This window comes from Pinus tabuliformis, chromosome 1_1 (assembly GCF_031772625.1).
Source record: "Pinus tabuliformis cultivar Carrire ecotype Pingquan chromosome 1_1, CPIR1, whole genome shotgun sequence".
Classification (NCBI taxonomy): Eukaryota; Viridiplantae; Streptophyta; class Pinopsida; order Pinales; family Pinaceae; genus Pinus; species Pinus tabuliformis.
The window spans coordinates 974,809,900-974,881,988 of NC_142297.1; the positions used below are offsets into that span (position 1 = coordinate 974,809,900).

Genomic DNA, 72,089 nt, shown 5'->3' on the forward strand with positions numbered 1-72,089 from the left:
ATGAAGTAATGCATCAATCCTAGGTCCTTCATCTTGAATTCGGAAGTAAAATCCCTCTTACGTTATAAATGAGAGGGTCTGCACCAGTCAAAAATAGATCATCGACATACAAGACCAGAATAAGTGGCATGCCTTTTTCAACCTTGAAGTATAAGTTTGGATCAACATAGCTCCTTGTAAATCCCAACTTCATAAGATAGCTATCAATCATTTCCTAGCAAGCCCTAGGGGCTTGCTTTAATCCATAGAGGGATTTCTTCAAACTGCATACATATGTTCTTCTATCTTGTACTTTGAACCCTTGAGGTTTTTCCAAGTAGACTTCCACCTTAAGTGAGCCGTGAAGGAAAGTAGTCTTGACGTCCATTTGATTAGGCTCCACCCTTGATTGGCAGCAAGAGCAATTATAAATCAGATATTGGTGTATCGAGCAACTGGTGCAAATATTTCGTCATAGTCAACTCCTTCGTTTTGAGAGAAACCATGACCCACGAATCTTGCCTTATATTTTTCAGCACTTCCATCAGCTCCATGTTTAATTTTGTAGATCCATTTTGAAGTCACCACAAACTTGTCCTTGGGTCTAGGCACCACTTTCCAAACACCATTCTTAATGATTGACTCATACTCCTCAACCATCACATCTTTCCATACCTAGTGCTTTATAACTTCTTCGAAAGTGCAAGGTTCGGTTTGAATGATAGTGCTCATGGCAGCCAAGTATCCTTGATATTTGTTAGGCTTCTTACTTTCTGGAAATGTTCCTCTAGGGTCATAATGTTTTTCTACATCTTGAAGAGTATCCCGAAGCCACAGTGGTCTTTTCTTTAAGGTAGATGGTTCACAAGGAGGTGGATCAAGAGGATCCATCGAGCCATCAACATCGGGCATAGGCTCATCCATTGTAGGTTCTTTATGTTTTTCAGCATCATCATCATCCTTTCTTGAGAGGGGGAGATCTCTGGCTTTCCGGAGGGCAGTGTCTTCATCAAAGGTAACATCTCTATTTTTACCTCTCTTTGACCAAGAACATAGTTTCTATATGCCTTTAATTTTTCACTATATCCAACGAATACACCTTTCTTCCCAGAAGTGTCTGACTTGTTCCTTTTCTCTTTAGGCACATGAAAATACACAAGACAACCAAAGATTCTAAATTGAGAAACGTCAAGCTTTTTACCAATGAAAACATCTTCGGGTGTCTTGAAATCCAAAACTTGATGAGGGCTTCTATTTTGAACATATACAACAGTGTTAGCAGCTTCTCTCTGTTATGAAACCAGCTCACAAAAAGATAGAAAAGATAGATCAACGCCTTAGAATTCAGCCTCTTCGAGGGGGCAACCTCCTTTACATTACACAAATGAATGATTCCTTGATGATTCAAATGACAAAACTTCCTTTCTATATATAGGAATCTAAGGAATCATAATATAACCCAGCCGACCTATCAATAATAATATAAAGCCACAAAAATAACAATAAAGGGATTCTATGGGGCACAATAATAACAATATGGGGGCAATAGGGCCACAACAATATTACTAAGGGATACAACTACAATAGTAATGGGGTAATCACTAGTATTATAGGGACTTAACATGCCCCTCTCCTTCAAAAAAGTGTTGTCCTCAACGCTTGAGTAGTTCTGGATGTTTCTGTATAAAATTCTCATCCTCCCATGTGGAATCTTCAGCTGATAAGTTCTTCCACTTGATGAGATACTCTGAAATTGATCGATTTCGTAGCTATCGAGTTCTTGTTTCTGTGACTGCTTCCGGTTCCAATATAATTTTTCCTTCCTCGTCAAGTTATGGCAATATTGTTTGAATTGGGAGCTTGTCGCCTATAACCTTCTTTAAACATGAAACATGGAAAACTAGGTGCACTCGAGAAGCTGCAGGAAGCTCCAATTTGTATGCTATCGTACCAATCTTTTGCAACACCTTGTACGGACCATAATACTTTGGTGATAATTTATTATCCTTCTTAGCTTGCTTGAGGGACATTTGTTTATATGGTTGTAGCTGTAGGAATACCCAATCACCTACATCAAAACTTCTTTCACTGCGATGTTGATCTGCCTGTTGTTTCATTCTATTCTACGCCAACACGAGGTTATCCTTTAAGAGTTGGAGGACTTGTTGTTGATGCTCGATGTGATTTTCCACTGCTTGAACCTTAGAATTTTCTCTTAAATATGATGTGATGGATGGTGGTTGATATCCATAAAGTGCCATAAATGGGGTCATTTTTGTTGTTGTATGGAAGGAAGTGTTATACCACCATTTAGCCAGAGTCAACCATTTGACCCATTGTGTCTGTTTATCAGATACAAAGCAACGAAGATATCCTTCCAAACATTTGTTTACTATCTCAGTTTGCCCATCAGATTGAGGATGATAAGATGAGCTATGAGCTAATTGAGTACCGAGATAAGAAAATAATTTTGTCCAAAAATTTCCAGTGAAAATGGGATCTCTGTCACTTACAATAATCTTTGGGTTTCCGTGTAGCTTTTGAATTGTTTCCATAAATGCAGTAGAAATTGTACTGGCTTTAAATGGATGTGATAATGCACAAAAGTGTGCATACTTGGTAAGTCTGTCAACTACCACTATGATGACACTCTTTCCCTCAGACTTGGGTAAACCTGTGATAAAATCCATCGAAATAGACCCGGGGTCTTAATTGTTTCAACTTTATTTTGTTGGCAAACCAAACATTCCGTCACAAACTTTTGAATATCTGATTTAAGGCCATCCCAAAAAAATTCCTTCTTAACCCTGTGGTAAGTTTTTAAAAATCCTGAGTGCCCTCCTAAGGGAGAAGTGTGCAATTCCATAAGAATATTTTGTTTGAGTTGGGAATTCTTACAGAGGTATAAGCGATCTTTGTACCATAACGAATCATTTTTCTAGCTAAATGTATCAAATGTACTGGAATCGTGTTGTAAATTTTGAATAAGTGCCCACACTTCTTCATCATTCTTCCATTCCTCCCTTGCTTTGTTTATCCAATCTGGTTGGATAATAGAAATGGCGCACAACAATGCTTCCACATCCTCGTCCTTTCTTGAGAGTGCATCTGCCACCACATTTTGCTTCCCTTTTTGTAGATGATTTCAAAGTCATAACCCAACATCTTTGTGACCCACTTTTGTTGCTCTTCAGATGATAATCTTTGTTCTAAAAAGTATTTAAGGCTATCATGATCCGTTTTTACCTTGAAGTGTCCTCCCATTAGGTAGGGTCGCCATTTCTTAAGTGCATGTAGTATTGCCAACATTTCTTTCTCATAAATATCTTTGTGTAAAAACTTTCCCTTGATTGGACAACTTTCAAAAGAAATGGGTCTTTCATCTTGCATTAAAACAACACCAATTCCATTTTCTGAAGCATCACATTCCACAATAAAGGTTTTTGTGAAGTCCGGTGTAGCTAAGACTGGTGCTTGACACATTGCCTCTTTAAGATGTTCGAAGGCCTTTGTTGCTTATGGAGTCCATGAAAATGCATCTTTCTTCAATAATGTTGTTAGAGGTGTTGCTATTCTCCCATAATTCTTAACAAACTTGCAATAATACCCTGTCAACCCGAGAAATCCTCGCAGATGCTTTATGGATGTGGGGATTTTCCATTCCTTAATGGCTTTAATTTTTCTAGGGTCTACCTTAACTCCTTCATGAGATACAATATGACCCAGATATTCCACCTCTTGTACTCCAAAGAAACATTTGGATCTTTTTGCATATAATTGTTTCTGTTGACACCTAATCCGAAACGAATGAGGTGAAGTTGGACAGTCATCTAGAAGATGAACTGATCCATTTTTGTATATGTATAAATAATAATAATCTAATGAATAAAATCACTCAGTTGTTTTGCGCTCATTAATTTCTGAGCTAACCTGGCCTGACATGGTATCAGAGAACAGGTCCCAAAAATAGCTCCTGCCTCTGCCAGGTTTCTACTGCCTCATGAAACCTACCTCTGTCCTGAGACTGCGTGCTTCTAGCGGTGATCTCAGCGCCTCTGGCATGACATGACTGTCCAGCTCTATGCGTTGATGCGTGGAATGCGCTGTTACCTATACGTTGATGCGTTTTTGTTGTTGGTAAAAACCTATCTCATTCCATTCAAACAAAATGGTATCGCTGGCGACTGCGTTTTTTATGACTGTGTTGTAATGTATTATTCTTTTGAAGTCTGCGCTGCGTTTTTTTAAAGAACTGTGGTATCGTTTTTTTAATGGTGTGGAGTCCTTCATCCGCTAAGAAAAAAACACTCAGAAATTTGTTGGTGAAACTGTGGTATCGTTTTTTAATGGTGCGGAATGTTGCATACAGTTCTGAATGGTGGTTATGCGTTGTATTAAAGTATTGAAGACTGAGACTGCGTTTTTTATAGACTGCATTGTATTATATGTGCATTTTAAATGCTGTGGACTGCGTTTTTTTTTTTGAAGACAAGACATCTCATGGTATATATATTTTAAATGCTGTGGACTACGTTTTTTGAAGACAAGACATCTCATCTCATGGTATTCGATACCTTTGTGGCTTCTGCACATCTGGAAAGCAAACGCAGCCGAGACTGTGGTGGTATACGTTGATGCGTTTCTGCTATTGCAAACGCAGCCGAGACTGTGGTGGTGTGATAAAGGCGATCTCTCGACCTGATGCGGTGATATGGTGAGTGACCGCGGTGTCTCCATGTTATTTGCGTGACTGTTGGTAACTGCGTTGAAGACATGGTAACCTGGTGCATTGAACCCCTGCGTTTTTTTTAAAAGACTGTTCTAATTGGTATCGCTGCGTTTTTTAAAGACTGTTCTCGGGACTGTTGGTTTATTTCATTCCAGCATATGTCAACGGGCAAAGACAAGGCCGAGTACTGGAGGAGCCATTTCAGATGGGGTATAGTATAGCTAACGAGAAATCGATATGTGTTCCACCTCTGGGCAGCGGCTACCATGGCGTGAAACCCCCAGGATACCACAGCGTTTTCATATGAGCGCCCTTTTTTGTTGAACAGTGATATACATTGATATATATGTGAGAAGTGATATGTATATGAGCGCCCTTTTTTAAACAGTGATATACATTGATATATATGTGAGAAGTGATATGTATATGAGCGCCCTTTTTTTAAACAGTGATATACATTGATATATATGTGAGAAGTGATATGTATATGAGCGCCCTTTTTTTTTAAACAGTGATATACATGATATATATGTGAGCAGTGATATATATATATATGCTGATGGAATGTTAGAAGAAAAATAAAATGCATAAGGCTATCATATAAGGATTTTTTTTTCTCTCTCAACAGAAGTGTTTTTGGCAGAGATATTTTTTTTTATAGAATGCATTCAATCATTTCAATGGTCGGAATAGTTCTCACTGGCAAGGAGAACTATTCTGAATGGTCTCGGATGGTAAAACACACCCTCATCTACAATGAGCTGTGGAAAGGTGTGTGTGTCGGAGAAGAAGACAGAGACCCTGTGCAGCTCACATCAGACAAAGAACTCGCCGTTTGGGAAAACAAGAACAGCAAAGCCTTTGCATTGATCGCAGCATCCGTAAGTGAGGAAGTAAGTCGTCATATTTCATCCTATTCCACTGCCTTTGAAGCTTTAAAAAAGCTAAAAGAACTCTATGATACACATTCTGCACTTGAAGTTGTTCAGCTCATGATTAAACTCTTCAGTCTTGAACTGAAAAATAATGATCCTCTTACTCTTGCATCTGAAATAAAGTCTTTAGTGCATGATATTAAATCCACTAAGGTTGAGCTGGATATCTCTCTTATTGCCTTTCTCAAAGCACTCTATCCTACCTACTCTAACTATCTTGAGTCTTTACAAGCAAATGGAAATCTTAAAGATATAACCTTTGACACTCTTGTGAAAAAGTTTGCTGAAAGAGAGAAAGCCTTTGGAAAGAAAACAGTCCCTGAATTTTTTGAAGAGACTGTTTGCCTTGCTCATAAAGAAAAGCAGCCTGCTCAAGATTCTACAAGAGGAAGAGGTGGACGAAGAGGAAGAGGAAGATACTTCAGAGGCAGGGGGGGCAGACATTCCCAAGCAGAAAAGGCAGATCTGCATTGCATTCGCTGCAAATGAAATGGATCACATGATGCTTCTACATGCAAGCTACCATGGGACAAGGTTGAGTAGAGAAGAAACCAGCAGAAAGGTAAAACTGATGACTCAGACAAAGGTAAAGCACCTGAATCCGCTCACTATATTGAGGCACAATGTAACATTGGAGTAAATGAAGATTTGTTTAATGCTTCACTTGCTTCTTCGAAAAATGACTGGTTGCTTGATTCAGGAGCAACCTGTCATATGACTTATAGGAGAGATTTCTTTGAAGATTTCACTGACAATGTTGATGGAGCAATATACTTTGCAGATCAGTCAAAAATCAAGCCATCAGGACTTGGCACAATCAGGCTTAAACTGCCTGGTCTTCCAGACTTTCTTCTGGATCATGTTCTATATCTCCCACAGCTGAAGAGAAACTTGTTGTCCCTGGTCCACATCCGCCAGCAAGGTCACTCCATTCACATGTTTGATGGCGAGCTTGAGGTAAGAAAGGCATCTGACCATTCACTTGTCATGAGAGGTATAGAAGAAGAAAGACTTCTTAAACTGCAAGGAACCTCTGCTCATGCACAACATTTCTCATATATTTCTCATCATGAAGAAGGTGCAATTTCATCAAGTTTATTATGGCATGCTAGATTTGGACATTTAAACTATGATAGTCTCCGCTTGTTGAAGAAAAATGGTGTTGCTGGTTTGCCTACAATTCCTAGAAAACATAAACAATGTGATGCTTGCATTCTAGGAAAGCACAACAAACAGTCTTTTCATGATTCACATTCAAGAGCACATAGGAAGCTTGAACTTATTCATTCAGATTTATGTGGTCCAATGCCTGTTTCTTCTGCAAATGGAAATAAATATATCATGACATTTATTGATGATTACACCAGAATGTGTTGGGTCTACTTATTGAAGAACAAATCTGATGCTTTTCAAACATTCAAGAATTTTCATAAGTGGATTGAAAATGATGCACAATCTCATATTGGGTCTATTCGCATTGATAATGGAAAAGAATATACATCAAATGAATTTGAACACTATCTTCGCCAACATGGGATTAAACATCAAACAACTGTGCCTTATAATCCTCAACAGAATGGTGTAGCTGAAAGAATGAACAGAACAATTTTGAATATGGTACGATCCATGCTTTTCTACAAAAATGTAAAGACAATGTTTTGGGCTGATGTTGTTCTATGTGTTGCATATATAAAGAATAGATGTCCATCTAGTGCTATAAGAAACAAGACTCCTTATGAATTGTGGTATGGACATGTTCCTTCGGTAAAACATCTCAGGATATTTGGTTCCACCTGTTATGCTTTAATACCAAAGGTACATAGAAACAAACTTGGTGCTAGAAGTCGTAAGTGTATCTTCCTGGGGTATTCAAACACATCTAAAGCATACCGCCTTTATGATGAAGTAAATAAAAAGTTTGTTTTATCTAGAGATGTCATTTTTCTTGAATCATCCAAATCAGACAGTGTTGTTGAGCGGCAACTTGATCGCTTGGATAGATTCACAAAACCGAAATCATTCCAAGAGTTTGATAATCAGATTCCACATCTTGAAGGGGGGATTCCTATACTAGATCAACATGTGGAATCTTCTTCTGAAGAACAATCTCCCCTGCATGACACTTCAACAACGGATGATGCTTTAAGTGATGTAATTGATAGAATTGGGAGACTCAATCTTGATTCAGACCCAACTCAATCAACAGAACAGCCTGGACCATCTCAGAAAGGTCCCCCAAAGTGGCTGACAAAGACACTTGAAAGTGTTCATCCTGATGAAATTGGAAAAACAGGAACCAGAAATTCAAACCAGCAAGATGAAGGTGATGTAGATAACTCTAATTCACCTGTTGATATGGATGTTACTTATGATTGTGAATTGAACTTGTCTACAGATTTTGAACCAACTTCCTTCAAAGAAGCTACTTCTCATGATGAATGGAAAGAAGCGATGCAGAAGGAGTATGATGCCCTCATAAAGAATGGCACTTGGAAGCTGGTTGATCCTCCATTTGGAACCAAACCAATTGGCTGCAAGTGGGTCTACAAGAACAAGTACAAAGCTGATGGCTCACTTGACAAGCACAAAGCTAGGCTTGTGGCAAAAGGTTTTGCACAGAAGGAAGGGGTCGATTATGAGGAAACTTTTGCACCCATAGCAAAATGGGCCACCATCTGGACACTCTTTGCACTAGCTGCTCAGAACGGTTGGAAAGTCCATCAAATGGATGTAAAAACTGCATTCTTGAATGGAGATCTAAAAGAGAATGTTTTTATGTCCCAGCCTGAAGGATTTGCTGTGAAAGGACATGAACACAAAGTATGCAAACTTGTGAAGTCCTTGTATGGCCTCAAACAAGCACCACGAGCCTGGTATGAAAAACTAACTGAGCATCTTCTGAAACTCAACTTCAAACATTTTGATCTTGATGATGCAACTTTATTTGTCAAGAAAGTTGGCAAAACAGTTGTATATCTTGTGGTATATGTAGATGATCTTTTAATGACAGGGAACAATGAAAGCTATATTGCATCCATAAAGAAAGAATTAGGAAATTTTTTTGAAATGACTGATTTGGGCTATGTTCATTACTATCTTGGCATTGAAGTAACCCAACATCCAAAGTCCATATTTCTTTCTCAAAAGAAATACATTGGAGATTTGTTAAACAGATTTGGCATGACAGAATGCAATCCCCTTTCTACTCCAATGGAACAAAACTTGAAGCTCACATCTATTGAAGGAAAGGAATTTGAGGATGCAACAAAGTATAGACAGCTTGTAGGGAGTCTCACCTACCTCACTACTACCAGACCAGACATTTCATTTGCTGTTGGAATCCTCTCCAGGTTTATGCAAAAGCCTTGTGAGGGACATTGGTCTGCTGCAAAAAGAGTTCTAAGGTACTTGAAGGGAACTCAAGACCTTGGAATCAAGTATACACAGGTGGACGACTTCAACTTGATTGGATACTCTGATTCAGACTTCGATGGAGACAAAGAAACTGGGGTATCTACTTCAGGATATGCTATGAGTCTTGGATCGGGAGCTGTCTCCTGGAGATCACGCAAACAATCAGTACCAGCAGATTCCACAACAGAAACAGAATACGTGGCAGCAGCTGAAGCAACGAAAGAAATTGTGTGGCTCGGGAAAATTCTTGAAGATTTGCAAGTAAAACAAATACAATCTACTCCACTCATGATTGATAACACCTCTGTAATAAAGTTGGCCAAGAACCCAAAGTTCCATGATCGTACTAAGCACATCAATACTAAATATCATCTGATCCGACATCATGTTGAGGCCAAAACAATCCATCTCCGTCATTGTTCCACAAACGAGCAAATTGCAGACATCTTCACCAAAGCGCTTGGAAGAGAAAAGCTTGAAAGATTCAGAATGATGCTTGGACTCACCAACATCCCTTCAGATTAAGGGGGGGAATGTTGACACCTAATCCGAAACGGATGAGGTGAAGTTGGACAGTCATCTAGAAGATGAACTGATCCATTTTTGTATATGTATAAATAATAATAGTCTAATGAATAAAATCACTCAGTTGTTTTGCACTCATTAATTTTTGAGCTAACCTGGCCTGACAGTTTCTCCTCCAATAGTTGTAGTACCCTGTCAACATGTTCAACATGATCCTTCCACGACTTGTTGTAGATTAGTATATCATCAAAAAATACTAACACAAACTTTCTAAGGAAGGGTTTGAAAATGGAATTCATCAAACCTTGAAATGTAGAAGGTGCATTGGTAAGGCCAAAAGGCATGACCAAAAATTCATAATGACCCTCATGAGTTCTAAATGTTGTTTTCAGAATGTCTTTAGTGTTCATTTTGATTTGATGATATCTTGAACGAAGATCCAAATTGGTGAAGTAAATTGATCCATGCAATTCATACAGTAATTCATCAATGACATGAATGAGAAACTTATCTTTAATAGTGAGCTTGTTGAGCTCCCTATAATCCAGACACATGTGCCATGATCCATCCTTCTTGTGCACCAATACTACTGGAGCAGTGAAAGAACTTTGACTAGGTTGAATTATACCAGTCTCTATCATTTCTGCAACCATACGTTCAATTTCACTCTTTTGGGCATAGGGATATCTGTACGGCCTGATGTTTGGAGGAACACTTCTTGGAATCGGATGAATAGCATGATCATGATCACGAATAGGTGGGAGACCTTTGCGAGTCTCAAATACCTTGGAATGATTGTCCAAGACTTTTTGGAGATCTGGAGAAATAGATGATTTCGATGTGGAAACATCTAGCGAACATAATTGTGCAATTACACCTCTTTGTTCCTTTTTTAGAAGCTTTGTCATACTGTTAGAGCTGATTATCATTCTTGGTTTCCCTGCAATACCCCTTAATTCAACTTCCTTTCCTTCCGCATAAAATTTCATGAAAAGTTCTTGAAAATTAAAAGCTATTGTACCCAAGGATTGTAGCCATTGGACTCCTAGTACAACATCTGCACCTCCCATTGGAATGGAAAGCATTGGGCTAGTCAATACATATTCTCCCATGGATAGCTTGATATTATGGCACTTTCCAGAGGAATTTATTGTTCCTCCATTTGCAACCATCACTTGACACTCTGGTGCTAGATATAGCAAGAAATTCAATTCTTTTGCTACCTTACAATGAATAAAATTGTGGGTACTTCCTGAATCAATCAACACTATTACCTTTTTCTTCTTGATTTGTCCTTCTATCTTGATGGTTTGAGGAGTGGTAATTTCAGCTAATGCATTACAAGATATGGTCGGATTCATTTCTTCTTTATCTAGACTTTGTTCCTGGACTATATCCTCTTCTTTTGACCTTTCTTGCTCCTTTTCCTCTTCCTCTTCACAATCTATGTAGAATAATTTCTTCTCAGCACACTTATGACCTTTAGTGTATTTGCTATCACAGCTGTAACAAAGCTCTTTTGCTCTCTTTTTTTCCAATTGTTGTGGTGTCAACCTTATAGGTTGTGGAAGACTAGGGGCAACAACACTTCCATATTTATAGTTGTGAGTGGTATGCTTCTTGGTTGCCATAATTTTGCTTTCCATTTTTCTTGCTAACCTGAATGCCTTCTCTAATGAATCAGGTTCCCAAAGGCGAACATCATGTTGAATATTATCCTTTAAAGTCCCTATGAACACATCAATCCTATGCTCCTCTAAAATATTTTTTATCCTTATGTTCAATTTTTGGAACTCCTCAATGTGCTCCATTATTGAACCCTTTTGTTTGAGACTTATCAATTGGCTAAAAAAAGTGTTGCTTTTTGTATCCTCATAATGTGTTGTCAATTCTTCCGTAAAAATTGCCCAAGTGATAATTTGTTTACGAGAGAAAAGCCATTGATACCATACAAACTGATTTGGTTCCAAATATAAAGTTGCACTACGTACATTTTGTGTGTTTTGCACATTATTGAGATCGAAAAATTGCTCCATCTATAATATCTATGTCGTGGGATCCTTGCCATCAAACTTCTTCATATCGATTTTTGGAATATGGTGGGTTTTCGATCCAACATTAGAGTCTATGAAATCATGATTAACATTTTTTTTGTTCGCATCATGAGTTTCCTTTACTACCCTTTCACCATTAGTAAGTATTTCTTGTAGAAAATTTGTCAAATCTGCGTCAAATCTATCTTCAAATCGTCAATCTTAGCTTCCACGCCTTTTATCTTAGATTCCACGCCATTTATCTTAGCTTTTATTAGTTTTTCTGAGAGTGAAATTTGTTGCACTTGGTCTTGTAATTTTGATATATCATGTAGCATTTCTTCCTCTTCTTCATGAGTCATGCTAGAGCTTTTAGGTTGCTTACTAGGTGTTTGCATTTTCTTTCCTCGGGGCATCAGTTACCGATAATAATGCTCTACTATGCCCTTTGAATTCCTTCAAAATAAATTTTCAAACCAAGCTTAAGCAAAAATTTAAAAAAAATCTACACACTTTTTTTCACTTTGTAGGAGCTCGATATTGCCTCTGATGTATCTCTGTAATTTCAGATCATCCAGTTCTAAAATTTCAACCTATAGTAGCTCTTTGTGTCCTCTTTCTAATGCCACTAGTCTGATCCCAATTGGATTCTCCAAAGAAGAGTCATGCCAAATCTCCCACAGTGACCTGATTATAGACTAGTTCAGTAGAGCGAACTTGTACGACGTGCCACGTGTCCCTGTTCGACCATTGGCTCTGAAAAATATATAAAAGAAACTACAGTTCGTTCTCTTTCTATACCTTCTTACGAATTTTCAATCTGATGCCCAGAGAGAAGGTTATGACGATTTTCCCCAAGTCACATGTTTGAAATGTAATTCAGGAGTCTGCAAAAAGACCAACTTCCTCAAATCATATCTCCACAACTATAGTGCGAAAAGGTCTGAAATTCAGACCCGAGCTTCAATGCGATCTCGTCTCAAATGGGTTTTGTTTCTTAGCTTCTAAAACGTCGCAGAAAAAAAGTTATAGCGAAAATGCCATGATGACCTGTTTGGAGCAGCGAAACCCTAGAATCCAAAGCTCTGATACCAAATGTTATGAAACCAGTTCACAAAAAGATAGAAAAGATAGATCAACGCCTGAGAATTCAGCCTCTTCGTGGGGGCAATGTCCTTTACATTACACAAATGAATGATTCCTTGATGATTCAAATGACAAAACCTCCTTTCTATATATAGGAATCTAAGGAGTCACAATATAACTCAGCCGACTTATCAATAATAATATAAAGCTACATAAATAACAATAGAGGGATTCTATGGGGAACAATAATAACAATATGGGGGCAATAGGGGCACAACAATATTAATAAGGGATACAACTACAATAGTAATGGGGTAATCACTAGTATTATAGGGACCTAACACTCTCCACAAAAATTTCAAGAGACCTTGATCGTAGATCATGGCATAGGTGGCTTCCATAATAGTTCAATTCTTTTTTTCACCATCACCATTTTTCTCCGGAGTATATGGAACAATTGTCTCCCTCTTAATTCCTACCTCTCTACAAAATTCATTAAATTCATTAGATTCATATCCGGTTCCATTGTTAGTCCTCAATGTCTTGATCTTCTTTCCTGTTTGATTCTCCACCAATGCTTTGAAAGAATGAAAACATTTGAACACTTCATCCTTCCTCTTCAAGAAATAAACCCATTTTTTGTGTGAGAATGCATCCACAAAAATTGCATAGTATGTGTATCCTCCTAATGAAGTTACGGGCAAGGCACTAGACAAATCGGAATGGATCAATTGAAGAATATCAATTGCCTTGCTTTCACTAGAAGGGAATGATCCCATTGTATGTTTCCCAGCTACACAACCTTGACATATTCCTTCATGGTTCATATGAAACTCAGGCATTCCTATGACCATCTTCCTTACCCTAGATAAGGCTTTGTAATATAAGTGGGCAAACCTTCGGTGCTATGGCTCACATTGAATAGAGGTATCACTGGACAATTCTCCCAAAGGATTTCCACCAACTTTATAAAACCATCAACCCTAAATCCAGGAGTAAAAGCACCTTTGAAGTTTCTATGCCATACACGTACCTTTCCATCAATGAAAGCTACCTTGAAGCCTTTGTCTTCCATTGCAGAAATAAACACCAAATTCTTCTTCAAATCGGGCACATACAAGACTTCCTGAAGATGTATGGTTTGACCATAGTTCAAGTGAAGAGTAACAATTCCTATCCCTTTCACGGGGTAGGTGGAATTATCTCCAAGAATAATCTTTAAATTAGTTTTCCTCTCAAATAAATTTGAGAGGGCCTCCTTATATCCAGTGAAATGCCTTGAGGCTCCACTAGCTATTAACCAATGATCCAAGATATCCGAAGGAGAGGCAGTAGATAGAGCAAAAATTAAATAGAACTTATCTTGTTTTTCTACAACACTATTTTTATCATACCTAGCATTCCTCGTCTTCTTGGGAGGTCGATTATTTCCTTCTCGGGCAGTGTGAGCATCCCTTTTTCCTTTATTGTTGTACCTGTTGTTTCTTTGATTGTTATTGCTTTTGTAATTGTTGTTGTTGTCATCTTTTGGAGGATTTTTCTTGTGATGACACTCTCTAGCATAGTAGTTGAACTTGTTGCAATTGTAGCATCTTCCTTTTCCCCTTCCTTTGAATCCCTTCTTAGATCCTTAACCTTGTCTCTTTGAATCATTTCTCCTTTTAGCATGTGCAAAGAAAACAATAGGTTCATTTCCATTGGAGGAGTTATCTCTCTCCATCATCCTTGTTTCCTCTTGAATGCATCTAGGCAATAGTTCATCAAAACCAAGTATCCTGTCATTATTGAGAATGGTGGTGACAAATGCATCCCATGGTCTTGAAAGACCTCCAAGAGCAATGAGAGTGAGTTCCCTGTGATCAGTAACTTCTCCAATAGATAGTAGGTCATTCTTCACTTGAGTTATTTGTTGATTTTTGGTAGCATCAGATGTGCTCTAGCGTGGAAATTGCGAGGAGAGGCTAAGGCACATAAGATCTCCAAGAGCCAGAAATCATTTTGAGAAATTCAAGAGGATGAGGAGTTATTAAAATAATTAATATTTTTAATGGGTTCCTAAGTTTAAACTTAGGAAAATAAAAATATTAATGGGTATTAATAAAGATAAGGGTGATAATCTTCTAAGAGACGAGGATCACATCTGTTTTAATCTTAGCCATTGATTAGGGACTTAATCTCGATCATTGATTCGTCAACAAGAAAAGTATAAGAGAGAAATTGAGGATCATTTGGAGACACACCGACTTAGTATCTCAAGGAAAATTGATTCTCAAGCAGAGGAGATAGATTTCAGAGGGAGAGTTGCAGGGTGGAGGAAGAGGAGGGCATCAACAACAGGCAGTGACCAAGGAGATGGTGACGTAGGGACAATGGGAGACAGTGCAGAGAGAGATGCAGTCCAGAGGAGAGATGCAGAGGGACGTAGAGCCACGCTGGGCCATGTAGAGTGATTCAGGGGTGACGCAGAAGTGGAAGTAGGGTCCCCAAAGTGTCAAAAGGTCTCAAAGGGAAAGTCTCAGGTGTTTTCTTTCAGTTTCTCTATAAAATCATTCCTTGTAAAAGCAATTGCTGTTGAAGATTAATAAAGCCCTCATTTGTTGCATCGGTTTTCCCACATTGGGTTTTTCCGGGGACAATGGTCCAAAAATAATTGTGTTGATGTGATTGGTCCTCGTGCATGTATTTTTCTTTGAGTAATTGTGTGATAACTTCAGTAGAATTTATCTTAATATTTGCTAAAGGGATTTCGTAAATAACTTATTATGAATAATAGGTAGGTGAAATAAATCAGTTGCTGCAGTAGTAGAATTTCAATTTAGAAATTTTCACATTATTCTCATGAAATAGGATTTGATAGAGTCCAACTTTTCCTCTTGATATCTTTCAACTTGTTTTTGAGAAAGAGGATTTGATTTTCATTGTTCACTTTGAACATCGCAACCAACTTATCATATATTTCCTTAAAAGACCCCAAATCAAAAATATTGGCAACCAAATGCTTTTGAATGGAGTTAATCAAAATTTTCTTAGCTTTTACCTCACCTTTTCTATACTTTGTTCTAGCAACAACATGTGCATTTGGTGGAGGCTCCACCACTTTCCCTTGCACATAGTCCAATACTTCATGTTTCTCCAAGGTTAGATCAAGAGTCATCTTCTAGGCATGATAATCTGACTTGTCATTGAGCTTATCCTCAGTCTTGAAATATGAAGTAGCAGCCATAGAGACTAGTCCTTGTCAACAAATATCTTGGTGATTGCTTTTTCTCTTGCTTGGGCATGTCCTCACCTTAGCTTTGATACCATGCTAATTTTAGATAACAATGGTATGTTCTATGTTTGCAACAATTCTTTCAATGTCCTTTTATTAACCCAATGACAATTCGACTTTAATTTTCACTAGCAATCACATAAACCATTAATTCAAATTGACAATAACTGTAGATAAAACATAAACAATAAAATACAAAAGACAAGTTAAGACAAGAGAACACCAATATTTGGCTAAAGCTAGGGAAAATCCTCCAGAGGGGGAAAACCCTTAATCAATCCTTCTTATTATCAAATACGAATGTTCAGTAGAGAGAATATCCAATAGAGTACAATTATGAAAGTCAAAGTCAATTTGACTTGACTTTTGTAGAGAATCTAAACCAATATCCTAAGTCAAATCTAATCTTGATGAAAGTCTGCAATTCTGAAAAGTAAATAGTAGTCAATGTGCCCTAACCAATCAGCATTCAAAAGTCCATGAAGATGTCAAACAACTCCTCTTGAGCTCGGTCAAAGTCAGTGAAACATGACGCCCAATGTTGGTCAGAATCAACCCAAAACAGTCTTCCAAAGTTTAATCAAATCTGGTCAAAGGAGAGAGAAAGTCTGCTGTAATTTTCTGCGATCAAAACAATAGTCAACCTTGAAGTGAACGCCGGTCAAAGTGCCCAGATTTCCTCAATTTTTGTGCCAAACAACTCGGCCTCCCAAGATTGAAATTTTTCTGGTCAAAGTGAGTCAAACCAAGGTGAGAAACTTGGTCAAACCCAAGTCAAACTGTCCTACTGCAAAAAGTCAAAGATGCCTCCAAACCCTCGCATGTGTGAAGAAGACTAGGAATGCCTCATATCTGTATGAACTAATCAATCGAGGAGATAGAAGAAATGATGTGTGTTGTTGATGTGCCAAATGAGTTTGAAGGCCTTTATTTATATGTGATGGAGGGGGATTCAATTTGTCTAATTGACCCCAAGCTAACCTTGAATAAATGAGCACTTGTGGGCTTGATATCAAAAACATATTTCTCCTTGTCCGACTTTAGTGCTTCCAGGGTCAATTTTGGTCCTCTCAGAAAGAGGAATTTTGTCCAAACATCATCTTATGTCAATGAGCTGGCCAAAGTGGAATTTGGTCCTAGTTGCTCATTTTAAAAAAATCCGACTTTTCACTTTTGGTGCCAACAAATTCATTTTAAAAATTCAAATTTACATCTTTTAAAAGTTTCAATGAGACTTTGGCTCAAGCATTTATAAATATGTCTTACAATGATGAATATCATTACATCAAGTGACCAAAAGTACATTATGAAGACCAACCATAGTTACAAATTCAACATCCACCGGTACGCATTTTCTGATTTACGAAACAGACATTGAGTCCAAAATGCTGACTTATATGTGGAACTCATCTTCTGTTCTTTTCTTGACCTTTTGAGGTATATTTCCTTCTTTATTAAAATGTTTGTAATAATTTTTATTTTTTATTTTTTAATTAACTTCTAGGTTAATACTCTCACTTTTCTTTGATAGTACCTTGTACTTTCATGTAATATAAAAGCAATATTATGGAAAAGGTTGTGTGTTTATGCGACTCTCTTTACTTCTATGCTCTTGTAATTGTAATTAAACTTGTACTTCCATGCTTCTATAATTAAATTTTTTATTTTTAAAAATGATCTCGTAGATGACTTTTGAATCTTATACTACTTTTTCATCAATTTCCAAAGCACTTGATTTTTAGGCCGATAGGCCTTTCCTATGCATCAACTTTTTGTCAACACTTTTACTCTGAGCCGTTTGATCAGATGAGAAGCTTTCAACCGTAGATTTCAACTAGAAAAAAAATAACGAAAAATCAAGAAAGTACGGTAATTTTGGCAAAACGCAAGATTTTCTGGACGCCATGCACCAGAATATGCATCAGGCTTGCTGTTTCTATTGTAACGCTTTCCTCCCTCTGCCTCTTCAATGCAATTGCCATGCATTTCATTCATCACATAGCCGAAAAAGAGGAAAATAGGTGGCTGGAACTGCGCCTGGGCAGAGAATTTCTTGTCCCAGACGAGCAACCAATAAAGCAATTGCTTTTCCTGTGCTTGAATCAGTTCGGCCTTTCAAGGTATTTGTTAGGCAATCTTGATCTGGAATTCAAGATTTGGAAGGGTTTTATGGAATCCAGGGTGCTTCCATTCGTGAGCCGAAGAGCCTGCAGAGTTTGGTCCTCAGCGAGGCCTGATGAATTCCGTTACATCAGTTCCCGTAACGTGAATTCCTCTTCGAAAACCCTGCAATATTTTTCGGTGGCCGCAGCCACGGCTCCTCAAATTCGTGCAGATTCCGTCAATGGAGCCATTAACGCTCCTGCTGCCGTTCACGACTTCGAAGATCATATTCTCAGAACATCTAAGATATACATGTAGCCAGAAGAATATAGATTGCGGCAAAGTCTCATTTGTTCTCATTAAAAATAAAATTTCTCCTTTTTTCGGCATATGCTTTATTGGTTAAATGTTTTCGACTTACCTTCACACAAATGAAAATATTTATTTTCGTGGTAATCACTATGAATGCATTTGTTCAATATGTATCCACGGTTCTAAGCATTTCCGTTTCTGTTCAAAGAGGGTATAGGATTAACTTGGTCAATTTTTTAACTTTTATTTTAATTTATTATCCTCTCTCAGTGAAAAGAGAGTTAAAAGAGATAGTTTATGATGTTGTTGAGATTGAACGGGAGTTTGTTTGTGATGCTCTCCCATGTGATCTTGTTGGGATGAATGCTATACTCATGAGTCAATATATTGACTTTGTTGCTGACAGGCTTCTGGTATGCATTTGTTATTGTCAGGAATAAGTAGGGCTTTGTATCGTACATGCACATGATGTAATGTTTTACCAATTTAATTGGGCAATCTCTTTGTTGGCAATTCAGGTTGCATTGGGGTATAGCAAAGTGTATAATCCACAGAATCCATTTGACTGGATGGAGCTGATCTCTCTTTAGTAAGTATTTGGTTTTTATTGTTGATTACATTTCCTATGTGTTTGTATTTACTTAGAAATTTGTAATTTTAATTGGGTTTCTTTTCAATGAATGTGCCGAGGGAAAACAAATTTCTTTGAAAAAAGAGTTGGGAATACCAAAAGGCCTCTGTTATGTCTGGTTTGGGCAACATGGACGGAAACCATATATTTAAATTGGACGCAGATTTTTTAAATTTGATTAATTAGCCTCCCCATCTTGGGAGGGAAAGGATGGTGGCCCATTGTCCTTGTACAAAGATTTTCATCGAGTGAAATTTTGATGGTGTTTGAAGTTTCAAAATCAATCCTATCATTTCCATTGTTTTGATTAATTAGATTGGGCTATTCCTTTGTGCTTGTACAAAAGGTTTTTTAATGAGAATGAATGCATTTGGGGTTTCAAAATTAAATTTCCTTTTTTTTAATGTTTGTTAATACATTTGAGCCAATTATTTCAGGATCTATGTACGACAACTAGAAAATTGTTTACTAGTAAGATAATAAACAAATTTCCCTAGCATACATGATGTCAATTTTCATGATCATTAATACATCTAAGGCAATTATTTCAGGATCTATGCACAACAAACATCAAATTGTTTGCTAGTAAGATAATAAACAAAATGCCCTAGCATTCAATTCTTGAGCCATTTGAAAATTTATAAGCTACCCACTTCTTCTTTGTATGTAGCCTGGAATTGAACCTTAATATCAGGATTTGGCGCCAAGGACCTTGAATAAATACCCTATAATGATATATTATGACTTAAGGCCATTAAACATTCTCTTTGGTAAGTAGTCATAGGTCTCTGATCATAATGAAACGAATACCAGTGAATGATGTTTATATAAGCCAATTCATATTGGCATCCAAACAGTCTATAAGCAAACTAAATTAGCAATTTAACAATCACGACTTGGAGCCTCGAACAATGTATATCAGAAATAAGATTCATGAGTTCTATCATTAAATGCACATGAAATTACTCAACACTTGTCTGCTATATGTGGGATTTGGCATCATTTGGCATCAACAGAACAGAGTTTTGAGAAATAAAGACCAGTGCCCTTGATATATTGCTATGAGGCAATGGAGTGTTGGCTTAGAATAAACAACTGACTTAATAATTTATATGATTAATGGAACCAGGTGTGTTGACCAAAGAAAAAATTGTTGAAATACGAATTTAGGTAGTTGAATTAACAGAGTACCAGAGCCATTTTTATGTTGAATGGGTTGAGGTATGGATGGAGGAGCTTGCTTTGCTGAAGAGAAATGACTTTACTTTCTAATAATCTTCTTTGGTAGTGATGAAATGTAGTCACTATCACTGTAATATTAGTATATATAACAAATATTAATGGGAATTCACCAATAATATATCCAATAGCCATGGGATATACCAGGAATTCACCAATAGTGTATCCAATAGCCAAGAATACAACTACTTGAGCTACCAAAGTATATACTGTGAAGTAAACACTTTCATATTACTCAATAATAAATTCAACCTCAAGTGAGAACACCATCATATACCAAATTAAAACTTCTCTCAGAAAATCAAAAAAATAATTCAGTACTCAGTCTTTCCAAATATATTAGTATCAGGGTGAGTGAATTAATATAAACCTTGGGTTTAAGGTGGATGGGCAATCTACAATATGATCAATACATTTATAGACATTCAAGTCGTGGTATATAATACGCAGATCCAGTTATGACCATTTCATTCTCTGCATTCAATTAAGCTTAAAACAGAGATTTCAAAAAACATTCCTATTGAAGTGGAATAGCGGAGATAATTAATATGGAGAATACCCTCGACTGTCTATACGCCCCAATGTGAACGGATTGACTGCTGCGCAAACTCTTCTTCCAGTTGTTGCTGCTCTGGTCTCGAGGATGTATAATTCTATAGTGCCTTGTAAGGATGAGGTGAATATTGAGGTTTATATCAATGAGTATGGTATGGACACTCGTATTTGCACTAGCCAGGAAGAAGTCTGCCAAGAGTATGCACAAGGATACCAGGGATCTCCAACAGTATGCCAGCTTGCTTATGCCGCCTTCGAATCGGAAGTGGCTCAGGGAGGAGCTCGTTGCAATTGCTGAGTCGCGGATCCTATTTTCTTTCCCTTCATTTTGGTTTAAATTCTGCTTCTTTGTTTTGACTGATGCCGAACGAACCATCTTTGATGTCAAGAGATTCATTGGGAGAAAGTAAGTACTCTGATCTCTGATTTGCCCATTTATTAGACAATTATATTTATTGCATGTCTAATTTTGCCTTGATATTGAACCCACAAGGGTGCCAGTCATGAAATTGGCATGTTAAGTCAGGGTCGAGCAACATTTTGGTTCGGGTCAGATCAGGATTTGGTTTCTACCCTATCCAAACTTCACAAAAATGATTTAAAACTTTTACTTGATGAGCACAATTAAATGAAAACATTTGTTTTATATAGGTTTGAAGACAAAAAAGTTCAGAAGGAGATGAAAATTGTACCATACAAGATTGTGAACAAAGAAGAGAAACCTTATATTCAAGTTCAGGGACGAGATGGAGAGACAAAAGTATTTAGCCCTGAGAAAATCAGTGCTATGATTTTGACTAAGGTGAAGGACACTGCAGAAGAATTCCTTGGCAAGACTATAAAGGATGTTGTGGTGATTGTCCCTGGTATGCTTTCTTTTGAACCTTTTTTTTTAATGAGGTTGTGGGTAACCAATTGTTGACTGCATTGTCACTGTTAACTTGTGGGCTTGCGCAACTTATTTTACTGATGCACAGTGCCAAGCAACGAAGGATGTTGGTGTTATTTCTGGCTTGAATGTAGCTCGCATTATCAACGAACCCACAACTGCAGCAATAGCTTATGGCTTGGACAAGAAGGGTGGAGAGAAAAATATTGTTTTTTTTTATCTTGGAGGTGGCACATTTGACGTCAGCGTTCTGACTATTGAGAAAGGAGTTTTTGAGGTTTTGGCTACAAACAGTGATACCCATCTTGGAGGTAATCTATCTGAACTCTGTCTTGTAGTTTTACATTACAAATTTGAATACGTGCACGGTCGTTATCATTGGCTTTTTTGGTTGGCTTTCGAGCTTTGAACTTACCGGGATGTACACTAATATGCAGGTGAGGACTTTGACCAGAGGATAATGGAATATTTCATCAAATTGATCAAGAGAAATCATGGAAAGGATATTAGTAAGGATAGCAGAAATGAAATAAGACATTCAATGTGTTCCTTGTAATATAGATATAAACAAAACATCTAAAAAAAGTAATTGCACAATTCCAAGAAAACAAGGTTTTCCACAAACCAATTAACTCTTCTAGAAAAATTCAACAATTCCAATTTAATAATCCTATCGGCCTCTCTTTGTACCTTTTGGGACAATTGCTAGTTATATTCAATATAAAATAAGATAGTTGGTATTTTGACTATTAATTATTCAATGCTTATTAATACGACTCCACTCAATTCTGTATATAGTTCTTGTGTATCATTTTCATTGAGTGGCTTCCTTCACTTAATATATTAACATGGAATACTTCATATGGTTACGGACAATGTTTCGAACAAAAATATCTTGGCAATCAAAAAACTTGTATTAATTAATGGTCATGACTTGAATGGAGAGTGGTGACATTTCTATTGTTTCAATGCTTTAATTTTTTTGTCTTCAATCTATTTGTATAACAATGATGGCAACAAAAGGTGACTAACGACGGAAAATGGGGTAGTAGGTAGGCGACTAGAATGATAGTGGCAACAGACGGGTGTGGTGGTTGGAGTCGAACTCGATGGGTGCTTTAACGGCGACATGGGAAGCGCTGATGACGTGAATAAGGATAGCGACAGGGAAATGCAGTGGATAGGATGGGCACAGGCGACTGCGAACGCGACGACAAGGTGCATGTGTCAAGCGGTAGTGGTTGCATCTGCGCTCCAAGAGAGTCTAGTTGAAGATCGTAATTGTGTTGTTGGTGGTGTTGCAGACTGTAACCGCTAATTTGATTTTTTTTCTTTTTCGACTTTATATATATATATATATATGTTATTAAAAAATTTATAAAGCCACCTCAACGGATGGGGACGTGCATGTCACCAAGCAGGATGTGGGGACCCAAAGGGATGAGGGTTTACATGATCCAGAGTTCGGGGATCAGAATGCACACCCGGAAGTAACAAGGGTTGGGGAGAAACGAAAGAAAGCAAAACCGTTAAAGACTAAAACCCTCTCAGAACTCGTTCTTGGTATGGATTTGCAAGTGAATGGCGTCCTTGAGCTCGCCGAAGTTACCCTGGTGGGCAGAATCAGGGGTCGGCCCGTTTCCGGTAAAGATCTCAGACAGTGGGCATCGTGTCAGTGGGCAAACACCCCAGCGGCTTCATGCAAGATAAACTCTCTGGTCAAAGGCTGGTTCATGGCACGATTCAGTAATAAAGAAGCTATGGAATGGGTTGAAGGAAAAATATGGGAATTTGGGAACAGACCGGTTTTCTTTAAGCGATGGACGCCGCTCTTCGACGCTGCAAAAGAGAAGGTTGAAGAGTTTCCTGTCTGGGTAAGGGCTCCGAGCCTCCCTCCTTATCTCTGGGCGGACTCTGTTTTTAAGGCTATTGGGAACCATTTGGGAACATATCTGGATGCAGACAGATCTTACCTTGAAAATTTCGAGATGGGGGTGGCAAGGATTCTGGTGAGGTTAAATCCAAAGGAGGGTTTGGCGAAAACCATCCCGCTGCGATATGGAGAGTACGTGGTTGAGCAGCCTTTGGACTATGAATTACTCCCATTCCGCTGTCATTGCTGCCATGAATATGGGCACCTGGCCCGTGATTGCCCACTGGGTAGGAGGAAGAGGAGGACCTTTAGAGATGATAAGGAATGGGAAAGGAGTAATAGGCGGGTCGGGAGCGAGAAGGAGGAGGTCCTTCCAGAAGGTAAGCCCGTGGATGAGCAATCGAAGCAGACAACGGAAGAAAGAGACAAGGATGCCGGAGACGCGAGGGCTTTGCAAGCGGACCAACCAATCCTGGATCCCTCTCCTTCTGTTCCGGACGCGGTCTCACCGGAAGATCAATCGGGTATGCTTCTTCCTAAACATACCTCTGTCTCTGATTATGAATCTGTTGAAGGGGGGGTCTCAATGATAGAAAATGCTAAGTCTGTTATGCAAAATATTGAATCTATTACGTCTGTACTTCCCTCCTTAAATCTGAACTGTGAGGATTTCCCCCCGTTGGTACCCGATGTTGGAACCTCCTCCGGTGGCTGCCAATATAATCTTAGATCTCATAGCAAAAAATCGGGGTGCTCAAAGGAACTTCTGGATCCTGTTGGAGGTTTGGGCACTGAAACCCCAAAATCATGCCCAAAGAAGGGCAGAGGAAGAAAATCTATGTTGTCAAAAACACAAGCAAAAGCCGTTTTTGATGTAGCAGATGGAAAACAAATGACAATTCCCGGGGCGCTTAGAGCAACAAAACCCCCAGAATCGGTTATAAAATGATTTGCCTTTCTTGGAACTGCAGGGGTTTAGCTAGTAAACCCAAAAAACTAGCTTTAAAAGACCTTATTGCTCGAAACAATCCAGACATAGTTTTCCTTCAAGAAACTCTGGGGAAAAGTATGGATGTTGAATCCTCCTTGGCTTCTCTCCTCCCAGGATGGGTATTCATAGCTGCAGATGCTAGTGGGCATTCAGGAGGTCTAGCCTTGGGGTTTAAAAAGGGAAGACTGAAGGTTTTAAGCTCCTGGGGTCTACCAAATGTGTTGGGTGTGGAGGTGATATCTCCTGATTTCGACATCCCTCTGCTATTTGTAAATGTCTACGGCCCTTGTCAAGGGCGGGCCTCTTTCTGGAACGACCTTCTCACAAAAGATTTGTTAAAAGACAGAAATCTTATCATCGGGGGAGATCTAAATTTTTCGTTAGGAATGGCTGAAGCATGGGGGCCTCTTGCGAGGGAGGATCCATTGACTGACTTCTTCTCAAATATTCTTCTCTCGCATCATTTGATTGATGTCAATATCATAAAAGCAAAACCTACTTGGAGGAATAGAAGAACGGGGGAAGACAGAATTGCGAAAAGACTAGATCGTTTCCTTATTAATGAAAGATTGGCTTCCAGTATTCCTCTGTTCCGTCAATGGGTGGGGGATGGAGGAAACTCAGATCATTTTCCTATATTTCTGGAGTTTTCTAAACCTCCCCCAAAGCCTGCGGCGCCCTTCAAATTCAATGCTTCCTGGCTTCAGGAGGAATCTTTCACTAAGCTCTTTAACGAGACCTGGAGACATGCAAGTCGGGAGGACTCGATGAATAAAGCTGGCCGTTTCTTGGAGAACCTTAAAAGACTGAAAAAAGCTACTATTGAATGGGCTGCAGATAGGAGGAAAAAGCAAGTGGAAGATTTAGTGAGTATTGATGAGGCATTAGGGACTCTAGAAGATCCAGAAAACGATTCTTACTCATCTCAGGAGTCGAAAGAAAGAATTCTGGCTCTGGAAAAGAGAAGGGCAAAGATTCTATTGGATAGAGAAGAGGAGTGGAGATTAAAAAGCAGGGCTATATGGTTGAAAGCAGGGGACGAAAATACTAAGTTTTTCCATAACTATGCAAAAGGGAGGAAGAATGCAAACACGATATGGAAGCTAAGGGATGCTGAAGGCAGGGAGGCTTCCTCTTTTGAGGAACTGTCCTCTATGGGGAAATCTCACTTTCACTCACTCTTCTCGGACCCGGGGGACATTACATTGCCCGAAATCATCAGAACTGCCCAGGCTTTCCCTAGGTTCGTGGAGGAGGAGGATGCGGATGATCTTTTCAGAGAAGTGACAAAAGAAGAAGTAGAAAATGTAATAAAGTCTATGCCAAAAGACAAAAGTCCAGGCCCCGATGGATGGACAATAGAACTTTTTACACATTTCTTTGAATCAATTGGGGCTGAGCTTACTGAAGTAGTCGAAGAATCAAGGGTTAAAGGGGAAATTTATGGTCCTTTCAATGCAACGTTCATTGCACTTATCCCAAAAACAGAAGATCCTGGTTCTTTTGAAGATTTCAGGCCTATCTCTCTGTGCAACACCATTTATAAGATTATTGCTAAGATCATTGCCGTTCGCCTGAAACCCTTTTTATCTGGCTGCATTTCAAAGGAACAATTTGGTTTCTTGGATGGGAGACAAATTCATGAAGCAATAGGGGTAGCCCAAGAAACTATTCACAGTTTAAGACAAGCAAACAAAAAGGGGGCAGTGCTTAAAATAGATCTATCAAAAGCTTATGACAGAGTCAGCTGGATGTATTTAAAGCTTCTGCTGACACATTTGGGTTTCCAGGTGGGTTTCATAAACTGGATCATGGGATGTGTCACCAATGTAAACTTTGCTGTCCTGATTAATGGAGCTGCTTCTAAATTCTTTAGAAGCCAAAGAGGTTTGCGCCAAGGATGTCCACTTTCTCCTTTGCTCTTTCTACTTGCAGCGGAAGGATTGAGCAGGCTTATGACAAAGGCAAAACAAGCAGGTTTGGTAAAAGGTTTGGAAGTTGCTGTCAACCTGTTTATTACTCATCTGCTCTTTGTTGATGATATACTTCTTTTTACTAATGGGAGCATAAATGAAATTTTAGAAATTAAGCGCATTCTTGATCTGTTCCTAAAGGCTACAGGGCTCCAAATAAATGAGAGGAAGTCACAACTTATTTTTGAAGGGTTCAATAGACAGGAGGAGAATCTGATCGCAGGCCAGCTGCCATTTGGCACATGTAATATGGAGCAGCCCTTCAAATATCTGGGTTTTTGGCTAAAACCATCTTCTTACAGAAAGCAAGACTGGAATTGGCTTATAGCGAAGATTGAACAAAAAATAACCCATTGGAGTTTTAAGTGGCTCTCAAGGGCGGGAAGGCTTACTTTGGTAAAGGCGGTCCTCCAGGCTATTCCGGTATTCTGGGCTGCTCTGACTTGGATTCCAAAAGGAACACTTCACAAAATCAAGCAGATCTGCAGTAGATTCTTATGGTCTGGATCAAAGGAAGACTCCGTGCTCCCATGGGTGGCATGGGACAAAATAGCAAGACCAAAGGATTGGGGTGGTTGGGGATTGAAAAGTCCCACAGATTTCAGCTTGGCACTAGCTGCAAAATCAGGATGGCGGGTTATCACTATGGAAAACCTCTGGACAAAGGTGGTAAGGCGGAAGTACATTGACCCCACACCTCTGGAAGATTGGATCAGAAAGCCAAATAAAAAAGGAAGAAGCTGCTCCGTGATTTGGAAAGCCACTACGGAGGCCTTTAAGATAATTGAACAAGGGTTAGCATGGAGAGTGGGAAATGGAGAAAATGTCAGGATTGGAAGGGATCCTTGGGTTGGGTGTAACGAGGGTTTTGCTCTCTCCCCTGGTTTGCTAAATCATCTGGATGAGATAGGTATCAGGAACCTAAGGCAGATAGCATCCTTGGATCAGTACTCCATTTGGGGTCAGGTTTGGAGGACTGAGGTCGAGATTGGAATTGATCCTGTTTGGAGAGAGGAATGGCAGGCCTTCATCCAAGAACTTAGAAGATCAAATATAAGAATTTCGGACAGATCAGATACACTGGTTTGGGCACATGCAGAGACTGGCTCATATTCGCCAAAAGCCGGCTACAGTTTTCTGATGAAGAATAAAGGATGGAACCCGCCAGTCTGGTGGTCAAAACCTTTATTTAAGTTAAAATGCCCCAAAAAAGCAAGAATTTTTTTCTGGTGTGCCTTAAATCAAAAGATCCCTACATGGGAAGTCTTGCAAGCACGCTTCAAACAAGGACCGGGTAGATGCCCTTTGTGTTATGCTGAATCTGAATCCATCTCTCATCTGTTCATCTTTTGCCCTTTCACAAAACAGGTATGGGCTGAAGTGGAAAGACTGATCAATGTAAAAATCAGATGGGAAGGTGACTGTTTGCTCACGGCTTGGGAAACCTGGTGGAATCGCTTTCAAGAGAAGAATTTAAGAAACTTACCACCCATTATCTGCTGGGGTATCTGGATTACTAGAAACCGAAGCATTTTTCGTGAGCAGCTGACTCCGGGGACAGCCATAGCCATCCAAAGCAGTGCCATCCTTGACAGTATTCCTATCAAGGAGGCCCCCACAAACGCTGCCCCGCGGAAGGAACCAAGCATCAGAGAAGGGATCCCGTGGGCTTTCTTTGATGGGGCCGCTCAAAACGACTACACAGGGGCCGGATTGTGCATTCACCTCAGTAGCACACACTCTCTCAAAGCCTCGGTGGGAATTGGAAGGGGGACAAATAATTTTGCTGAACTCACTGCCCTTAAACTTCTCCTATGTTGGCTTGTTCAAAAACATATCCTCACAGTTCAGATTTTCGGTGACTCGTTAAATGTCATAAACTGGGTATTGGGGAAGCATAGATGCCAGAACTACTTGTTATTGCCTTTACTTGAAGAGATCCAAACTATAAAACAGCAGTTTAATGTTTTCACAATTGCTCACATATACAGGGAATTCAATGAGGAAGCGGATAGATTTTCTAAAGAAGGCTTGCGGCAGTCTGTGGGTGTTTGGAGAATAACAGAACAGGAAAACGATCAGATCCGTGTGTCGGATCAAGCTCCAAATATATTAATCTGTCTATGAAGATGCTCTAGTTCTTAAACTGTTTTTATCCTGCTAGCGATAGAATGTGATCTTCACTCAAACAGACTTTACTCCTATGCTTTTTGTTTTTTAAAAAAATGCTCTGGTTTAAAGAGCGAACTATATGCTGGACAAACATTTTGGTTTTGATCCTGGGCTGTTTTCCATATGTATGGAAGCCCAGGAAGATCTACGGCCTCTTATTTTTGCTGTGACATGCACTACAGGTATGGCTGAAAAAGCCGATTTCATTTTGAAGTTTTTTAGAGTCCTGAAGGGACGTAAATGCTTCAAACAGAGGAGCCTTGGCTCCTAAACAGGCAGGCTAAGCAGAATGTTAACTCAAACGCATTGTAACTTTTTTATATCTTATAAGAAAGTTCGTTTTTTCCTTGGAAAAAAAAACAATGAAAAATTATATGGATATATATATGTAATTATATATATATATATATATATATATATTTCAATTTTTTGTTTATATATGTATATATTTAATATCAAATTTTTTATTTATTTTTCCGTTTTTAATACTATATAAATTGTTTTTCTTCTTCTTTGCGCTGGAGTTTGGCCATGGAACTACTTTTTTTTATAAAATTTTTTTAAAGAATGGCCAAAGACCTTGTTGTTGCCTCCTGTCATACACACCTAAGTTAGTGAGAAAAACCCTTAACCACACAAGGTGTGATTGGTGGAAAAACTAAGAGATGGGGTTGTCACCTATTCCTAACTCTCTCCTAAGAAAGCTAAGGGGGGTGGTCCCTAAATGAAAAGCTAAGTTTAAAAGGTGATGTGAGGTTTCTAGGAGATGTCAAGGTTAATTTGGATTACTTGAGATTATGAGCAAATATGAAATGAAATATACTTCAATAACCATCAACTCATAAATCATAGATGAGCATATAATACCAGTGCCTTCAATATTTCTTTAAAATAAATAACACTTGCTTCAAAAATGTTTCATAGTGAAACATAAGTAACCATGTCATTCAAGAAGATGTTAGCAAGATTTAAAATTGCTTTCAAAATATAATCATTCACAATGCTAGAGCATGTAAGGAGGCAAATAAAATAACTTTGTAACATGAAACAAGCTAAAACTTCACTTTGCAAAATGAACAATATGGTACTTTCCCAAGTGAGATAATCAATTCAAAAAATTTTCATCATGACAAGGATATAAATAATTTGCAAGTAAAATATCTTGAAAAGTAAAGTGTGTTAATATGAAATGCACTTAACTAAAGTTAGCTGCCATTATATTGGTTAATTATAAGCTAGATGCCTAATCTAAGTGAGAGATCTTCCTTTTAAAATCTTGTCAAATGGTAAAAAATTGGAGTGACTATAAGAAAGAGGGGCTGAGGACACGATGATGAAGTTAACAATACCCTTTCCCCCAGTCTTACGAGCCAACATGTGCCTTCGTTCCTACAAGAGTACAAACCACCTCCATAACTGCAGGGTCACACACTCTTTGCCTTACTTCGTACCGGTTGAAATAATTTTCCAAGAAAGTCTTTTCCTTATAATGTCTATCAACAAAGCTTATAATTAGAGGTAAATTAGAAATTCAAGCTAATCTAAAATGCTTAAATGAAATGCAAGTTCGTTCTCCCAAGGAAATATTAAATTTGCAATGCTTCAAAGTAAGGAAATGGTGGTCAACAATATATTGCAAATATAACTTTCAAATGGAGATTAGCTTGCAAGTAAACTAGAATGATGCAATCAATTTGCTTGAGAAACAAAGTTGTTTTAAGTAGGCAATTGAATGCTCCAATACTCAAGATAACAATGTAGCATTAGAAATGAAGCATCAACTCAAGTATATATGAAACAATTTGTTACACTAAATGGAAATGAATTAGTAAACAAAATTAAAGTTTGCTAGAAATCAAAATGCTTGCATGTGAAGAGTAGATTGCTCCAATTAAAGTGTTTGTAATTCAAAACAATATATAAAATAGAGAATGCAAAGCCTTAAGTTGAATTGTAGCAAACTTATCTAAACAAAAACAAAAATGTGATGAGTGAGGTTTGTGTAAATTCCCAAATTAAGCATGCAAAATAAAATGTGATGATGAGGTTGTGTAAATTTTAAGCATGCAATTAAAATGGAAACCTAGAGAATGCAAAAGTTAATCCACCCACATATTTTTCTCCCTAAATGGAGAGAAGGGATGCCATGGGTAAAACCCAAGCTCCCACAAGCAAAATATATCTTTTATTATTATATTACAATGGAATTAAAGCCTCTTAGAGGGTTGCGCAAAAGATGAAGGGAAATAGTACAAGATTTGGAGCTAGAAATAGGTATAGTATCTCTCCAACAATAGCAACCTCAAGGGCCAATGAGACTTGCTAAAATCTGAAAATTACAATCTTCATAAAAGCCCTCGACCTATCCTTATTTGTAGCTCCTTTTAGTGTCCACGACTTTGAAATAAATCTTGGATGCTTGAGAGGTCCTACAAGAAAACTAATTAGAGTTAAATAGTCTTTCCTTAAGGCACTTGTGTCAAAACTCCAACTATGGGCTGCAAAACTAAGACAAGATTAGTGTAAAAAGAGCATGTAAGTATGATACAAAAAATATACACAACTAAATCAAATGATGGGAGTGAACTCCATCACTTGCCTAGTTTGGGAAATGCTCTTAAATAGCTGAATAAATCAATGAACACAATTTTTTTTAAAGAGATTTAAATTAATAAGTATTTGCTTGTGTACAAGCTATGTCAAAGGAAAATCCCTACAAGAAAATCACTTCGTAAGATAAACTATGGAATTCAAAGAAGCAATGAGAGCTCCTTGGAGAATGTGTTAAGAGGGGGTTGGTCTCTCTAAAGACTTCCCCTCACGCTTGATATTTGATCCAACAAGATTCTCTTCTACAAAAACTTCAATCCAACATTAGTCCCATATAGATTTAGCAAATGTAATGATAAGAGAACTCTAGAAATTTATTGGAAAATAGCTAGAGATTTCTACACCTAGAGCATATTCCTAAATCAATTGCCAATGCAAGGTAGCTTCACATTAACAAATCTACAAGAGCATATGGAAATAACATAAATCAAAAGCATGAGCAAAGGAAATTATACCAATAATGAGCCAATCATAGTACTCTAATGGAACAACACTCATGAATGAGCCCCAAAGTCTTTTATTGCAAATGAGAACAAGTGTACATAAGAGAAGAGATTTCCCAAGCACAATAGCTCGAAACAATTGATACATAGTGAAAGCCCATGGCTCTATTATATAGAAGATTGGGAGCCAATCCCAAGGAAAATGGTGACAATCTCAAGACAAATGGGTGACAATCCCAATGCTTCTACATGCAAATTCGAATTTCCCAAGTGGCCGTTCGATTTCCTCTAGAGAGGTCCACACAATCCTTGAGCAAAATTGTGTTTCATGATGGAATGACAAGTGTAGATGTGTGGAAACCAATGGGGGGACAAATTTCCACAAGAATCTCTGATAAATATTCTCCCAAATCCCTCCAAATGTGCATTAACTCAACAAATTCGAATTTCCAAGTCAGCAACTTCTTGAGCCATAAATTCGAATTCCTTGAGTGGTCCATGTATTTATAATGCAAGGTGCCAAATCATCCTCCACTTGGCCCTTTGACTCATTTATTTGAGACAATTTCCAAGTCATTTCCATGTCATTTTGTCACATGGAGCTATTTATTTTTTTTCCATTTAATTTATTTATAGTTTAATTTATTGCCAAATTTCCGCTAAACTAAGGAAAAGTGGGTTTTGAGGGTTTAGAATTTATTTTTTACCCCTCAAAGTGTATCATAGTAGAAAGTTGAGGGTGTGAAGTGTAATTTTGAGCACACATACCCCATACAACTTCTCTAAACATCACTTATTACATATTACATTCAAATTTCCGCCCTGCGAGAAATTAAAAAAATTTAAAAAATGACCCCTACACCTAATCAAATTCCACGAAATTTTACAGTGATTTAGTATGGTAATATACAACGACTCTAGACACTTGGACTCACGCAAGGCCTCACCTTCAAGCTGTACTCCGGCTTTGGGGTTATGTTTGGATATAATAATTAAGAGAGTGAAAAAAACCTCCTAGAGTAAACTCACTTCATGACAAGGTCCCAAGTTACTTAGGCTTGTTACATGACACAACTCATCCTACTAGCATCACTTTACATCATCCTCGTAGGGCTTGTGGAATTTGAGTACAATAGAAGAAGATGAGAATAAGAAGTAGAGTTGAAAAATTATGATGATATGGTAAATTCTGATGGTACATGAAGCCTCTGATACATCCTTTGGGCATGGAGTCTTCAAAAATATTTGGGTACACTACAGTGGTCAACAGGCCCAATGACAAAATGGAGGACCTTGAAGAAAACTGTGTAGCGAAATGCTTTAGTTGCAATGGCAATGAAGTTGACAGAGGGTTGATGACCAAAGGTTGGGATTGGAGAACGCGGATCTGATACAGATGTAACGAACAAGGTTCGTATACGCAATGAAATATTTAGAATATCTGAAATATGTAAATATCCATTATAGGACAATAATATATTAATATAAGAATGTTGAATGTACGAAAGATATGCGATATATGATATATGATATTTGATTTCAAATGAGGGCCCACTTATATATTTGGACAAGTGCCCCTTCATGAACGATCATGTCCTTAGAGACATGCCTCTTCAATGTACTAATCATTGTTTAATTGATCATTATTTATGATTATTATTATTATTTATGATATCTTTATTCTTTTTATAATATTATATTCATAACATTGTATTAATTAAAAGTCACTTCTATAAAAAAAAAAGTGCTAATTAATAAAGTGAACTTGTGGGAAAAGCATAGTATATTTTAATGATGATTGCCAATAGTGGACACCCTCATGGAAATACCTGTTTGAGCTACAAACACTAACAAGTTGGAGTGCAGACCTTGCTTCTTAGGTGCATTATTATATGTAACCAAGCAGATCTGTAGCTTGTCATCCAAGAAGGTTTTGGGAGACATTTTCCTTCATAGAGTCTAATCTCTCAAAGACTCTGCTATTGGGAGAGAGGTATCCCTACCTTGCACTTTGCTCCTCGAAGGTTCTCGCTTTAGATCGTCTTTTGGTCCGAGCACAAGGTTGGTTCTCAAAGGCACTCAACGTCTCCAGTTGATTACTATCTACCCAAAGCACCTTTTTCTCGTTAGGATTCTCCCTTGATGTGTTGAGACTTCTCTTGCCAACTAGTCAGGGGTACTAAATCTGGATATCAGAGAAGGTATCTATAGATTGTACATTCAGTTCACTTGGACCTCACCTTTGATGAATCTATGATCAAAGATGCCCTTCTACCTAAAGCACATTTTTGGGTTGTGGGTTGGCATCATTGTCCACCTCCTTAAACGCGTAGGTATTATATGCATTGGCTCAGGATCCATTTGGGATAGCTTCAAGTGGGCTCTCATTGATTCTGGATAGAGACAGATCACCACATGTCACGATTTGATAGGATCTGCCAGGTGTATCAGCTTTAGGAACTAGAAACAGAGATGCACCTTATCTTTCATTGTCCCTTGTACTATGAGATTAGAGGTTGCTATCACTGCCTCTTTAGGGATTCAGGGGGCTTCCTCTCTACTCTCTTCCCATACAAGGACCAAAGATACTTAGCCCTCTTCATTGGGTAGATCCTCTGCCAGATATCTTAGCTCCTGTACACCATACCTTGTCATGAGTTGACTGAACTAATCATCTACTATTTACTTGTTGATTCGTCATATCAAAGCAACAAGTTGTAGGCAAAGTTTCGAAGAGAAACATGCAGTAGAATGGTAAGACCTTAGGTTTCTCCTTAACTGATATTATTGAGACCAATCTGGTGGTACCAATCCATGCATCAGGTCATGTGTTCTCGGTTTTTAGAGAGATTAGCCCCAAATAGATTCAGAGTAGAGCACCTCTTACTCGTCAAACTACTTCCCATAACTAGAGGAGCTAACAATGATGCAACTAGAGTTTCCTCACTCGTCCACCCCCCAAGAATCATATAATCAGACCCCTTGATGGTTCCGGAGAACTTTGAAAGCGAGCCAGTGCCCTGTTCGGCCCTTGCCCTTGGCCATCAGACTCAGGAGCCATTGATGTCATCAACCTCATTGTCTGATCTCTCTCTTTCACTCTCTCTTTCCTGACATGTTCATTAATTGCCCAAACTCTTCTTCTTTTTTTTCTGTCACTGTACTTTTGCCATGGTCTTATACATTTGTTATGATGTTACATGATTATATTCATGTTGTTTGTACAATTTGTCAGATGTTAATATAATTATATTATCTTATCCTATTGCATGGATTACTCTATTTTTCATTCATGCAAAGATTTCTATATGCAGTAATCCCCCTTGTTTAATTAATTAAGAAAGGGATTCCTTTGGTGGCTTGGGATTTTTGCACAAGAGCCTTCCTGATGTAAGCACTCAAGGAGTTGTTTTCTCTAGAAAATAAGTATTACAAGCAGTATAAGGGAATGTTGCTTGGCAACCCCTTGCTTTAACACCAAATCTAGTCGGTTCTTCTCATTTATGGTATTTAACAACCTTTCAACTTTGTGACACAATTTGTATTACTAAGGCCTTCGCTCTTCCATGTTGAACCACTAGATTAGCCAAAAGAGGTCTCTTTTTTTTGGAAGGATTCATGAAATCACGAGCAGCAACATTGGCACACCTAACAGATTTTAATCAAGCCCAAAAGTTAAGTTATTTAGACAACTATTTATGATGCCATTTGTTGTATGGTTTTGGAAAGTTGTCTCCTTAAAATGCAGCTTCATAGGTCAGGTCCATTTAAGGTCAGGCCATCTCTTTGTAAGAATTGGGGATGGGAGTAGTGAAAAGTGCCCTTTTACGTTCTTGCAAAGACATTGATGATCTGGCATGACACACTTTCATTAACATCCTTTGTTTGACCAAAAGGTGGGGATTGCTTGAACCTAAGTGTCTCAATTTAGGAAGTCCCAGTGCATTTGGAGATCTTGATCTTTTTTCAAACACAAGAATGGGATGCCTTGCGATTCTTCAAGGGTTGGTTGTTAAGACTAGGCTTTATCAACTGGGTGTTAAAAGTGTTGCTTGAACCCTTTCTGGTATGGATGAAACCATTGAATATGTTTTTAGGAAATGCAAATCTGCAAGGACATTTTGGGCATGGTTCCATGCTGAAGCTATTGTCCTCTTTACTGCCTTGCGTATGAGAATAGGGTCTCTTGTAGGGGAAACTTTGATTGTTACAAAAGTTGCAAATCTTTGTGGAACAATTTGGCTAACTGCAATTGGTTTTCTGTGTAAAAAATTGTGTATAACTACTTTCAATGAGAAGTCACAGCCCCTTGGAATATTGGAACTTGTTGTACTTGTTATAGTCAAACTTGGTATATTCCACTGGAAAGTTGATTCATTTCCTGTCAGGGTGCAGGATCATGTGAGTGCATTTTTGGTTCTTTTATGGCAGGAATGTCATGGTATTCTTTTTTTTATGTTATTATTTGCTTGGTGAACTAACATACGAAGCGTTTCTAAAAAAAGAGGACAATCAAAACTAATTTTATCATGCAAGGTAGATCAGTAATTGCCAATGGAATCTGGTAAATTTTATTGACCATAAACACCGGTTTTGGAAGCACTCAGATACCTATTGAAGTTATTTATGTCAATCTAGTCTAGGCAACTAGATAAAACAATAAATATTGTTACGAGTCAATATTCCTCCCTTAGAGACATTGCATAATATAGCAGTTCATACCTCAAATGCTCCTTTAGTTGCACCTATAAACTATGTGATGAGAACAAGTAGTCAAAATTGGAAATGTTGATTGTAATTTTAACTTTTAGCTTTATTATAAAAAACTGAAGCTTTAAAGTTTATACTCGATATGACTTGTCATGCATGCCTTGCATGCCACTCTAGCATTTTGTTCTCATTATTTTGTACTATTGTACTCCATTTTATTGATATCTAAGGAAGAGTGTACAACAGGTGCATTCATGCTAGCAATTTTAGCAAAAGCTTTTGAGTCTGAGTGCACTCTGTAACTCTTACTTTACTCTTGAAGGAAACAAAATATAGTCATCTCCTTGGATTCATAGTTACGAATTTAACTCATAAGTCAAATGCAAGTCAAATTGAACCATCAAGTCTGTCTCACGACTAGAGTCAATAGTCCATCTATAAAAGACTAAAAAAAACAATTATTTTGCTTGTATATATAACCTAATTTCAGAACAAATTCTGTGGTATGTAGTATCTTCAGGCTTGTTTGAAATGAGTTGTCACTGAAATTTTGGATTATGTTAACACTAAAATTGTGTGTGTGTGTGTATTAATGAATTAGTATATTTTTAGATTAATTTCTAGATTAGCACAAGTGTACAATTATAAAATTTTAATTAATAAAAAGAGTCTTTATTTCTAAGACTCTGTTTTTCAATTAATTTCTAGAGTAGCATGAGTTTTTACAATAATGAAGTCCAAGTCAACACTAACTGTTTGACCTCACCAATGAGTTAGGCAACTTTGGCAGAGACTTCTTTTGTGCGCTTGCTTTCCCTTTGTGTTTTGTGTGTGTGCTTTGTTTCCCTATGCATTTTTCCTGTGTGCACATACCAATCACCATAGAACCTAACAATCAAGCGTCACAATTATAATTCCTCATGGAAATTTTATTTTCATGCAGCAATTGTTTTTTATTTTGATCAATTCTATTCCTAGCATTTTCCCAACTCATCCACCCAAGAAGGGATCCATGGCAATAGCTTAGCTCTCAACACCTAGTTTTATTCAGTGGAACTGTTAGATCTCCAAAAGCTTGAAGGCTACTGTAGTTCAATAGTGCAATACTCTCGTTGGGCTTGTCACAGTTGTAATTGCTAATTTTTGTTGTAACTTCCATGGTATGAATAATTTTCATTCTCCTTGAGGGTTTTCTCCAGTTATAAGCTTGTGTGTGACTGTGTGTTAATGCTATGTTTGTTGTGTTTGTTGATTGTGTATCACACATTTGAATGGTGAATCCTCAATGGAATGAGGAGGCAATGGACCCAAATCAAGCTTTGTGCACCTAGAGTCTTTCACACAGGTTATTGCAGAAAAGAAATGAAGAACAGAGCTAAGATCTCAAAGAAGACAGATCACAAGGTACTGCAACAACAACAACAATAATTATCTAATTTTAAGGTCACGGCCTAGCCAAAAACCAAATTGGTGTACGAGACCCCCGGCTATGTCACAAGGTTCGTTGAACTTCAACCTTGAGGTTCGAATTTTGGTGAAATTTAAAAATATTTTGAGGTTCTTCGAACCTCATTGAACCTCATGGCCATTAACCAAGTCCATAGATCAAAATTCATAACCTCATGTCACAACTCGAGCTTGTAATCTATCCTTGCAGTTTCCATGTTCGTGATAGCATTTTTTTATTGATGTTAATTTCTTCCAAGTTTATCCTATATTTTATTTTCAAGTTAATATATCTGTACATATAGAAAATGTGTATAGATGATCCTAATGGCGAACCTTATTCGAACCCCATCAAAAAATTCGAACTTGAATCGAGCCCAAATTCAAACCCGAACCATGTGATATTGGGACAAGGGACCTGCCTCTGTGCAGCAATTTAATTGCTAATGTCTACAGAGTCGTACATACTCTTCTTCTTCCAACATTTTGTAAGCTGCACTAGAGGGAAAAGACGAGGACTAATATATGTGCCCTGTTGTTAGAATTCTGTCTTCAATTTTTGACTCTAGGCTTGCAGTGTTTCTTCCATCTCGGTGATTGTCCACTGCTACTGAGCAACAAGAGAGCATTGAATAATAAAAGGAATACCCAACTACTGAATGTTCTCCACAGGTTTTATAATCCTTCATTCATGATTCAAAGTTCAAACAATTAGGGGGATCATCCTGGCCAATAAGAAGGATCTTTGCTTTCTCCTCACTAATGGTCCTTCCAACAACTTCTGCAAATGTGTCCAGACAAATAATAGTCCCCCCCCCCATGGATTACTGAAGCAATTCAGGCATTAAGGCAGGGTCACCTGCAACATGGACTTTGAGAAGTTGTTAACCAAGAGATAAATAAATACTTCAAAGTCTCAAGTCATCCGCTGTAATTAGAAATACATAAGGAGCAGGAGGATGGCCTTGTCTAATAGATCACTACAGAGCTATGTTGCACGGAACTTCTAGGAACCGATGTTTCGGGTTGTACCCGTGCCCAAAACTCTGAAACTCGACTGAAACTCTGCCGAAACATGACCATCATATAATCATTTACGACAATTAATATAGACTTGGTTTTCCTTCTAAATTGTCATCTATGGGTCTTATTCCCTCTTTTCTTGCAAGATAATGTGTTATTCACTTATTTATAAATTTATTTTTGTATATATATATATATATATATATATATATATATATATACACATATATGACGTTTCGGCTGACTTTTCCATTTTTTTGGAAGTGATGTTTCTAAACATACCCGTTTCGGAAACCCCAAAACGTTTCGACACTTCGTGCAACTTAGCTACAGAGGAATGGGGATACGATGTACACTGTTCACACTAGCACTTGTCGATGCCTACAAACAGAGAATATCCACTGAATGAGGGTAGAAAGAGCCAAATCTCAACTAGTTTATGATATTAAGGATCAAGTTGCTTTTCTTATGCTTTGTCAAAATATATCTTAAAAAAGCACCTTTTGGCCAGACTCCTAGGGCCACTTAGTCCCCTCCCATATAGATATTAAATTATCAAGAATAAACATGCCATTATTAAACCTCGTTTGCTTCTTTGAGACTGTGGTTCCAAGTTAACCAATAAACTAATCCTCCTGGACAAAGCCGTAGCTATTTTCTAAGAGAAATTGAGGAGTACGATTGGATGCAATCCTCCCACCAAACCCCTTTGCATTGACCAACTCAATAACACCATAGCATCTTGACACATTTTCAAGGATGTGAAGCCAAACACATGCCTCATTTGCTTGTAGAACTCCACTGAACTCTATGAGGGTCAAGACATTTCTCATCCGTGAGCTCTCTTGTAGATGTCTCATTTTGTCTAATTCTAGCTTTCCTAGAAAGATAAACTCTTCCAAGAGACTCAACCTTTTGAGAAATAACTTGTTTAACAAGCTCCATAAGAGTGTTCCGCATAAGATTAAAGTGTACTGAAATTAAGGTCCTTTTGAAATGTTACTAAGAAATTTGTTGCATTGCCCATCTTCTGTTTGCATTTTAGATGCTAGAAATGGGACTGGGATGATGCATCACCATTGACCATCTATTTCATAGGCCTCATAATCCTAGCCCTAAGTCACATGACATGGGGACACAAGACACACTGGACACGAAAATACGAGATTCCGACACAGGACATGAAGACCCCTAGAACAATACATGTAGGACACATTATATATATTAATATTAATATATTAAAAAAATTAATAAATACATCATACTATGATATTACAGAAATTCTCATGATGATACAAGTAACAAATTCAATCATAGATTCATAATGTACATTGTAAGTTTGTAACATTATGCATATAGTCATGATTCATCAATGATACAAGTTTACAACTAGAAATTAACCATCAACACAATAAATTAACCATAAACTGCTATTTTTTCATTAAGTCATCAAAATCAAAATGTATTACATAGGTACTGAGTATTGCAGACTTCTGACTAGGAATGCCAATGGAAAATAGCAAATACAAAACAAGGTAGACACTAGAACCTGGAACCGTAGAATAGAAAGGAAGAATCTCATAGGTTGTTGCCAGCAGGCTATAGGCTATGCCTATAGCTCATCAACATCAGTACCACCACTGCTCTCTTTTGCATCCTCCTCGTACTGAGTCTTGCAGACTTCTGACTAGGAATGCCAATGGAAAATAGCAAATACAAAACAAGGTAGACATTAGAACTTGGAACTGTAGAATAGGAAGGAAGAATCTCATAGGCTGTTGCCAGCAGGCTATAGGCTATGCCTATAGCTCAACATCAGTACCACCACTGCTCTCTTCTGCATCCTCCTCCTCTATATCCAATGTAATCTCTTATTCTGTTGGTGTGGAGGATGACCCCCATAGCTCATCAACATCCAAATCAGCATCAGTACCACCACTGCTCTCTTCTACATCCTCCTCCTCTATATCCAATGTAATCTCTGATTCTGTTGGTGTGGAGGATGACCCCTCAAGAGTATCACCATCATCAAAATTGACAGGCTCTAACACTGGGTCATTAAGATCCATGTTGGCCAATGGCAACTCAACACTGCTGTCCAAACGCATATCATCAGGAAGCACATCTCACATATTTTCCTTTCCCTTCAATCACTCCTCCCTCGACTTGTAAATAAGATGAAGGTTGGTGTGCACATACACCATTGTCTCTGCCCTGCACTGCTGAAGCCCGCTCTTCTTCAAACTATACAAATTCCCATATGTGCTCCAATTCCTCTCACAACAAGAGGATGACGTAACTTGAGAGAGGAGCCTCATGGCTAATTGCTGTAGAGGAGGGCATGTTTCCCCATGAGTTTCCCACCAAGAATAGGGCTTCTTAGCCCCCTGTCTCTAATAACATCATAGCTTGCAAATCACCTAGTGCTAGTGGAAAACTTTACAGAGGCATCATCCACCTCATCAAGGGATGCTCTATCTTGAAATATCCATCTCCATGCATCCTTCCTTCCTAGTGAAATCTCACCATCCATGTGAGGAGGGAATTTGCATGAAGGTCCACCATTCAACCACTTATGGCTATAGTATTTTGGATTCAATGAGTGAGCCAAGCAATGCAAAGGTGTGCAATTCTTGCCCCACCTGCTAACAAGAATATTTTGTATGGTGGCGAAGAAGGCCTCTGTTGAAGTCTCATACTCAGGGCACACACTCTGAAAAATAATGGTCCTCACAAACTCAATCATGGAATCTCATCCCTCATAAACCTCTCCTAGGATGGGTTGGTCTCTATTCACAAATCATAACAAAGCAATGATAGGGTCCATGATCTTAATAGTAAGATCTATCCTCTCTCACCAAACATCATCTAATACTGTGTCCTTGACTCTTTTTGAGGTCGCTTGATTTGTCTTTCTCCAAAAAGACCAAAACTTTGAAATAATCAGGGCCCCAAGAGTAGTCTTGACCTCCCTCAACCTCTTCAGCATGATGAATGCAGAGGCAAACCGTGTATTTGCAATCTTCAACAATGATAGATGTGTGTACTTTTTGTAGATTGTGGGGGCATTGGTATGACTTTGCACAAAGTTGCGGATATGTTATGCATCCTCAATAAATTCCAATCCAAGGCACATCAAAAATAATAGATTTAAGTGCTAAATTCAAGGAATGGACAATACAAGTTGTCCAAAATACTTGTGGATGTTTAGCGTCCACAATGATGCCAACAACCTTGCTAACAGGTGCATTGTTTGTAATAATTTGCACACAAGAATCAAAACCTACATCTTCAATAACTTTAATGAACAACTCATCCATATATTGTGTATCCTTGTATTTTCCAAGAGCATCCACTGCTTTCAAGAAAACTGGTCTGTTCAAGGAAGATACCATGAAGTGGATGAGTGGATGGCGTACTGCATCTATCCATCCATCAAAAACAATACTAACCCCAAATGTTGGCCATGCTGATTTAATAGGGTCAAGCATTTTATTCACCTCCTTCTTTGCATTACTCAACAATGTAGTTCCAAGCCTCTGACCCAGGAGGCACATACCCCGATGGAGCCCCTTGAGTTAGAGCTCGACACATCTCAATAAATAAAGGTGATTGTGCAACATTAAATGATATGAAGTTGAGATAGAAAAAGAAGGCAATGGTGACATCAATCTCTTCTCGCCTCTCTTGCTGAAATATCTTGCCCATTGGACCAAGTGTCCTCCTTTTTGCTGCTTGACCAGAACCCCCACTGGAACTCCCAAATGGATAACTGACACTTCTTTTCCTCAAGAATGGAGGGGATCCTCATCCTCGTTTTTCTTAGATGATGCAGCCACCATTGCCACACCAACATTGGTCTCTCTTTCTAATTCCTTCCTCTTAGATGAAGTCACTTCTAAACATGCTTCAATTCCACAAGATGGTATGCCCAACATATGTGCTTTCACATGGAAATAGGTGCTCTTAAATTGAGTGTTGCAAAAGCTGCATCTCCAAAGAACATTGCCTCCTCCCTTGAACTTGCTGCCTGGCCCTTGATCTCTTGTAACATACTTCTTCCACAGAGGATTTTACTTTCTTGAGCTTCTTGTCTTGCTAAATTGATGTTTTTCTCAACATTAACAATGGGGATATTTCTCTCCTTTTTTTGCCCCTTGTCTGTAGCCCTTGATTGAGCCATGACTGCTGTAAAAATAAATAAAAATGTAAACAAAATGGACAGACGACTGCTGTAGCAAAATTAGAAAAAAAAATGGAAGGGAAGTTGTTAATTTTAGGTATGTTTTATGCTAGAGCAATTTATTTCAATTTTCACGGTTAGCTCAATATCTTTTCCAGATTAGCAATCACATCAGCATTAAAGTAAATTGCAGATAGAACATAAATATAAATTGCAGAAGACGAGACAAGACAGGAGGACACAAGATGTGGCGCCAGCCAGGGACAAACCCCAATGTGGGGAAACCCTTGATCAATTCTTCTTTTATGTTCTTCAATAGTTCAGTAGAGAAATAGAGAGAGATAGTACATTTACAATAGAAGTCAACAATTTGACTTTCTGTATCTGTATGAGATCAGTTGAAGACATGTTGCTTCAACTGATTCTCCAAGGTGACTCCTTCACCTATCATAGTGCTGCCTTTCGTCCATTTGTTGCACATAACCGTGTGACACCATGCTGTATTGTCACAGTGTTGAACCTTGATGACTGAGCTGCTCTCATCTACTCTCATCATCATGCTGCCCATTATGCTGCATCTTCCATCATCATGCAACCCTATTCATCATCATGCTTAACATGCCCATCATGCTGCATCTTCCTTCATCATTCCTTCCGCTGAGATCATCATGATGCACATTCATATTAGTGACATCGAGATCAAGTTTGTGAGATCATCTTTTATACCACAAGTCAGCAAATCATGGCTTCCACAGGCTGCTTAATAATTTGATTCAAAACTGGTCAACACATTGACCCAATACACAACAACCTTGCCTCCAAATCTGTTGTCCCACGTTGCCCTTGATTGTTCCAGGTTAGGGCACTTTGGCACACTGCAACATCCCTCAAACAATCCTTGAACAGTCCTCAAATAGCCTTCAATCCCTGTGGCCCACCTTAGTGTGATCCCTCTGCTTCCACGCTGGAGATTAGGGCACAATACAGCCCCAAAACAGACCCACGCAAGTGCTTTGCTCTGGTGGTATGGCCTGCGGCCTACCACACAGCCTACCTGTAACTTACGTTTGGCCCAAACAAAGTTCTCTTGCCCTTTCAACGTGCCACAACAAACTTGCCCTTCTCCTTACCTAACTCGGCCTCCCAGTGAGTGTGAACAGACTTCAATACAGCGCCAAAAGGCTCCTACGCTGCCTCTTTCCCACGCTGAAGTGTCCTCTGCCTGCAACCCAATATAAGGTAAGAAGTTCGAGTTCCTTTTCTACGGATTAGGCCTCTTCTTAACAATGATATGACCTGCGTATAAGAGTCTTCAAGAACTCCGTATAAGGTCTCCATGATCAACGTATAAGGTCTCACCATGAACAACGTATAAGGTCTTTGTTTACTGCGTAGATCATCCTCATAAGCCTGCAGCTTACTGTGGTTAGGGCATCATTGCGGTTAGGGCATTATCTTTGGGCCAGCGTATCTTCATTGTGTCTCTCCTTCACCAAAACCCAAAGACATGGAGAGGAGGAGACCACACATGAAGAGGATTTGTGTTCCAAATGATTTCAAGTCCTCTATATTTATACTAAAATGTAAATGATGAATGGATACAACTATTGGGCTTCTGAGCCTACATAGGATGCTGGCCGACTTCACAATATGTCTTATAATACAAATAAATTCATAACTTCATAAATACTTATCGGAATCGGATGATATTTAGATCAATCCGACACCTCTCGATGAGAGGGATCCAATAAAAATATCAACTGCCATAAATAAGATGACCCACATGGAGTTTGGCCCTACTTGCCAATTTTAACACTCCCTCTCAACTAGGGAGAACTCCATCCGTTGATCCATATGTTCAACTGTACTATCTCTGCCATGAATGCCATGCATTGCTTTGCTTTGCTCTGCTCTTCTCAGCTCAACTCTACTCTGCTTTGCTCTGCTCAGCTCTGCTCGGCTCAACTCTGCTCAACTCTGCTCTGCTGAACCATGAAGAAGAAGAATTGATCGAGAATGTGTCATACCATTCTCCACTGACCCAAAGTCAGTCTCAGAGTGTGTACCACTAGTCCCAGAGCAGTCCTCAACCGACCCGAAGTCAGTGTCATAGTATGTACCACTCTCACTAGTCCCAGACCAGTCCTCTACTGACTCGAAGTCAGTCTCAGAGTATGTACCACTAGTCCCAGACCAGTCCTCAACTGACCCGAAGTCAGTGTCATAGTGGGTACAACTCCTACAACTGGTCCCAGACCAGTATCATTGATCCCAGATCAATGAAGGTCATCCTAGCATAGGGAGTACGGTAGATACAACGATGCATCCATCGGTACTACTATGGTCCCTCTCCTCATTTCCCTTCTCATTGATCAGATGAGAGGTACTTCCCATGAGTCTCGGACTGCATGGGTAGGATGCCTCGATAGGAGAACTAATCATCCTATCCACAGGAGAGTGAATCATCCTGTCCACAGGAGAGCGAATCATCTTGTCCACAGGAGAGCGAATCATCCTGTCCACAGGAGAGCAAATCATCTTGTCCACACAAGAGAGTGAATCATCTTGTCCATAGGAGAGCGAATCATCCTGTCCAATGCGCACCACCAGGGGAGGGTGAGTCACCCTGTGGTCGTATGTTGCTCCAGTAAGAACCGCAAGCCCCCAGAGGTCCCAGAGCTCAATGTATGCAACATGCAGGACCCTTTTACAAGGGTTTGAAAATCACAAATTTGAGAAAATCACAAATCTGATCTTTCCTCAGGGCTTTAACAAAGTGTAGCGACCTGTACATCATCTCAATACGATGGAGCCTCCTTGCTCATCGACTTACCATATCCTAGATAAGGCAGTATCTGATGTCTATCTATTGGAGCAATCATCGAATACAAGATTCCTCTATAATTGAATCCCACCTTTGGTTGTCACAGAGAATCACAGTGGTATTCATCATGTGTACAAGCAGCTCACTTAAGAGCTACTGCAACCATGCAACTTCACACGAGATCATACTCGTAGCTATGTATTCGATCTCGGTGGTGCTTATAGCAACCGACTTCTGCTTCCAACTCATCCATGATATCGAAGCAGAATCCAAAGAGAACTAGCACTGAGAAGTGTTCTAGTGATCCTCCACACTGCCTGCCCATTCAGCATTCGAATAATCATGCAGTTTCATATTTCCGGCAGTGTATCTCAATCCATGAGAGGTTGTGCCTTGAAGATATCTCAGAAGATTCTTGGCACCAATCCAGTGAGGCTCAACCAAATATGAGCTCACCATGCTAACTGCAAAACATATGTCCGGATAGAAGTTCACCAAGAACATCAACGCGAATGAGTTTATGAAACTCAAAAGCATTTCCCAAATTTGGTCCGACATCGCTACCATATAACTTCTGAAAGTTAAGATTCTTGAGGTAGTCACAGGCTTGCAGTTTATCATTCCACATCCGGAATCCAACTCCCTCTTACTTCTGCAAATGAGAGGATCTGCACCTGTCAGAAATAGGTCGTCCTCATAAGGTGCCGGTATGAGAGGTCTATCATCCACAACCTTCAAACAATGGTTTGGGTCGGCTTCACTGTTAGTGAATCTCAGCTTCATCAGACAGCTATCAATCCTCTCATATTAGGTCCGAGGTGTTTTACTTCAAGCCATAGTGGGCTTTCTTCCACCTGCATATATGAGATTCCCGATCATGAATCTCAAACTCCTTGAGTTGTTCCAAACCTGTGGACCTGCTACATAAGGGTAATGGTCCACTTGTAGGATTTTCCTTCGGTACATCTCAGACATGTACCTTCATGCTCTTCTTGAGTTCAGGCATCCCTGTCGCCATCTGACTTATAGACCTTCGGTGATATGTGTCAATGGGCATGGTCCCCAGTGGACTTCCTGCAACTTGATACAACCCTGAACTCAAGAACATCTTGAGAATTCTATTTTCAAACACGTACCTTCCATTGATGATTGCCACCCTGAAACCTTTGACTTCCATTGCTGAAATCGACACCAGGTTCTTCTTCCGATCAAGTATTTAAAAGAGATTCTGTAAATGAATCGAGTTACCCTCATTCAGTTGAGGGATATCATTCCCTACATCCTTTCAAGGATAGGTGGCATCGGCTCCAAGTATAATCCCATGATTGTTTCTATCTCTACCAAATTAGAGAGTGCACCCATCTATTCGATGAAGTGCCTTGAAGCATTGGGGTTCCTTGCTTTCTTTGAAGAGTCGACCATTTCTCCTTGATGAACTGCATTACCTGTCATTCCTTTCATCATTGAAGATGTCCCTGGAATGATTGTTTATCTTCATCAAGAGATGTGTCTCTGCCATTTGTATAATGGCCGAACTGATTGCAACCAAGGCATCCGCCTTTCCTTCCATCCTTAGATCCGATCTTTCCAATGAAGTGATCTTTAGGTAGGCCATCAAAAACTTCCGCTGCACCATGCTGATAGTATTCTTTGCTTCGACTTCACCCTTAGTGAATTAGAAGAGGGATGAGGAACCCATTGATCCTTTTGTCCTTTCCTGACTGTCTTCAGTGATTGCTCTTTCACTCTTGCTTGGGCATTGTCTTCACCTTAGCTCTGATACCATGTTAATTTTAGGTATGTTCTATGCTAGAGCAATTTATTTCAATTTTCACAGTTAGCTCGATATCTTTTCCAGATTAGCAATCACATCAGCATTAAAGTAAACTGCAGATAGAACATAAATATAAATCGCAGAAGACAGGCCAAGACAAGAGGACACAAGATGTGGCGCCAGCCAGGGACAAACCCCAATGTGGGGAAACCCTTGATCAATTCTTCTTTTATGTTCTTCAATAGTTCAGTAGAGAAAGAGAGAGATAGTACATTTACAACAGAAGTCAACACTTTGACTTTCTATATCTATATGAGATCAGTTGAAGACATGTTGCTTCAATTGATTCTCCAAGGTGGCTCCTTCACCTATCATAGTGCTGTCTTTCGTCCATTTGCTGCACATAACCGTGTGACACCATGCTGTACTGTCACAGTGTTGAACCTTGATGACTGAGCTGCTCTCATCTGCTCTCATCATCATGCTGCCCATTATGCTGCATCTTTCATCATCATGCTGCCCATTATGCTACATCTTTCATCATCATGCAGTCCTATTTATCATCATGCTTAACATGCCCATCATGCTGCATCTTCCATCATCATTCCTTCCGCTGAGATCATCATGATGCGCATACATATTAGTGACATCAAGATCAAGTTTGTGAGATCATCTTTTATACCACAAGTCAGCAAATCATGGCTTACACAGGCTGCTCAATAATCTGATTCAAAACTGGTCAACACATTGACCCAATACACAACAACCTTGCCTCCAAATCTGTTGTCCCACACTGCCCTTGACTGTTCCTGGTTAGGGCACTTTAGCACACTGCAACAGCCCTCAAACAATCCCTGAACAGTCCTCAAACAGCCTTCAATCCCTGTGGCCCACCTTAGTGTGACCCCTCTGCTTCCACGCTGGAGATTAGGGCACAATACAGCCCCAAAACAGACCCACGCAAGTGCTTTGCTGTGGTGGTATGGCCTGTGGCCTACCACACAGCCTACCTGTAACTTACGTTTGGCCCGAACAGAGTTCTCTTGCCCTTTCAACGTGCCACAACAGACCTGCCCTTGTCCTTACATAACTCGGCCTCCCAGCGAGTGTGAACAGACTTCAATACAGCTCCAAAAGGCTCCTACACTGCCTCTTTCCCACGCTGAAGTGTCCTCTGCCTGCAGCCCAATCTAAGGTAAGAAGTTCGAGTTCCTTTTCTGCGGATTAGGCCTCTTCTTAACAATGATATGACTTGCATATAAGAGTCTTCAAGAACTGCGTATAAGGTCTCCATGATCAACGTATAAGGTCTCTGTTTGCTGCGTAGATCATCCTCATAAGCCTGCGGCTTACTGTGGTTAGGGCATCATCTTTGGGCCAGCGTATCTTCATTGTGTCTCGCCTTCACCAAAACCCAAAGACGTGGAGAGGAGGAGACCACACATGAAGAGGATGTGTGTTCCAAATGATTTCAAGTCCTCTATATTTATACTAAAACATAGATGATGAATAGACACAACTATTGGGCTTCTGAGCCTACTTAGGATGCTGGCCGACTTGACAATATGTCTTATAATACAAATAAATTCATAACTTCATAAATACTTATCAGAATCGGATGATCTTTAGATCAATCCTACATATCTCGATGAGAGGGATCCAATAAAAATATCAGCTGCCATAAATAAGATGACCCACATGGAGTTTGGCCCTACTTGCCAATTTTAATAGAAATCCAGATGCCTATAGCTTGAATTACCTCCAAAACATGTTTATCTCCTTTGCTGGTTGCTCCCACAGTCCCACAGCTGCCAAACAATGATTGCAAATGAGCAAAAGCGGCCCAATTCTGGCTTTTATCAAGCCCACGGGTTGCTTTTTGGCGGACATGTGTCTGAAAATGGTGATTATTTGTGGCACAAATTGGATTCCTGTAGGGCACGAATCCCAATTCTATGACATGCTCTAGGTTCGAATTGGACACGTGTCCCTTGAGAATCGTGCCTGACATGATTTCGTGACATGTGGGGGGAGGGAGCGAATCTGGTGACTCTGTCCTAGCCCCTCCTGTCTTATAATCTTAAAATATTTGGAGCAGTGATTCTAACGTGCTGACTAGTTGATTCAACTGATTAAAAGGTACATTTCTATCCCTTGTTGGTATACTGATGTTGACTTGGAATTTGATTTGCTTTACCTTCCTTCGATCTAACAATCATTCTGCCCCGTTGTATATGAAACTTGATAGTCCATGGAATTGCTGTCTCCCACTGTAATATGTATAATCGAATTCAGTATCCCATACTGGAAAGGGCACTGGGTGCTAGACTGTTGCAGTTGCATGCCAACGTTCTTCAGACTTAAGAAGAGAGACCATGTTGAAGTCTCCTCAGAATGCATATTGTCCCTAACATGCATAGCATTGGCTCCTATATCATACCTAGATGTCTGCATAACATTATGGGCGGTTAGCAAGAGATTATCCTTGTTTTTGTAGGTATGTTAATGTTTAAAAATGATGCAGCCTCAGGATTTTCTTTTACTTTAGCTCTGAAGCATGTTCAAAATTCAAATAATTTATCTACCGTGATTACAGATATTTATGTTGGGTAACAGTATAATAGATGCATTGCAATGTGAATTTTGAAACTGGCAATTGTCCCGTTTATTAGCCTATATTTTATGGAATCTGATTTCTGTCATGGCTTATGAATGCAGTTAAAGAGAACCGAGATCAAATTGAAGCAGTTTGGAGAGATTGAGTCTGTGTTGTCAAAGGAATGTGAGCAGGTTGAAAGGTCAAGGCAGAGATTGACAACTGAGCGTGTTCGTCTTATGTCAAGTCATTTTGGATCTGGTGGGTCATCTACAGTGGCTGCAGGGCCTGTAGCAGTATCTGCAATGAATAATAGGCCTGTAATCTCATCTTCTGTGCCGTCAGCTCCCCATTCTGGTTATGGTCCTTCAGCTCACCCAGCTATGCCTTTCATGGCTAGACCATCTATGTTTTCATATGGACCAGGTGGTGCTGGATCCTCTATGCCCTTGTCTACAATGCAGTCGTTTTCAGGTGGAGCCCCTGGCTCTGTGTTGATGGGGTCCAGTGCTGCAAATTCCACTGTGGCTCACATGTTGAGACCTGTCACCGGAACTAACACAAGTACAAATTAAAACAAACTGTTGCAAGCATCAATGTATTGTAGATTCATTGTTTGAGCTGTTTGCATATTTTTCTATAGTTTGTTATTCAAGTATGCTCCAAGGGCATTTTTAGCAATTTTTGGTTCATTCTTTGTCGATCAATGACAAGCATGGTCTGTGACAAGATAATAGCTGTGATATGCAAGAGAAGTTCTGTTAATATTTTCATGACCTGCTTGTCCTGCTCCTCAGGTGAATGGAGATTGTTCCTACAGGGTTAATGATGTTATATTGTAATTTAGATTGTGTTTTGTTTGTGGAAGTATGTGGCTGCGCCTTTGTTTCTGATCAACTGAATCTTTTAGATTTATGAGACTGTCCTTCAGTATTGTGATTACAGGTCTTACAGCTAGACCATGTCCATAAAGCGAGCATAAAATTGGACCAGAAAACTACGAAAGAAAATTTACACCCATCTAAGCAATCTGTTCCCAAAATTTTTCACAATATCCAGTTACGGTCATCATCGAGACCTCAAAGTCTACATTTGTTTTTTCAAGTATTTCCAGTAAAGCTACAAAGCAGCAAAGGAAAAAATGGAGATTAAATGCTCAATTTTCTCCACAACAAAATATTTTGGGTTGAAATTCGATTAATATGGAGTATTCCCTTAGTTTTTGATAGTTAGGTGATCCTTACCTTATATTCTTGTGGAAGTTGCAATGTTTTTAAACATGTTCAGTTCTTTAAAAACTTTCTACTGAAAGTCCTGTCCATCCGTGAGGTTCAAATTTGCCAGTGTGTAAATTCTAAATCTCAAAATACTAATATACCATTACTAGGCCTCTCAGAGTAGTTCAAATGTTCTAATGTCTAAATACTTGATTCAAGCAGGTGGTAACTGCTTAGTGAACTGGGTTCATAAGATTTATTCGTCTTTCTGCTCTGGTCTGTGATTGGTCAACTACTGATGCACTAACAAGTTGGACAATTTCAACATCTAATGACTAAAGCTTTGGTGTTTGATTACTGATTCTGCTTGTTGAACTGAGGTTGGAGCAAGAACTTTAATAAAATGGTATTTGGTTGACATATTTTAAATTTTTTTTCCCTTTTGGTAAAGTGAGAGAATTAGGAGAGGTGAGTGAAGGGAAATCAAACAGAATGTCATGTGAACAGTGACCTTGTGATCAGATGTTGTAATTAATCTTTTCAGGAGGTTGAATGAGAAGGGTGTGTAAAGGGTGATTTCTTGACTGTATACTTCTTATGCAAAGATGTAAACTATTACCTCTCAAATTATACTGCTTTTCCACTTTGCAAAGATGTATTGCTGTCAGACCAATATAGTTGTCTTCCGCGTGACAGGAGGAATGGATCCAATTGGATTGTGTGATGCAATCTGAGAATTGCATGCTTGATATACTAGTCAGCAGGAGATATATATGGAAAATTATCATATTCAGATGATTATTTAAATTTTCTTATTCAATACTTGGAGTTTATATTAGAAAAATGGTTCCAGGCAAGCAATCAGTTGATATCTGAGCTATGTACAGCAAGGATGAAACCTCTATATCAGCAAGTCCTATTTTTGGCTGCTTGCAACCAACACATTTGAGAGGCAGAAAGAGCTATACGTTTTGGAATTGTCTATAACTATTCTACTTTTTGGATCTATTTTGGTCATATATTCATCGAGTTTGGTTGTGATTTCACTGATTTTAGTCGTATATGGGTCTAAAAGGTAGATGGGTCATAGGTTTTAGGCTGTCCTCGTTAGAGCATCATTGTCTGGTTACTTGATGGTACAAGATAGACTTGCCGGTATATCCTCTCCAGCAGAATGTTTTGGATGTCTCCAGTTAGGGATGGCAATACCTGAAGCATATCATGTAATATATTAAGAGTTGTATCAAGTAATCATTTGTGAACAATGTTTTAAAAAACGGCCGAATTGAATCTGAAACGGCCGAGTTGATCTGAGTCGTTGGGATTTTTTGTGACCTGGCAGAAAAATGGAACGGGAGGCCGAGTCATGATTGACTCGGCTGAGTTATTGCATGACTCGGCCGAGTCAGTCATGACTCGGTCAACTCGGCCGATTCTGCAATAACTCGGCGGAGTCAATGAATGCAGCCTGTAACCCAAAAAAAATGATATTTTTCATATTTAAAAAAAAAAAATTAACTATTAGTTGTGTGTTGGGGACTCCAAGGTGTTTTCTAAATTAGTTAAATGCTATTTGGGGTCCATTGCCCTCTCCTAGTATTGATATGCTATTCAAATTTCATGGTAATGTTAAATTCTTAAAGTAAAAGTGACATTCTCCTTAATCTTCATTTTCATCCTTTTACTTAAATTTTTAACATTACCATCAAATGACTCAGGATGTTTGAGAGTGGTTCCGGCCTCATTGGATTTCATATGGAGAAATAGAATTTTAGATTTCATTCAAAATTCAGCAGACTTACCAGTTTTTTAGGATTTCAAGATTGGAGCATTGCAATGTTTCCATTGAATTTTGTCATGTATTAGGGTATGGAACTCGTATTTAATCAAGAGCACCAATCCCTCTATGTACCTTGATGTTAGTAACATTGGTTGTCGAACTCTTCTGGGATTCGCTCCCAAACCAGGAGCTTCTGAAAATGTCGCTTCTGCTCCCGTTTTCGCTCTTGCTCCCCACTTTCGCTCCCGCTCACAAGTAACACTGAGCCAGATGATGTTGGCAACTCTAGCAGTAGCCAGTGGTACTGGTCATAGACTTTTGTTGTAGAGGCCATTTATAGCCTCCTTGGTTACATGTTTTTGTTTTGATTTCTATATCATCATCGTGTATGTATTGGACAATGCACTGGGTGCCATTTTGATATAATGGATATATTCATGACCCTACTTTGATCATATGTTGTCTTCCATCTATATTCTAATGCTATGTGTTTGGAAACATGAATGAAAATCTTTAAAATTATGTGTTTTTATAAAAAAATAAATATTTAATGTATTTTTTACAACGACCGAGTCATTGAAATCGAGCCGGCCGAGTCGATACCGAGTCGGAGTCGGAGTCAGAGTCGACCCTCGGCCGAGTTGGAGTCGGAGTCAGAGTTTTAAAACATTGTTTGTGAAACGACTTGTCATCAGGTTTTTTAGTCCTATTTTCCTGGGAGTTATCCTTTTCTTCAGTGAGTTTATTTTTTATGTTGTCTCTTTGATCTATTGTTTGGCCAAAGCTTGTGGTTGTGTTTTCCCACTTCCATTGGGTTGCTTATGTGACCTTTCAATGACTTGTTCATGTTAAACTTCAAATTCTTTTTTATTCCATCATTTTCAAGTAAACTTTTGTTCCTAAGAGTAGTGTTTTGTTGGCAAGCTCCTTTTATGGAAGTGGGATGCTTAAACTTTTTGTAGTTGAAACGCAGAAGATTGTTTGTGGTTGCCGTTATTTATAGTATGGTATTTTGTTGTTTCAGTCTTTCGTTTCAATAGGACATTAAGAAATTCAAATTGTGGTCTTATCCTTGGATAAGATGGAATGCAAAGTGGGCTTGTGTTTACAAGCCCTTGGCCCTAAACTATACCAATGATAACAATTTACTTTTATTGTTGAGAGACCAGTGATGTAACATCACGAAATATGGGTTTTTACTTGCGATGATCCATATTTTGGTTTGAGTTCACAATATTAATGGTCATGAAGGCTAACAGAGTTCAAGTGCACATCCTCAAAAGTGTATCATGTGAAAACAACAAAAATCTTGGCAATAGGCATATCCATGGGGCTGTCCTTAGACAAGTTGTCACACGGGTTCTAGGCAACTCAAATCCATGAAGGGAAGAACAAAGGCCAAGGATCCAAAAGATCCACAAGCCATTGAATACATGAAGGTTTGGATGGCTTCTTTAGGTAGGGCTTGTTAGAATTTCCCTGAACCCAACACCTGATATTTGGTTCCCAACAATTACTAACTGAACGAATACATGGCCAAATTCTTAATACAAAAATATAGTGGAAGCAAAAGTTACTCAATCTGAATTGCATACACAAACATATTTCTGCCCAATCGATAGTTCTTCATTAATAAAGTAATAACAAGACTTACTTGGTCTCCTGTACTAGGGATACTGGCTCAACTAAGAAAGTACAAAACCGATCACCAGCGTCACCGTACTCTCTCGGACCCAACACATGCTTACTAAGAAGCCTCTTTCAATCTTGTTCTGCTATTGTGTCTTAGCTCCTCACTTTAAGCTCAATTTATAATTTTCCTAAACTAAGATTGACAACAAAAATTAGCTCATCAAGTTAATTGGAGATAAGTGACTTTACTTTAGTTAACTATCCTATCTTTAGTTTTCTCTACTTCAACTCAAGTACAAGTCATAAATTTAGCTTGCTTTATATGCACATCTCACATGTAACACATTCGCATGTGTTGCAAGTCACTCGCACACTTTGCATGTCGCATGCAAGCTTCTAAAGAGGTAAATCAAGGTCCTTCGAGTTAGGACATAGGACTTGAAGTACCTTGTGAGCTACAAAACTCAACACTCCTTCTTAGCGAGGGAGGTATTTCTAGATGAACCTCCTCCAAGTAGATATGTCTCAAACACCACCACATTATGCACTGTTGTAGTTGTTCCCATGAACTAGAAGACTTCCTTGCTACTTGCTATGGAATTTGATCTGAAGACCTATTCCTTCCAATCATGCTCATAGAATCTTGTTCTTGAGTGTCTAACAATGTCATATCATACCAGTTGAGGCTCCTATTAGTACTTGAAGAATCACTCTTCCTTGCCACCTACTCCCTCTCAATAATTGACGTTGTCCCTGTATCCAAGATCCCCTTGGATATACCGATAGACTATACCAACAATTTGTATGATTGCCCCTGTTTGATGCTATGCACTACAGCTGCATCCAAAGTTGCTCCGTCTGAATATAGAAGCACTTGTCCATCATGGAACAAAACTCTATAGCCAACATCCTCCAAGGTTGATACTAAGAGCACATGTACCATCAGTCAATCTTGGAACAAAAAAATCCCTATCACCTTTAGAAATCCTCTTGACTCTAGCTAGATTTTGACACACCTAATCCCCTTCACTGGATGCTTGGTACTAGTCCCACTAAACACATTGCAATTTGGGCTTGTTTGTGAAATATTGCAGAACATTGACCTCTAACCCGTCATGTGACTGGACACTCAACTGTCTATTAGTCATAACCCATTGTTCTCATACACAACAATACCATTGTCAGAAACACAAGGAACTAGAGAAAATTCCTTCTCAAATTTCTCTGTAAAGTCATCAATCTTTGTTGATGTTGATGTAGCCACCTGATCGTCCTCCTTGTATGGACACTAGCTCGTATAGTGACCAATGTTGTGACAAACAAATCACTTTACTTTGCTCAAGTGTTTCATAGAAGCAGATCCCCCACTTCCCTTTACTTTTGCCCTTTATAACAAGAGCAAAATTCTCTTCATCATCATTATCATCATGTTGGCTTGCAGTTTTAGAACATTTCCTTATCTCTTCCTATATGAAAACATCCCATAATCTATCCCAACTAGGTAGATTCTCTCGTGTGACGATACCATCAACAAAGACATCCCATTTCGAAGGAAAGCCACTCAAGGTTGATCTGACCAAATGTTTACTATCAATATAAGTTCCCCCATCATTGCCCAGTGATCTATAATTCAAGTGATCTTGGTTAGGTATGATGTAACTGTGTCAGAGTCAGACATGTTGGTGTTTCTTAGTTTCTCCTTCAACACCGTTTTTCTGTTTTGGTTTGTACTATGGTACAACTTAGTTAAAGATGCCCACATATCAAAGACATACTTCTTTCTCGTCACATGAGGTATAACATGCTCTCTAATGGAGTCCGAGATTATTCTCTGTGCCTTCACACTCATTTTATTAAACTCAACCAACTAATTAGTATTTGCAAGAATTGTGACAACCTTCTCCACGATGTTCCACAACTTCTGCTCAAACAATAGAACAATCTTTTTTTATGGGCTGAAATTTCCTGCTCCATCCAACCTACCCTTGTAACGTAACTTAGTAGTCATCTCAAACCCCAATGACCAATAGTAATTTGCGCCTATTTTTATTTAATTTTTTAAACATTGCCCTATTTTTTCTTATTTTCCATTTTTTTTTTGAATCGCCCCACCATTTTTTTTACTCAAAACATTGCTCGTGAAAAAAGAAATTTTCTCTTGGCCTTTAGAAAACAAATTATTCCGGTTTGTATGATCCCAACCACACTGACTTTGGTGATGTCACACGAACTTGACACCTATAATTCTGAGATCGATTGAGAGTTGGGGCTCTGATACCATGTTAGAATTTACTTGAATCCAACACTTGGTATTCAGTTTCCAACGATTATTAACTAAACACATACATGACCAAATTCCTAACACAAAAATATAACAAAAACAAAAACTACTTGATCTGAATCACATACAGAAATAAATATTTGCCCAATCAACAAATCTTCATCAATAAATTAATCACATAACTTACTTGGGCTCTCATACCGGGGGATAATGGCCCAATTGAGAAAATACAAAAGTGATCACAACCTCACTGCACTCTCTCAGGCCCAACACATGCTCACTGAGAAGCTTCTCTCAATCTTGCGACGTTGTTGTGTCTTAGCTCCTCACTTTAGGCTCAATTTATACTTTCCTAAAGTAAAATTTATGAGCAAAATTAACTCGTCAACTGAAGATAAGTGACTTTACTTTAGTTAACTCTTATATCTTTAGCTTTCTCTACTTAAATTCAAGTACAAGTCATAAATTTAGCTTGCTTTACATGCACATCTCATGCATGTCACATGTAACACATTTGTATGCGTGCAACTCACACACTTTCCTAAAGAGACAAATCAAGGTCCTTCTAGTCAAGACACAAGACTAGAAGTACCTTTGGAGCTACAAAACTCAATAGGGCTTTGGCTGATAATGTAGTAGTGGGTGGTCAACATTCAGAGTAGAGCACAAATAGCATATTTCGAGTCCTTGAATGAGGGATACATGGCAAACATTCAATATTTTCAAGATCTGAAGGTAACAAAAATTGGAAAACCCATATGCAGCTCAAATATCCAAAGAGCTTGAATGCTTGAAAACTTGAGTAGTATCTATGAAGGTTTTAGTAGTCAATGAGGCAAAAATGGTAAAGAATCATTTGGAACTCCACATCCCGAAGGATTGAATGCATGACATGTGGCAGAGATGGATCCCAATTCAATGAGCATTAAGATAGCGATGTTGAACACACCCTTATATTGTTTGGGGGGTGGGGACGGGAGGAGATGGTGTGAATCGGTAAAAAGACAATTTTTTACTTCTTCAAACATTCGTCAACCATAATAAAACAATCACATAAGAGATTTGTTAATTGCAATACATGGAACACAAGATTTACATGGAAAACCTTTTGGGAGAAAACCATCAAGTTATTTTTATAGTTTTTTTATAAGGACCAAGCTATTGTTACAAATACTTGTAGGCACCCAAACTTGACTTCAAGCTAAGTTATAGCGAATATGCCAAATTGACTTGAAACTGAATTCGCACTCTCCCCTCTTGAAATGATATTCAATCTTTGCTCATACACTTCTTGAAAAGAATACTACATTTTTATCCACCCACTTTCTCTCATTACTTTCTATTTTTGTACTTTATCACCACCCTTTATGAAGAGACATGTTAATTCACAAAGACACGACACCTATTAATTAAATAATTAATTCTCTTTTTATTTCACTTCTTCACATACCATGGACAAATACTAAAGGCTTTCAAACCCAATACCATGGGGTTTTTACTTTTCACGTGCACTTCTTTTTTTATTAAAATTGTAAACCTTATTGTCATGTGTATTGTAATGACAACATTAATTCTTTGACATCAATTACAATAATTCCAATAAGCAATGTCTCGAAGGTTCCTTGAATGAGGGATATGTCGTAGTGGTGTTGGTTTTGGACTGTTGGGATTCTTATGTTGGAATGAAGCTTAATAAATAGTTCATTCTTAGAATACTTGAAGGCTTGTATGGCTCTAATGACTCAAATAGCTTACATGCATTGAGTGGTAGAGATGTGGCAACTATGGTACACATAACACAAGTAGAAATGATGAAGGGTTGAGCACATGCCCAACATTTTAGACACACAAATGGCTTGTTATTTGAGGTTTCAAGGTTGTGGCAACATGAGTAGCCAAAATAACTACAATTCAAGGTGTGAGGTACCAAAATAGGTGTAGGAGCTTGTGAACTTGTTGAATCAAACCCTTGTAGTGTCAAACTGAGGATTAACTCCACAAGGTTTGATGTTTTTTGTTCATATGAATCATTCTTTAATACGTTAGGAATATGACTCTTTGTATTCATTTCCTATATAATGTTTGTAACTCTTTAGATTCCTAACTATTTACGATGTATTTATAGCTACTCGAAATGTTGAAAGATTATGTGTCCAACATTTCCCCATTTCGCATAAAGGGGCATTTATGAGTCTAAGCATCATTTTTAACTTCCCAAACTTTTCTCTTCTAGGTGCTCTAATGAATATGTCGACAATTTGCTCCTTTGTGGAACAATGTCTTAAATGAATAGTTTTGGCATCTACATGATATTTGTTTAGATGCTACTTTGTGTTGATGTGTTTGGTTCGTTCATGGAAATTGGAATTCTTAGCCAAAATGATTTCAGAAGCATAATCCACTAGAAGAGGAGTAGAACTTGTTTCTCCTGTAAATCTTAAAGTATTTCCTAAGCCACAAAATCTCCTTTGCTTATGTAGTTGCCACATATTCTGCCTTCGTTGTGGAATTTGTTGGAATTGACTATTTACGCAATATTCAAGAGATAACTAATGATCCAAGACTCATGAGATACCTTGAAGTTGACTCTTCATTTTATTTATCTTCATCAAAGTCTAAATTAGAATATCCAAATAGGCTAAAGCCATCCATTTTGGTATATCTGAGTCCAATTTCTTGAGTTCCCTTTAAGTATTTTAGAACTATTTTTGTTGCAGATCAATGCCCTTCACAAGGTTTTGCATAACTAATTTGGATTGGATCATTATATTATTTTTCATATATAATAATGCTTTTAGAGTGGAAAAATTGGAGGAATAAACTTATAGGACCATTTTTATTGGTGGGTCCTAGTTTGGCAAACTGAGGTTCTAAACCTCTTAGAGGTAGTTTGAGACATTTAATGAATTTTTTTGGGGTCCAAAAACTCGCTTATGTTAGACCCCTTGGCATTGTTTTTCACTTAGATACTTTTCCAACAACGCAAGAAAGTCCTCAAACAAAGTCTGCATGCAAAATTTATGCCACCTTGATTCTTCTTGAGCATAATAGGTCCATAGCTCTTCAAAAGATGGAACTTCCTACCTACTACTTATACCAGCTACAAATGCATCCCATGATCTAGGTAGTCCATTAAGTGCCATAGGCACAAGTTCCTTCTCAGAGATGACTTCATCAATTTCTTGAAGTTGGTCTATTAGTTGAGACATTTTTTATGAAATATAAGGCCACAATGTTATCATTTGTCATCCTTACATATTGAATCTCATTCTAAACACTCATGACTTGACCAATGTTGTTGACTATAAATAGATTAGTTAGGGCATCATACATCTTGTTTGAAGTTTCAAGCTTTGAGATATAGGGGATCAAATGATCTCTAATTGAATCCACAATAAGGATCATGGTAGTGATGTCATCTTCCTTGAACTTAGTTTTTCCTGCATCATTTGATGGTTCTTCAACCTTGTCCTTCACAATAGCCAAAACTTTGTTCTTTGCAAGAATAAGATCAATCCTAGTTTTCCAAGCTCTGTAATTTGAAGCCCCTTCTAACTTGTTCTTTGACTTCATAGAGGAGGCCATGGATGTAGATCAATAATCAGTGATATCAAAGCATATTTCTTCAAGAGTGATCTTAGTGTTCATTCCTTCACCAAATCACCATGTTGATTTTTTAAGTGCAATAAATACAAGAACAATATTTTTGAAAACTAATAATCACTTCTAATGATGTTGTTCTTATTTTAATTTTTCCAATATATCATTAAGAAATTAAACTTAGAAATTCAACCATATATAAAAAAATAGTAGGACAGTAGAGATCACTATGCGCTAAGAGAACAAAATATTTACCCTGGAAAAACCCACTTGGGGGAAAAACCCAACAACCTTTTCAATAGAGATATTCTTCTTTTCAACAACTAAGACACACCTAAACTTCTAGTCAACAAATAGGTCAAACTTACCTTCAAAAAATCTATTGTCAAACCTTGTCAACACCCTCCAAGTCAGGCCTCCATTCTGACCCAACAATTTGGCCTTCTTGTTCTTCCCTAAGCCGAAATTCGGTCTCCAAAAAACTACCTATAAACCCAGAATTTTGGCCTTGGAACTGCATAGAAAATTCAGCCCTGCAACTGCAACTGCCCAGAAACTTACGCGAGTTGGAGAGAGAGAAACATTCCACACGTGCGAGCTAGATAGAGAGAGAAATAGATGAATTTGTCCTTGTTTTTAATCCCCCTTTTCCTTCTTTTCCTTCGCTTGGATGCCTAGAATATTCTTTCTTGAGAGAGATTGCATTGCTGCCTTGAGGAGGAGGTTGAACTATATTTATATAGTGATCTGCTGGGTTGAATGGGCATCTCTTTTACCGGGGCCAACTTGAATTGGAGGGAGGCCAACTTGAATAGTTTTGGAACCAAAAATTCAATTTCAGAAATTCAAAATTTTCTCTTTTAAAAGTTCACAAGGACATGACTCAAAACTAAAATTTTATTTTGATTTTAGCATGAAGAACATGCTTCGCATTAATGAATACAAAGACATCAAGGGATAAAATATACATTATGAAGATCGAACATAGTTACAAAATTCAACTTTACAAAAACTTCAACGAAAGTGGACGAGCTAGCATGTAAGCTTGAGATAACTTTCTCTTTGTTTCGTGCCTTTCCACTAACACCGTTTCTATCGTAAGGTGGTATGTGGATAGTGGAGCATACAAACACATGATATTTGATAAGAAGGCATTAAATGGAGTTCAAGAATGAGAGGATGACGTATAGGTGGATTTGGGAAATGATGTTATGTGCTCAGTTACTAGTTTGGCCTCCATCTCTTTCCACATGAATTCAAGTTATGTTCTCAAGTTGATTGGTGCTATCTTATGTTTCTGGATTGACTAAGAGTGTTCTCTGAGTTTCTTGCATGATAGATCTATAATTTATTACCATTTTTTATGGTAAAAAGGTCATCACTAAAGACAATAGCTATGAACCTCATTGAATTTTGGATAGAGGAATGCAAGAAGGTGGCCTTAATGGCTACTTGCTAATATAGTGAAGCACGATGCTCTAATGCATAAAAATGGCACTCTAGTGATGAGACCTTCTAGCTTTAAGAAGTCGCATGCATATATGGTATCATGGGATGCTATTATGGAGAGTATGATGTCTAGAAGACAATTCATAAACCTATTGTGGAATTAATTATTGATTCCATGAATGTAGTTGATGGAAGTATTGAAGAGTAATAAGATAAGTTTGTTTCAAAAGGATTCTCTTAGAAAGATGGAGTTGATCTTGATGATACCCTTACTCCAAGTGCATAGGTTTCTTTTAGCGAAGGGAAGTTTATTTTATTGAGATTCTTCGCTTTAGTTATTGAAGGTTTTGAGGTGCATGGGTGAAATACCCACATATTCAAATTGAAAAAAGCCTTGTATAGGCTGATGCATGCACCATGAGTTTGGTATTTCATGATCGATGAGTTTCTACTCAATTTTGGATTTTCCAAGTTTAGTAGATGACCCTTTATGTACACTAGTACAAAATGGCTAATTTGTTATTAAAAAATGACTAAAATTTGCATATAAAAGACTATTTTTCAGTCAGTGACCAGTAGTAGCTAATTTACAATATCTTATAACGTGACCAACTATTAGTCATTTTTAGCTTAGTCATTAATTGATTGTCTCAATTTTATTGTCTAGTAGTATATTTAGTCATTGATTTAGCCATTAATGCCACAATTAATGACCAAATATACAACAAAATATATTACTATATGATCACCCGAGAAAACCAATTAATGACCAAAGAAATATGCCAAAATATTAGTCTTGTTATAAGATATTGTAAATTAGCTATTAATAGTTGTATATATGCAAAATTTAGTCATTTGTAATCACAAATTTATCATTTGCAGTAGTCATTTATTTTTTTGGTAGTTTCATATTCATTATATAAATGACTAATTTAATAATTTATATTTTTTTCATTTACTTTTATTAATAATTATCATAAACGACTAATTTAGTCGTATATTCATTTTATTTATGTTCATCATTAATCAATATAAACTACTAATTTAGTGGTTTTAGATTGATTTTATTTGTTCATTATAAATCAGCATAAATTAATTAGTATGAATTTGCGACTAAATTAAAAAATGTCATACAATGTACATGTTCATTTAATATGAAAACGCAAAGTTACATATGTTAATTACAATACTAAACAATATCAATTGCAACTATAAATAATTTCAACTACAGAAATTATATTATATGAAATGTCAAATATTACAATATGAGTTTCCAACTTAATATTTGTTGGACTACAATTTACACAAGAAACATTGTTTTGTCACTTCAAAACATTATCATTGTGTTTTCAAGGCATTGCAAGTGAATTCACCAACTCTGAAGACTTCACCATAAGTCTCTATGTTTGTGTCTTATGCGGGATATTGGCTCTAAGGGTATCACTAGACAGGTTCTCTTCTCTCCCTTTTTTTGCATTTGTCGCTCCAATGTTATTGTTCTCCTCTTTCTTCAATTCTCGCTTCTTACTATCTATACTGAGTTCTTTTTCTGAAAACAAAAAAAGTTACAATGCAAAGTGTAAGACATGAAAGACAATGAACACTAAAATATAAAATAAAGTATACTATAAAAGATTTATATGACATATACCTCAACATCAACAATGTCAAACCCATTTTTCCCCATAAAAACAAGAAACTCGGACAAGTTTTCTTCAGTTAAGCGATAGTGGCCACTATGTGGCCATATGACAAGTATAAAAAAAGCAAATAAAACATCACCATAGAAAAGAACACTTTAGTAACTTAGTATTCAACCTTCAAGGAAAGCTTAGGCACAATCATGCCAACTAAGTTACATGCTAAAAAGCTCAAGCTGTAGATAACTTGTTAAAACAAATAATTTGAGGTGTGATGTCTAATCCTTGTCGTTTTATTCGCAACAACATTTCATTCTCTAACGCATGAACTTGGTGAAGTATATAAACAACATGTGCTCAAATAACAAGTTATATGCTTGAAACATATGGCAGAAATTAGACAATGAAAATGAGAGCAATCAAGCTCCAAAATGTTATATGCACATCCTTGAATGTCTCATACCTTCCTTTGCAAGACTTAAACCTAGTAATTCATAAAGTATAGAACACAAAATTGAAAAATATGATAGAAGGCAAATCTTACGTGACAACAATAACTTGTTAGGTAATCCAAATTTTCAAAAGTCATCGGTCTAATTAATTTGAATTCTCAACAAAATAGATTAACCAATTATTGGAAAAGGTGATCTATCAGCCTTTACAATCAAACTTCAATAATAAACACCATTCATGTCAGAAGGATCCATGCAAAAACAACGATTGTGAAAAAGATATATCTAAAATAAAAGTTGGCTATTTACTCATCCAATTATATGAGTGGCAAACTAAACGTTTCATCTTTGCCCCCTATTCTAATTTTCATAGATATAAAACTACCTAGTTTATGCCACCATTTCCACATAAAAAATATAACTGATGCATTTCCTTCATTAAGATGATTTTACAACTCAGTTTTACCCAACTACAAATGTATAATGAAGCAGAAGTGGTGGACACCATAACAAAGCTGTAAAATTGAGCTCTAAACTTCTTTAATTGCTTCACTCTTTTGACACAGATCAAAAAAATCCTTGTAAACAACTCGTTCTTTCTCAACCCAACTTTCAAGGGCTTGATGGGATCGAACAACAAGAGCCACACAGTGACTATGGAATGGATCTGCATATAACATGATATTGCCCAAATAATGGCACACTGCCAGGGTTGCTTCCACCTGCATAAGGGAAACATCTTGGGATATGACAGCTAAAAAAAACCTAGACGACTTACAAAGTTGAAATATTTTGGTAAGAATCATCAATGCCTTGCCCAAAAAGACATATTCCCCATGTTTAAGCTTAACAAACACTGTTGATCTAGCATACCACACCTTAAATAATATATATGTTTGGTAACACATTTTTCACATTTGAAAATAATCCCTTTGTCTTGTCTTGTTTGATAGTAAAGCTTTGAAATAACACTATATATTTACTACTATAAAATACCTCCAATTACTTATACAAGTATGTCCTATTGATAGTCTTTGAGCAAAGCATGTTTCAATCGTAGTCCACAATGTTAATATAATCACAGCTACTCAAATAAAATAATATTGAACCTTTTTTCCAAGGAAAACCTCACATTGAAACCCAAGGGGTGATTCCCCACATTCTATCACATTCCTATTAAACCCATCAACGAAGATTAGCACACCTAATCCGACGGGGATTCAAACCAGACACATTCTAGCCTTGAGCTAGCCATATATTTAGAAGCATTGGTAAAAAAAGTTGAACTAAACCCTTGAATTTTTTGTTTATTTACAAGAATACAATATGTGAAGGTTGTTTGACATTCTAAATTGAAACTATATTTTAGCTATGTATAAGATATTAAAACAATATGAACTATCACAAATAATTAAAACGCTTAAAACAACATAATGATATCACTTAAAATCTAATGTTTTTGGATACTGTATGATCATGTGTGTGATGGGTATAGCTGCACCGAGCCATAAGTACCCATCGTGCAAGAGAGTAAGTAACTTCTGCACACAAGTGGTATTAATAGTAGTACGGTGATAGTGGGGCACCCACAACAGGTTTAGCAACCTAGAATTTTCCACTCCATGGATCCATTTTACCATCTCCAACTCAGTGACACCTGAATCCTGGTAGTAAACACGCTTCATTTAATTTGTGGTTGCTAGGTGCAGGAACCTCTCAAGGTCCGCTAGGTCCAAATTGTCCATCTTCAATAGGGGGATCCATGAGAGGCACGAACCTTCAAAGGGAACCTGCTCTAACAGCAGGGGCATAGAGATGATGAACTTGTCAAAATATGGGTCCTTGGTGACCTTTGTTTTCCCTTTCCGTGAAGGGATGTACTTGGGTAACTTGGTAATGGACTCTACTCCCTCAGCATCTATGTCTTTGGTGCCATGTCCCTCCTCAGCCTCCAACTCAAAAACCCTCTTGGGCTACTTTTCCTTGTTCTGCTTTTGAGTAGCATAATGTTTTCTTGGTGACTCACGCACTGACATCAAACTCTTCTGGTTATCCTTCTTTGGCTTCTAGGCTTCCCTAACAGGTGTAGGCTTCACCCTCGGTTACCTCAGCATCAGAGCTTCCACACTCACAACCTCTAGAGTGGCTACCTCCAACGCGACCTCTCCCCTAGTGCTCATAGTCTCAGCACGGCTTGGTTCTAACATGGTCTAAAGGATAAAATTTTGGTTCAACTCTGGTAGATTGGAAAATGTAGGACTCACAACCAAATCCTCAAAGAATGAACAGCTCATACGCAACATACAACTCATCTAAAAAATTCTAAGTGTGCAAAGTGTTCTCTGTTTGACCGGCATGCATAATTTATAGGGGTTTTTGAATTCAAATATGACCGTTCCCCCAAAAATTTGATCATTAATGTTATTTTGGTGCAAATCATCAAATATTTTGGCCTTAAATGCCGCCAACCTGCTCCTCTTAACCATCTCCTGGTTGTCAAATCATAAACAGTGACTCCAACGGTCACTTTCATGTTGTGCTTCGTGACACCTCCCTTCATAGGACAACTCCATGCACACCGCTTCTTATACTGTAACTTCATCATATATCGCATAGCCCACCTGTCACATAGTCCTCCAACCCGGGCAGTGTAGTTTATAGTCCTGTGCTCCCTTGCAACTACCTGGGGAACTAAGACTATCATGTCATCATATAGTCATCGAGACAGATCCCCTGTATATGGCTTCAATCGGCTACCATTCACTCTTCCCGGAAAAGGATCTCCATTTAGCTTCACAAGCTGAACTATGCCTCCATCTGTAATATTTTTCATAACATATGGCCGAAGCCAACGCATCTAAAATTTCCCTCGAAACTTGGTGAACTTTCTATCATACAACAATACTAAGTCCTTTACCTTGAACATGTGCAGCTTGATGTGTCGATCATACCAAGCTTTTTCACACTCCTTCTGTAATTATTGATGGAATCCAGCCAAGAATCCATCTTCTTCACACTCCATTAACTGTACAAGTTGTCCTTCCAAGGCTTCGCGATTTGCCATACCTGTGAAAGCTTCTATGTGTAGACTAGGCACAATATATTCAATAGGCATCACAACTTCTACGCCATAGAGCAATCTAAAAGGTAGCCATACCTGTGAAAGCTTCTATGTGTAGACTAGGCACAATATATTCAATAGGCATCACAACTTCTACGCCATAGAGCAATCTAAAAGGTATCTGACCTATCATCTTTTTGCAAGTAGTCCTATACGCCCATAGCACTGCAGGTACGCACACATGCCAATCATTCCGCTGCGTGTCACAAATCTTCATTAACACGTTCTCCAATATCTTATTAAAGGCTTCAACTATTCCATTAGACTGAGGATGATATGGTGTGCTCTTCTTATGATAAACCTGGAACTCTTCAGTCAGCACGCCAATCGTTTCATTGAGGAAGTGCATACCGCAGTCACTCATCAATACTTTTGGGCAGCCAAACCTAGTCAACACGTACTCGAATAGGAACTTTTCCGCTCTAGCCCCTGTGCAATCCTTCACTAGCTACACCTCCACCCATCTGGTTAGATACTCTATCGTGGTGATGATATAGCGTGCACCTATCTTCTTTCCTGGGCGTTGAATTGGTACAATGAAATCAATTTCCCATTTTTCATATGGTTGCAATGATACTTGAGGATTCAGTGGTAACTCGTCCCTCTTGATGGTATGCCTATTTGGTTACATTCATCGCGTGCCCTACAATATGCTTTTGAATCTTTATACAGCATAGGCCACCACAGTATTGTGTGCAAAATATTCTACGTTGTCACTTTTCCTGCATAATGACCACCCACAGCCCCCCCATGAGCTTCATCGAGGATGATAGTCCATTCAAAATCTGGCACATATTGTCACAATATCTCGTTTGCACCCATCTCATGTAAATGTCCTGCAATCACAGAGAAATCTACCATGCACACTACTAACTCCTTTTTTGTTGACTGGTGTATCCTTCTGGTGTTGTTCTTGTAGTCAAAAAGTGGATAATATCTATAAAGTGGTTATCTTATAAGTGCAACGCAAAGAGCTACGCATCAGGCAATCCTTCCTCTATATTAGTGGGCTCTTCTCTCATCTCAATCCGCGATAGATGGTCAGGTCCTACATTCAACCTACTTGGCTTCACAATCACATCGAAGTCATGCTCCTACAATAGCATCAACCATTAGCAGATCCCCCCCCCCAACAGGCTTATCGACCTGGTATTTCAAGGTAGAATGATCTATGTAGATTTTGAAATGTCCACCCAACAAGTAGTGCATGAACTTTTGAAGCGCGTACACCATAACCAATCCTTTGTGCTCTGTCCTTGAGTAGTTCTTCTCGGTCTTTGATAATTTGATGCTCATGAATGCTATAGGGCGGTCCATCTCTCCTTCACCAGCTTGTGTTAGTACTGCTCCCAACATAGTGCACGAGGCATCGCCAGGTACATGGAATTCCTTTTTCCAATCCAGGAAGACCTAACTATGTGTAGTAACCATATTCTACTTCAATACATCCAAACTGCGCTAACATTCTTCATCCCAATAGCATGTAGCGTCCTTCTTCAGTAGTTTCTCCATGGGCGAGGTAATATGAACATAAGCCTTGATGATCTTTCTGTAATATCCTATATGCCCAAGTGTTGCATGCAACTACTGAACACTTCTTAGGGCCTCCAAATTGACTATCACCACGATCTTGGCAGGGTCCTCCATCATTCCTTGCTTGCACACAACATAACCCAACAATATCCGAAAGGGGACATAAAACATACACTTCTTCAGGTTTTGCGCAATCTGGTATATACAACACGTATCTAGCATCAGGCGTAGACTTGCTACATGGCGCTTCACCAAGTCAAACACCATCCAGTCATCAAAATACACTTCCAAGAACTTATGGATGAACTCTTTAAACGCTGCTATAACTACGTGAGAGAATATCAGGGCTGCATTATTGAGTCCAAACGACATGATAGTATACCGAAAATAACCCCATTTAGTCTCGAAGGTTTTTTTGCTCCTATCCTCTGGCACGATCTTGATTTGATGGTACCCCAAAAATCCATCAGTGAATGAGTAGGCCTCCTACCCTCCAACATTATCTAATACCTCATCAGTAAACAGTGTCGGAAAAGGATCATGGATGCAGGCATCATTAAGATCCCTAATATATACGTAAATCCTTATTTATCCCTTCTGTTTGTTTTCTTCAACCACCATCGGTTTTACCCAATCAAATTATTCCACAAGCTCGATAATGCCTCCCTCAAGCATCTTATCCAACTCCAAGCAGACTGTTTCCTTGTACTTGGAATTAAGGCAGGTCTCTGCTTAATAGGCTTCACGTCTAGTTTTAAGGTAATCTTCATCACACCCAAATCACCTATGATTCCTTTTAGGTCTAAAATCTTGGTAGCAAAAATATGATGGTACACATAGAGTAACTCAGAAACATTATCCATGGTGGCATCATCCAAGTATTCCTCAATCTTTGCAAATTTTGGCTCTACTTCAGTACCAATGTTCACTTGCTTAGTTTTCAACGTCACAGTGATGTCTGGCTTTTCTATTTGCCAACCTTCAACTTCGCGATGGCCTTCTGCATCTGGAATATTGATATTTCTTGGATCTTCATCCTCCCCCTCAGCAGTCACGTTATAGCATTCCAACGCATGGTGTAGTTAGCTACTCCAATATGGCTGATCCAAATCCAAACGATCCTACAGTATTCAAAAGATTAATGCCTTGACCTCCTGCAAAGCGTCATTAATGGTTGCGAACCCATCTTCAAAACTGAAGGTCATTAAGAATCCTTCCATTAATATATACCACTTCGTGGTGCAATGGTGGAGCTTTGTTTCTAGGTACCAATTCATAGGGATTATATCCAAATTCTGACAGAATAAGTGCACCCACTTTTGCTACGGCTCTGATCCATAAACTTTACTCCACTTCGCTAAATGATCGTGTGGATTATTCCTCCCATCGTACTTCTCAGTCAGTTGAAGTTTTGGTCACTCAAATTGTAGCCTCATCATCCTTCTGTAATCGTGCCAGTCATCAAAGCTATCTTTGTGCGTACCCCACCATCATGTGGGCGTAGCTCGCATCGCCAAATCTAGTGCTTGGAATCGATGATCCTCAGGGACTTCTCATTCAAAGGCATCCAAAAAATTATCTACGTCAGTTAAACCATCATAATAGGGTAAACTTCTTACCTCTGATGACACACAACGCAATTATTTAGTCATCATATTGCAACACAACATAGATACTTCATTTAAACTACTTTGCCAATGCTCAAGTTCTTCATCTAAATTTGAGGTACAGGAAATTTCACGGTCCCATGCAATCCATCCATCAGCTGTTGGATTAATCCAGTCTTGATCTCACGTAGTTATTTTATAAAACTGATCCAAGTCGTCATCACTTTCTTCATAGTTACATCTTGGTTCAGTATAGTGCGATTCTTCTACAGGGTCCAATGGTACTACAACCTGAAGCAATTTCCTTTTGAATGACATTGTTCTTTTCTTCAAGTTGATGACTCCATTCATATCCATGGCCTAGTCAATTCCAAGGAGCGTGGGGTATGGATTGATGTCATCCACAACTTCTATTACTTTACATTCATCCAACGCGCTCGTGCCTTCTATATTCACTGTTGCCCCATGTAGTTGTCCCATAGGGCTGATCTTTTGTTGGTTTTCCATTCTCAGCTGGATCGGGGACCACTGTAGCACTGGTCTCCCCATTCTCTCCCATGTCTGTTTAGGCAAAACATCTGCATCAAACCCCAGGTCCATAATAACCTGGTCCATCTCATTATCCCCTATCTGCACAGTGAGCCTCATCTCACGCCCTGTTCTTACCTTATGTTTCCCGATTTTTTGTACTACAGGTGTCCATTAAGAGCGTTTTCTTTAACAACACACTTATTTATCAACTCTTGCAGACCCTTAACAGCCTTGCTATTGCACAGAAGTTTCATGAAGTACAGAGGGATGAACTTGTATAGACGTGCTAGTTTCTGGTGCTTTGTTCTAACTTCCTGAAGTAGATGCCTCAGCAAAGCTTTTCTTGGCTTCCATAAATGTTTCCTCTTCCTTCCTTTTCTAGGGCCTTGCGAATCCATCTGTCTTCTTTAGGCTGTTTTTCCTTATCATCCCCTATTGTTACTTTGCTTCTTAGCACGATATTTACATTTGGATTCCTTACAGGGCTCAGCTCTAATCATCTGCAAGTTCTACATAGGGTGTTGATGTTGCACCTTCTTCTCCTGCATCTTAGCTATCAGTGTAAGACATTATTTGATAGTGTGGTCAAAATGGATGCAATATTGACAGGACAGGCATGTCTCATTCTGACACTCTTGTGCATAGTTCCCTTGTGTCCCATAGTTACAGCAAATAACCTGACTGCGACCTCTACCAGGTCCTCCTCCTCCTCAGCCTTGACCTCACCCCCAATATCCTTAGCATGCTCCCCCATTGCCCTTATCCGAAGGTTGAGTTTCTTCTTGCATTCGATAGATATACGTTATTTCCATCATTAATTCATAGCTATGAAAGTGGCCCTCATCGTGGCCCACCGATTTGTAGAAATTGCAAAATAGTTATTGTGGCATTTGAATGAATTTTTGCAGCAAATGACAATTATCCATC

The 72,089-nt window shown here is 38.4% G+C and overlaps 1 protein-coding gene across 2 annotated transcripts; it reads left to right on the forward strand.

Annotated features, from left to right (window-relative positions):
• The first annotated feature begins 17,903 nt into the window (after positions 1-17,903).
• Positions 17,904-51,165, forward strand: LOC149217766 (ribonucleoside-diphosphate reductase small chain-like). 2 transcript variants are annotated; one of them, XM_089391413.1, is made up of 3 exons: positions 17,904-18,800; positions 18,906-18,976; positions 50,442-51,165. In XM_089391413.1, the coding sequence occupies exons 1-3, from the start codon at positions 18,507-18,509 to the stop codon at positions 50,443-50,445; spliced, it is 369 nt and encodes a 122-aa protein (XP_089247539.1). In that variant the 5' UTR covers positions 17,904-18,506; the 3' UTR covers positions 50,446-51,165. The 2 variants fall into 2 exon arrangements, 1 of the variants encoding a protein (XP_089247539.1); XR_016250690.1 differs by lacking the exons at positions 17,904-18,800; positions 18,906-18,976 and adding an exon at positions 49,645-50,220.
• The last annotated feature ends 20,924 nt before the right edge of the window (positions 51,166-72,089 follow it).

Excerpts from the sequence above, each read along its gene's own strand:
- LOC149217766 (XM_089391413.1), top strand. The coding sequence starts at position 18,507 with ATGAAAATATTTATTTTCGTGGTAATCACTATGAATGCATTTGTTCAA. Across the intron at positions 18,801-18,905 it reads TTGTTGCTGACAGGCTTCTG|GTTGCATTGGGGTATAGCAA; the intron begins GTATGCATTTGT and ends TTGGCAATTCAG.